Genomic DNA, 72,089 nt, shown 5'->3' with positions numbered 1-72,089 from the left:
ATGGGTCGAAGCCAAGCCATTAGCAAAAATCACAGCCGAAGCGATGAAGCAGTTTATTTGGAGCCACATCATATGCCGTTTTGGCCTTCCCATGGAAATTGTGAGCGACAATGGCAAACAATTCACTGACAAGAAGATTTCCAGCTGGCTCAAGGAATTGCGCATCAACCAAATCTTCACTTCGGTATACCACCCTCAGGGGAATGGCCAAGTGGAGCGCGCGAACCAAAGCTTGCTAAATGGGCTGAAGAAAAGGTTGGAGGGAGAATCCCATTCTTGGGTCGACGAGCTACCTAATGTCCTGTGGGCGCACAGGACATTAAGCAAAACCAGCAATGGCGAGTCCCCGTTCAGCCTAACCTATGGAACGGAGGCAATGATTCCAGCAGAAATTGGATGCCCATCCCATAGAGTGCTCATGATGAACAAGATTGATAACGAGCGCGAAAGAAGGTTGGATCTCAACTTACTTGAAGGGCGCAGAGAGGCGGCTATCATCAGTGAAGCCAAATACAAGAAAAAACTGGAAAAATATTACAACCAGCGCGTGAAAGAATGCCACTTCAAGAAAAATGATTTTGTCCTTCGAAACAATGAAGCTAGCCGCGCGATACCCCCGGGAAAAATGTCCCCCAATTGGGAGGGACCTTATCAAGTCTCGGAAGAATTGGGAAAAGGCGCATACGCTTTAAAAGATTTGAATGGAAAGAAGATCCCGCGCGCATGGAACGCGGCACAGCTTAGAAAATGTTTCATGTAAAAAATGTCAAGTTTGTAATCAAGGCTTTTTAAGCCATTATGAATAATGATACGCGCTATCTTCTCTTAATGTGGATTCTATTACCTTTTGCATACATGTTTCACACTTCCCTTTATTAATTTTGAGCAATATGACAACATTGTATTGACATCAAAAAGAAATAAAACGAAGTAAAACATACATGCGCGAGCTTCAAGCTCAAACGCGTTAACGAGTCTTAACTCTAAAACGTCAGGGCCTTAGCCCAATAATATGAGCCTTAGCTCAGGGCCTTAGCCCAATAATGTGAGCCTTAGCTCAAATCACTCACAACATCCATCCTACATGCTGCGCAGCCTGACCATAAAAATACCTAAGCACAACTAAGGCAAAGCAAATGCCAAAACATAGTTGTTAAGGTCTCAGGTCGAGGTCGCGCATGAAATTGTAATGGATATCTGAGTAACACATATTGACACGTAAAGGCTAAAAAACTCATAATTCCTTATAATAAATGCGCGATAACGTCGCGCAAAAGAGGAATAATGAAAACGCCAAGGCACGTGTCAACATAATCAAGATATGGCAAAATCACTTACGATATGACAAGGATTAAGTATAATAATTTCCTTACAACCTTGTTCTTATTTCGACGTGCAAGCATATCTTATATTCAACAAGCAAACATGCAATATAAAGAGATGAATGGGGAATGCGCAAGATGCGAAGAAGGGAAAAACAAAATTTCATTCCAAAGCATTGAAATTTACAAGTTTACAAGATGATGAGATACAAACTACAAATAAAAATAAAAAACATGAAGGGCTTCTCAGGTCTCCACGTCGACGTCAGCCTCTTCATAGTCCTCATCACCGCCCTCAGCATCTGGCGCAGCCCGCTCCTCGTCATCTCCAAACTGACCATAGTCAAGTTGTTCGTCCTGAATGGAGTCTTCTATCACAATAGTGTCAGGAGCGGATCCTTTGGCCACGCCAGAGCCGCTAGCAGGGGCAGCATTCCCCGCGCCATCATCGCCGTCACCAGCCCCTTCGCACTCGTCAAGTAATTTCTTTAGCGCGCCGAGATCGGGCTGGTCAGCAAGCGCGGATATCTGCAAATCATATGAAAAAATATGAGTACAAAAAAAAAAGACTTGGAAAATAAGTCAAGGTAATCTCATTAAGGTTAAAATACCTGCCCAAGGATGGGAATGGGAGTATTCAAATACTTCTCCCCCATCGCGGCCATATCCGCGAAGACAACGTCGAGCTGGTAAGGGTAGTCGGATGGGTTCTTCTTTAGTGCGCTATATTCACAACCATCCTTGAACCCTTCAGCTCGACCCACCAAGCGCGAGGCAGCGTTGCAATCCATCACAAGGGCCTGAAACTCGTCTGAGTATTTCATCGCATAAGCGCAACGAGTCATACCCTGTGAGACTAGCCATTGGCGATCCTGCGCGAGAGAAGAAACAGTCGTCTCGAGGGCAGGAATCTGAGAGTTTAACAACTCAACAGTTTCCTTAGCCTGTTTCAGCTCCTCTTTGTCGGACGCTGCTGCCGCCAAGGCTTCTTCCTTTTCCGCTCGCGCAAGCTCCAGTGCTTCCTGGCTAGACTCTGCCGTCGCCAAGGCTTCATCTTTCTCGGCCTGCGCGGCCGCCAGCTCCTTCTTCAGGCGCGCAACCTCACTCTCCAGTGATGATTTGTCAGTTATAGACTGGACAAGAGCTTGGTCACGCGCCTCAGCGTCCAGCTCCAAGTCGCGCACTCTACGCGCGTACTTGGCCGCGTCCGCCTCGGCCGCCTGTAGCTTCTCCCGCGCAGCCTGTAGCTCATGACCGCGCTTCACGAAGGCGGTGTTGGCACTTGCTCTGTTCTCACTGAGCTCTGCTTGGAGCTTCTCAGCTCTCTCTCGAGCATCAGAAAGATGCCAAGCAGACACTTTAGCCTCTTGCTTGGCTTTCGCAAGAGCATCACGTACCTTTACGTAATCATAGCGAAGCTCTTGGGAGGCAGCAAAGAAAGCCGACCCAGCAAACAGATGATCGTTGAGCAAGTCATCGTGAGCGCGGCCCTCCTGAAACCTCCTTTCAGCTGGAGGCACAGAATGAGCCCAGAAGTCCGCACACACACCCATGTACTGAAATGAGCTGTCCTCAGTAATATTCCATCTCGGGCGGTAAATGTGATCGGCTTCCTGCAAACACAAAGTAATGATCTAAGTCATCAAAACACTAATATGGAAGTCCGCACAGCGGAGCAAAAAAGAACCTATACCTGCGGGGATGAAGCAGAAAAGTCAGCGCCAGCCCCACGAGAAGACTGCGCCGGAAAATCTCGTGGCGCTGCAGGGCTGTCGCGGCCGCCGTCGGAGTCTTCAACTTCAAACTCCTCATCCTCCTCTGAAACAGGCCTTCTCTCCTGCGACCTAGAACCAAAATCAGTCTCGCGAGGAGGGCTGTGCGCAGGAGGAGGTGAGGGAGGTCTCGACGCCGCCAGATCGGCGCGTAAAACGGCCTCCTGCTCCTTAGTAATCCCGATGAGGGGAGATTCAGCGCTTGCAGGAGCAGGAGCAGAACCAACGGCGCTGGCACCGGCGCCAGGAGTGCCGCCAGCAGCTTGTACGCCAGCTATGACTCCTATGAAAAAATTAACAAAAAGAAATGGTTCATGACTTGATCTAAAAGAAAAAAGTCAGAAAATAAAAGCGCAATACATACCTTGGCGCAACTCCGTTCGCGAGGCAAACATCGCCATGAAGTCCATTCTCCCCTTTTTCGAGGGTAAAACAGGGGACTTCAAAGCGACCTCCGGCGCAGGCTCGGCACCTTGTCGCGCCTGAGGTTGATCCACCAAGGTCGCCGGCTCTACAAACATTTGAGTGAGCAAAGATTAATTAGTAATTCTATCAGAATCGCGCTCATAGAACGAAAAAAGATAAGCAAAGGATAAGCAAAGTATACCTGTCGAAGGCGCAACGCCGCTTCCCTTTTCCATCGCGCGAAGGGAGGAGGTGGTGGCACCATACCTCGTGTGGACAGGAGGTCTGCCCACTTTTTGAGGCAGGGAAGACAAGGAAAACTTGGTGGTAAACACCTGGGTTTTCTCAAGTCCCTTCGCCTGAGTAGGAGGATCCTGAACAACAGGGGCATCATCTTTCTTCTGTTTCTTACTGGCCCCTGCGCCAGTTTTCCCTTTAGCCTTACGCTTTAGTTGGAGCGCCTCCTCCTCCTCTTCCGCGAGCTCCAGTTCGTAGTTCTCAAGCGCGTCTACAATACACGCAACAGAAAGGTTAGCCAAATCTGGTATTATAAAGGCATAAGCATAAGTACAAAGGCTTACCAGGCGCATCGCTGTCAAAAAGAAATCCCAGATTAACAGGGATGAACATGTCATCGAAGCGATCCGGGAAGCCAACCTCCCCAGCGCGACGGAGCCACCCTCCATATGCTCATCATAGGCGGCGTGGATATACTCCTTGCTGACTACACAAAACAAGTCAAATGATATCAGCAAAACGAATTATATTCGCGCAGAAGTAATGCAATGAGATTAACTTACACAAGCCGTCAACTTGGATAACGGGCTCAGTCGCGCTGTCCGCCCACCTCCTGCTCATACCAACCCCCACCAGCGCCTCCTCGCAAATGTTCTTGGCGGGGGATGGTTCGGCAGTCAACTTTTTTACCCAGGCGCCAGTTGGGTTCTTGAAGACACCCACATCCGCAGGCGCAGAAGATATCGCGCGCATGGTCATGCGGATGGGGATCACACCAGCCCTGATATAGAAAAATCTCTCAGACCAGTCATGAAGGCTCTTGAATGAAACAGTGCAGCACTTGACCTTCTGACTGCGAGGAATAAATGAGAACCAAGAATCTTGGATCTTGGGCTTATAAAAAAACTGAAAGCGCCGAGGGGTGGGCTCCTCGCGCTGAGATTTGCACATGAACTCAAAGTGAGTCATGCGCACGAGTCCAAACGGATGGACTTGGGATATATGAATCCCATAAAACTTAAGCAGCGCACCCACAAACCTTGTCATCGGGAGACGAAGGTTGCAGTGGGTGAAAAAATGGCAGTAAAGGGATATATAGCCGGTAGGCGGGTCCGCCGCCGTTTGCCCGGCCGCCGGCAGCATGCAGCCATACTCAGGGAGAAAACCCTGAGAGGCGATAAGGCTGTCAAAATCGGCATGCCTCAGTTTGCAGGGGATCTCATCCCACTTCTTCACTGCCTTAGTCCTCCCTACCTCCTCCGATGAGGCCTCAGCAGCCCTCTTCCCCTTGCCGGTCTTCTTCAACGTAGACATCACTAATGATTTCACACGGCGATGGATAGGGGAGGTTGTGTTGTCTGAGCTATCAGACATACAACTATAAAATCGGACAAAGGATGCTTCTGAAGAACAGAGATCTGGAAGCAGAAGACAGGTAATCGGAATAGAATGAAAGAAAGGAAAACTCTGAATAAACAACAAGGAAGATGAAGGATAAAACTCCAAGGGCTTGCTTTTATAGGCCCAGGAGAGAGAAATTTTGGTACTGATCGGACTTCACGCGCCCCCACTAGCAGGTGTAAGCCAACGCGAGCGCGACACGTGTCCCTGACACTGTGTGAGGGGACACGAAAAGAAACGATACAGCTGCCACCAGAGTTCACGCGCCACCACTCGCAGGTACGGACCAACGCGAGCGCGACACGTGTTCCTGACACTATGTGATGGGACATGAAAGGCAACTGTAGCACCTCGAGCACACGAAAAGTCTGACACGTCTCCATCACTGACGCATGTCACCAACAACCAACCACGTACATGGACGATTCGTTTCACCCAAAAGGATAGATTTTCGCGCAACGATGAATAATAAGAAGAAAAAGACAAAACCCTATTAAAAGAGCAAACTATTAAGTCTAATATCTATCTTACCTCGCTCGCGCGAGACAAGACACACATTAGACTGGGGGGCTTGAAGAGGTATGTACCCGCCTCAACACCGAGCGAGGCGGGTCAACCCACAAGATATAGACAAAAGGCTTGAAATCAAGACGTTATGAAGGCACAAAGCCAAAACCTATGCGCATGGCGCATATAACATATGCTCACGCATTATGAAGGCACAAAGCCAAAACCTATGCGCATGGCGCATATCACACATACTCAGGCATCACATATGCTCATGCATCACATATGCTCAGGCATCACATATGCTCACGCATATCACATCTGCGCGTGGCGCATCCGCGCGTGGCGCATATCACATGCTTGTGCATATCACATCTGCGCATTAAACATCTGCGCGTGAGAATAAAGAGAAGACCTCGCGCATCCTCAGGATAGGCGCATATCACACATGCACATAATCAACCTCGTCCTTATCCAAATCAGGATTAGGGCAACCTTGATTGTGCACGTCAGACAACCTTCCAGAAGGTATCTTTTTAAGGAATAAGAATATGCTGATGTTGACAGCTGCCAATGAAAGGTGGACAACTCAGCATAACCCATGTGCTACCACGTGATTATAACCAATGAAAAAGCACCAGGTGTCCCCAAGGACACGTGGCGCAAAGCAATTGGAGGAGGCCAACAAGGCCCTAATTGGGTCTGAGCCCAATCATTGGAAACCCTAGCACTATAAATACCACATCAACTCCACAAGGAGGGACACTCAATTACACAGTATTCAGCTATATTAAGCAATACACTCCAATTCCTTTACTCTTATATTATTATCTTCTCCTACAAATTCTTATTCTCACACCGGAGGGTTACCCCAAAGAGGACCCCTCTGTCCCTTTCTGAGGGGTAAGTTTACGGTGCTGTTCATTTTGTAGGTGGAAGAACCCAGATCCCAGAGAACCATCGGTGAAATAGCATAATCACACCCAAGGAAAGTAGATCGTCTACCAGTGAGTCGATCCACGTTTCTTCAATAATTATATAAAATTTTTTACGACAATAAGTAAAGTATATGTTATTAAAAAAATGTGTTGCTATTTAAAGGAAATCTAAAACAACACCTTCAATTTTAATAAAACACTTACACTTTATGTGTTGTTTTTATACGTTGCTAGCAAAATACACATTGAGTTTTTATTTGTAACTATTCTATTAGGTGTTTGTGTTGCTACCAAAACACACATTGTGTTGTTATATGTAACTATTCTATTAAGTGTTGTTATAAGTATTTTCATCAAAATACACGTTGTTTTATTATATTGTAACTATTGGGTGTGTTATATTAGGTGTTTCTATGCCAAGCAAAACGCACATTGTGCTATTGTAACTATTAGGTGTTGCTATATTAAGTGTTTTTTTTATCAAAATACACATTGTGCTATTACATGTAACTAATATGTGTTGGTATCCAAAGATTGTAGAATCAGGAAGAAGGAAAAAAAATGGATTAGATATAGAATAAAGCTCCTGTTGATTTAATTTGATTTTTGAAAATCAAATATGGATAAGCATAATTTATGTACGATTGGAAATAATACAAAATAAAACTTTGATGCAAGAAAATAGGACCTGCCAAAACTGATGAAATTTAAACAGACAATTTTGCCCTTTTCTAACTATATGTTGATTTTAATTTGTCAAGTTTTTATTGGTTCTTATATTTTCTATAAAATACTTGTTTTCTATTTAATCCAACCTCTTAAATACAAATGCTACTAATTGTACGAAGTTCTAAGGCGTCATAATTATGCATTAAGTAAAATACTTATGCATGAAAAAACTAATGCATTAAATAAATAGTTACGCATGAATAAAAAATAATTACACATGAAGAAAGTAATGCAACCTATATTTTTTTCCATTTATTTCCATTAGGATAACCCTCACACACATATATATATATATATAGAGGTAGGTTAAAATAAAAAGAGATAGTTTCCTAGGAAGACTAAGAATAAATCATAGTCATGGGATCATGTTAATCAATGGTTGAGATTTAAAATCACCAATAACCGACATAGTTTCCTAGAATTATTCTTTCATCATCATTTGTAATGCCAAATGTCAAAAATTGATTGGTTCTTACCATTCCTAGGAAACTCCTTATTCTTATTTGAACTTTTCTCTCTCTCTCTCTATATATATATATATATATATATAGAGAGAGAGAGAGAGAAAGGTTAAAATAAGAAGTTAGTATTTTCTAAAAAGTATAGGAAGTGATTAGGACCATTAGATTAAATACAATACACAAGGGTAGGATCGTCATACCTTTTTTTATTTGCTAACTAATTATATAGATATATATTTAAAAAGCATATACAAACTCTTTAATTCAGAGTTACATTACAAGATCTAACTATTAATTCTGGAAATTATATTCTTGGTAACCCAAACAAGAAAGTCAATTTTTTTGAAGTTTGAGTCACCGGAAGAGAAACCCAAGGCATCCATATCACAAAGAGGGGAAAAGAAACAACAGTTTTGTTCAACAAGCAGAATCGAACCAACTTTCTTGGTTAAATATGAACCGGAATCGGCACTCCGACCACCAATGCCAACATGTTCAATTCCGATCGCCGACCACCGACTCTACCGTCCAGTTTTGGTTCCCGTCGCTACGATCTACGATTTTGTTAACTCCGACATCATCACTTGACCCTTACCGCCATCGGCGTTGTCAGCAGCGCCGGAATTAGATGTATGAACCTAATGTCTTCTGTCTTTATATTAAACCTAATCAACCACATGTAAACTTTCATTAAAATAAAACATACAAAAAAACACTCTCACTAGGAATAACACATGACAACATTCAACATAACAAAACTATCTAATGTGAAACAAAAACACACCAACATGTTGATTTTGCAACAGAAACACACCAGCATTAAAAGGGGATTTTCCAGAAAAACCCTTTTAAAAAAACACTCTGACTAATAAACCGCCGTCGTCCACCGGAAAACACTAAGTAATTACCTCCGATTGAACGATTTTGCTTCAATTAAGGATGATGAACACACCAATGCTTCTTTCTGGTGATTTTTTAGTAATCGTATAACAAGTAAGATGTGAGAGAAAGAATCATTTGTGATTGATAATTTGTAGGACCTGCTGTATAGAGAAAATTGACATTTTTACCCCTATATCCCTTTAGTTTAGCCATGAAAATAAGACACACCGACGAAATAACTCACTTCGAATCTAAACCCTTAGATCGCCCAATCCAACGCATGAGATCACTTCCTACACTTTTTAGACACACTTCATTTTTTATTATAGCCTGACCCTATATATATATATATAGTGAGAGAGAGAGAGAGGAGATGCTAACGAAATGGTTCTTGAGCATCTTTACTTCTTGACCTTCACGTACCTTTCAAATTTGAACCAATTCTTAGCTTTTCACATTCTCACTTACTCCTATCAACCAATTCACATATTCCATTTGTCATATTATATCATCTTAAGACATTTTTTTATTGTTAAATCAAATACCTTTCACATACTATGCTTTTCTTTTGGACAAAGGGAGTCGTCGCACACCATAAAGAGGTACCAGAAAGAACAAGCTCATCAATGATCTAGAAGTTCTTGTTGTAGGTATGAAGAGGTTGAGCTACTCGTTAAGTACTCTATACTAATCGTCCAGTCTGTTAAAAGTTTGAATTAATTTGAGCTTAAACTTGTGAGGTCTATTTAATAAATGAATGTGAGATAGAGATTCATACATCAAGGTTAAACGATATTATGTAAATATATATAATAACATTTATATAATATAATTTATGATTATTATTAAAACTTGATGATTTATATTAGACTATACACACACACACTAAATGGATCGAGCTCTAGCTAAGCCGAGCCCACTTGGCTTGTTTACATATTTTATACTGGCAAACATAAACCCTTGCATCTTATTTAGAGTCAGTTAATAGGGATCTTTCTAAGTACCAACCCTAGCCGAAATCAAATTTATATAGAGTTCAACCTCCATAATGCATGGGAGGTGCATTCGGAAGGTCATTTGGAAATACGTCTTGAAATTCATTCACCACGACTCCACGAGAAGTTACTTGAGAGCACTATTGACGCTCTTTTTCTTCCTTCTTTTAATCAGTAACATACCCATAAAACGTTACATTATAACTAAAATATTTCTCGTTTTCATACACACGTATATTTGATACCAGCTGTCTTATTTAGCTACTCAATTGTACTTATATACAATTGTTGTTTTGCACATGCTCATGGCATTGATCATTCAATGCTCCATCAATTGATGGCATGTGAAGCTGTTAAATTTTATCCATGGTGAATCTTATTTGCCTTTAAACTGCATATGCTCTCCATTTCTTTTCAGCTTTAATCATGTGTGATTTTAATTCTCATTTTTACCTTTTCTTAAACCATGAAGGACAAACACTTTTGAAGCAGGCACTACTAGAAAAAAGGTCTTTCTTGACATGCGCACAATGATACGCGTTGATTTATGACGCACAATTGTGCAAGTCATTAAAATGATGTCATAAATTTTGAAAATTAGAAGATTTACGACACTCATTTTGGTGTGTCATTAAACAAGTGTCGTAAATAAAAAAAAGGGATGCGTGTCACATGTGCGGGTCATCTTTCACTCAAAATAAAATAAAATAATCTCAAAAGTATGATGGATATATATGTTTACCAAATTATTAAAACTCACTCACCAAAGGCCACAAACGTCAAGTCTCTAAATATCTAAACACTCATCCATCCGCCGCCATGGCCATCGTCTGCCGCCTGAGATCTCTCACGCGACTCCGGTTCAGTCACACCAACCGCCGTTAATTCGTATCGGCCGCTCAGCTCCAGTACGATTAATGAGTCATCAACAGACATAAGGGCAACGCTTCCACCAGGTAAGTTCTAATTTTACGAATATGTGATTATTCATTTCGATTAGGGTTTTATTGAATCTGGTAAATTGATATTTGGGATTGTACTGTTTCTATTAGGAACAACCAATAACTAATTCTGACTTATACTAGAATTACTGTATGGTTTTGGTCCTACTTCTCAACATAAAATACAAACAGGATCAATATATGTTAACCAGGTGTAATACCGAGATCAATGAAAAAATCTGTCTCTAATTTGCAATTTGGGAGAGCTTAATTTAGGTAATTTTTCCATAGTTACTAACTGTTGTAGTTTACTAAATGAAGAAAGCATTCAGGTTTAGCAGACATAGAAATCAAAACTTTATGTGATTATCTCTATTGATTGGAGCTCTTTTAAGTTTTAACAAATTTATATCACAACTCACAAGCTTAATTTTTTTTGGGAATCTATGACTTTCCCTGTTGGTGCTTAGAAGATGGGTGTTGAAGTATAAATTAGTTGAAATACAATTCTTAAATTTCTAGCTAACATTTCCGCTTATTGACCATTTTTTGGCTTATAATTTGCATTTTTTTACCCTAACAAGGATACGATCTATACAAAAGGTAATCGTCTTCTAAGTCTACTACCCCTGAAGCCAAACGGGTCAGAATCCATTCTTTTGGTGGCAGGAGATGAATATAATGGTTACTCAAAAGTTTCATACTCTTGATGAGTTTATGTTGAGTAGTTTTTCAGTGTAATGTTGAAGCAAGCTGAATAACATGTTGACTGTGAGCAGAAAGGTGTGACCATGGGATCCATTTCGTTAGTGAATTAATTTTTTGTTTGCCAACAGCTTCTTTATTATTAGTTTTAAATCTGTAGCAATTTCGGAATTTTAGTCGGTTTGTTTATGAAATGCAGCCTATGCTTAAATTTCATGTAGGAGGTCGTTCATGAAGGACTTAAAAGTTCAAATACTCGTTGATAACAATGCAAGTGTAGTTTAACAGTAAACTTTTTTATAAGCACAATAAGCTCAAACCGTGAAACCAAATCGGTACTAAACTTTTAAGAACGGTTTAGTTTGGTTCATTGTTAATTTTCAACGGTTTGGTTTCTGTTATAACGGTTTGTCTCTTGGTTTGACTTAAGAACCATAAAAACCGAAAACCGTGAACGCCCGACCCTTATAAAGTTCTTGTTAAAATTATAAAGGTTTTGAAATGTTTGTTTGCTTTGAATTGGGGGTGTCCTTTTTAACCCTATTCGAATACCGAACCCGACTCGATTTACCCCACCCGATTAAGCGTCAAACCCAAACCCGAAACTGTGTAGTTGGGTTGAAAGAAGCAGATTCGGAATGAAAGAAGCTTTATAGTGCAGTAACTTTATGATCGCATATGATAGGATATGGGTGGTTTTTTTTAAACATTATACCTACTGTGTAATATATTGTGATATACACTATATTAAAAATGGAAACTTTAATTTGGTATAGCATACTACTTGCATGCTTGTTAAAGGTGTATATATATATATATATATAAACGTTTTCTTTGTTTATTTTAATCTTAGGTTTGGGGAGGCAAATACAAATACACGCATGCGGTTTTCGATGCGGTTCGAGAAGAATGGTCGGCGTATACAACAGTTTATATTTTGATAGTGATATGTATGGTATTAAATATTAACCGATACTTTTGTTAACTTAGGAGATATATGTAATATTTTGATTTAGCATGTTTAATTTAGAAATTGAATACGTAGTTTTTGCTTCTATATTTTTAGTAATTAATGGAAATATTAATAACCATAAAAAACATTTTTCTTTTAAAAAAAGGTTATACTATGACACACATATATGCATGTCGTTAATGGGTGTCGTAAACACCGGTTTGAAAAGCGCGTCATAAATGCATGTCAAAAATGTGTGTCACAAATGAGTGTCATTAATGTGTGTCAATAAATATGACATGCAAAAAGCGTGTCCCTCCTTGACGCGCATTTGCGTGTCATAAGTACCCATCAAATTATCTAGTAGTGAGGCTACATATGTTAACTGACTTTGGTGTCAGCATATATAAACATCCATCAAATTATCCGGTTTTTATTCGTCATCAGATCTCTTCTCTACCCTAATTTTCGAGCAGTTTACATTTTCTCCCTCGTATGTAACACATAAACAACATACTGATTTTCTTATATATTATTTTTTTATTTTTTATAACTTTACACCGAAAATCATACACATACATACATACAAAAATTAGATGCTGAAGTACAAAATCATTTAGATATTAGTTGAAAATAGAAATATATAATTATTTACATAAATAAGTAGTTTTCTTCAAACTAAATATAACAAATTAATAATTAATTATAATAAAGAAAAAAATTTCCACATCAAAGTTATATCTAACCCATACAATATATGGGCGTGTAACGTGTTCACGTTAGAGGTGGACAACAAAACCGGTTCCTGGAACCGGTTCCACGGAACCGAACCGGAACCGAACCGGTTCCTACCCGTTTTTCGTAGGAACCGGTTCGGTTCCGTTTCAACCCGACGATCCGGGACCGGTTTGACATGTTTGGAGGTGGACCGGGTAGGAACCGGAACCGAACCGGAACCGGTTCTGGAACCGGTTCGACCGGAACCGGTTCGGAACCGGTTATAGCCGTTGGAGTGGTTCTAGCCGTTGGGAAACGGTTTTATGGCCGTTTTTTGACCGTTGGGGTCAAAAATGGCCGTTTTTTGGCTCCCCAAACACCCCACTACTAGTATAAATAGGTATTTGGTGTAATGGGTTCATCACAACACTCAAAACGCAAACCCGAACGCAAAAAAATACAAAAAAACGCTATTACAACGTTCTGAGTTCTCTAATCTCTTGTTTTCTCTTCTTCTATATTCATATTTGTTGTTATGGCTGCCTCACAATCATCGGTTGGTCAAGGTTCCACCGCCGGACCAAGTTTCGTTCGTATTGTACCTCATAATCGTAATCAAGAGATTTGGTGCAATTGGGATTTGGTTGAATTGAGTGACCATTCATTGAAGGCTCGGTGCAAGTTTTGTGGGATTTATTTAAACCCACTTTCGAATTCAAATTTGAAGAAACACATCGAAAGACCGTATTGCAGGGCGTTGAAACAGAACGTCGAGTCGCAACAAACGCAAATGGATAGTGAAGGCGGAATATTTACATACCAAATTGATCGAGTTCAAGATCGTATGGCGAAGTTTGTGATTCAAGAAGCTTTGCCGTTTAGCCACTTCGACAACCCTCGCTTAACCGCCATGATTCGAGATACGCTTCAACCACAATACACTCACGTAAGTCGTCATACTCTTAAACGTTATTGTTTAAAATTGTGGAAGAAGGCCAAAGAGGTACTAATTGCATATTTTGAAAATATAAATACGGGAATAAACTTAACTACTGATGTTTGGTCGGCTCCACATGGTCTACCCGAATCTTATCTTTGTGTCACCGCTCATTGGGTAGACCCGTCATCGTGGGAAATGATGAAACGCACCATTGCTTTCGAACTCTTTGAGTATCCACATACGGGAGATAATTTGTTTGAAATTTTAGATTATGTTATAAAAACTTATAAACTAGAAAATAAAATATTTTCAATTGCATTTGATAACGCGTCGAATAATACATCGGCGGTTGATAAATTAAAATTAAAATATACGCCGATTTGCAATGGTGTATTTTTTCACTCAAGGTGTGTTGCACATATCATTAATTTAATCGTGCAAGACGGACTTGCTTCGGATGAGGTTACATCGGTTATAAACGATTTTAGAGTAATGCTACATGAAGTTTTTAAGAAAAGTAAAAAAAGACAAATGGATTATAGAAAATTTTGTAAAGATACGGGAAGAAAAGCTTTGGGAGCTAATTGGGATGTACCTCATCGATGGAATTCCACTTGCATAATGTTTCAAAGTGCTTTGAAACAAAGAGACACTTTACAAATGTTTCATTCTAGTCTTGCCGAGAATGATTTGGCAATCCCCTTTTCAAATGAGAAATGGGAAATTATCAATGACTTATCGACTTTTCTTGAAGTTTTTAAAACATCAACTACGAAACTATCGGGAACGTATTATCCGACAAGTCCCTTGGTTCTTTCGGAGTTATTTTTAATCGTTAACAATCTTAAAGAATTTGAAAATAAAAGTCCAATGTTTTCAAACATCATATTACCAATGAAGTTTAAATTAAAAAAATACTTTCTTGAATTGCCACCGATTTTTACTTGCGCCGCCGCTTTAAACCCAATGTTAAATGTTACGGGGGTTGAATGTGTAATAGACGAAATTTTTTCAGCCTTAGATATGCATGAAGTTGACCCAAACTTTTCAACAGAGGCACAAAATGATTTTAACTTGAATTTTAAATTTATGTATGACTTTTATATAAATAAATATGGGTCAAACATACACATGCCTACGCCGGGGGGGTCTTCATCAAGTTCAAGTGCTCCTAGAGTACGAGACCCCATGATTAGCCTTATGAACACCGTTCGCAACGTAACGGCTAAAAAACAAAGGGGTAACACCCCTTCAAGCGAACTAGGAAGGTATAGTGCATATGATTTCTCTACCGGTTTATCCGAAGAGGAATATGGCACTTTTGATGTTTTGGCTTGGTGGAAGGTAAAGGAAACCGAGTTTCCGATTCTTGCCACCATGGCCCGTGATTTACTAACCGCCCAAGCTTCTACGGTAGCTTCGGAATCTGCTTTTTCTCTTAGTGGCAGGGTAATATCGGTGAGAAGAACAAGACTGAATTCGGAGTCGGTGGAGATGTGCATTTGCTTGAAGGATCACTTGGACTCAATCGATCGTGTTCAACACGTAACCACTCTGGAAGACGAAACACCACTTGATGTTCGAGTGCACGACGAACAAGAAGGCGTTTCTACAAGTAATTCTGATGAATAAGTCGCCACTCAATAATTACGACGAACAAGAAGGCTTTTATAGAAATAATATGTCACAACTTTATATTTATAAGTTTAATGTTTTGTTAGTTTGTTTTTGAATATTTTAAAACATGTAACCTTTTTTTTTGAACTTCTTAAAGTAAATAAAATGAATTTTATGTTAATTGTTTTTTTTATTAAACATGTTATACAAATACGAGCAGCGGAAACGAAAAACGAAAAAAAAAATTATTTTTTACACTGTAACCGGTTGGAACCGGTTACAGTGTAAGAACCGGTTTAGGAACCGGTCAGAACCGGTTCCACCGGTTCCGGGTCCGAGGGTTGGGGAACCGGTTCGGTTCCCTAACCGGTTCGAACATGGAACCGGTTTAAACAGTGATGTTGACTAATGGAACCGGTTCTGAACCGGTTCCGGTTCCTTTGACCAACCCGATTTGATCACCTATAGTTCACGTTGTACTAAAATAAATAAAATTAACAAGTTAGCCCATTTAAAAACAGAATAAATATATTTTAAGTTTATCATGTCAACATGTTTATGACTTATTTAACGTTTTTACATTGTGTTTACAACTTAATTATAACTTACTACTGTTACATGCCAACCCATTTAGATAAACGGGTTAGCCGGTTGATATCTTTTTCACTACACTCAACTAGTCACGAACACAATTGTCCGATTTGACAAAATTAATTTCGCATCAACAATAGACACGTATCATTTAAGATAATGTTATATTTATTCTTGTCTGTTATTTATTTATTTATTTATTTATTTTGATAACGATGTACCATTGATAATTAACCAGAAAACCAAAAAGTTGATTTAACATGAACTTGTGACATTTTCCTACAAAGATATTTATGCCTTCAATAAATGACATAAATTCAATCTACAATATCCAAATATGTACAAACTGTAATAATCATCTATACATTTATGTCTCAATATATACATGTCATGTCATGTCATGTCACAAACCTCTTATCACTATGTATACACATATACACACAACATGTATACAGTACATATAATTACATACATTAAAATTAAAATTTCAAGTTGAGCAACCATCAAACTGTTGATCATCAACAACATTATAATACAAGGAAGATAATCTGTTATCAAACTTTGACACGACTTTATGAACCGATAATCCACAGTATCGCTTCCCGATCCTAGCAATGCATATGTCTATGATTTTCTTGAACATATTGTCGCCTTTGATTAACGGTTGTTCAACAAACTCCGTTAAAGCCATCCACTATACAAAAAAATAAAATAAAATGAAATATTAGATATTTGATTATTGTGTTTGTTTGTGTAAATATTTAATGTGTACACAAATCAACCCGGCCCGTTTTACCTTGGCTGCTTGAACTTCAAGATCATCGATATTGATATCACTTGAAACGGGTCTTAGCATGCATATGAAGAACAAATCCGACTTTTCAAAAGCCACATTGTGCGCGTGCCTAAAAGCTATAACTTCCAAGAATTCGGTATCAATCTGGAACAAGAATAAGAAGTAAAAAAGGTTAGATAAATGGGTCATGTTCGCTGGTTGGCGGGCCTAACCCGAATATTTGATACATGACCGAACACGACAGAGATCTGAATACTGTGTCAGACATATGAACCCAAGCACGACATGAATATTCCCAGGTTGGCACGTATACGACCCGTTTAACCTGACTTTTACATATTAATACCTTAAAGTTACAGTTTTACAACAATAAATATACACTTATATAAAACATTTATATTTTAGTTATAACTACATATTTAACTTTGACATAAACACAAATTAAAAGATAAATATGTCAAATGGGTCAACACACGAACACGACCCGTTTAACTCGTTTGCGTTTTACATATAATACCTTAAAATTACAATTTAACAACGAAAATTCAAATTTATATAAAATAATTATATTCCAATAATAAATATTATATCAATGTATATTTTAACTTTCGGCATAAAATACATAATAAATTTAACCTGTGACATAAAAGTATAAAACACATTTTCTTAAACAATATAAATCATAAACGGGTCAACCCACGAACCCGTCTAGTTGACACGAACACAAACCATTTAGCTAAACGTGCTCACTGGTTAACCGAAAACTGACCCTAACCCGTTTATCCTAAACCCAAACCTGTCAATTCGTGTCGTGCCAAAAAATCACACCCTTAATGTGGTACGTCATTTTTATTCATGGATTCTTACCCCAGTTTCCTCTTTCACTTCTCTTACAGCTCCGGTGAAAATCTCCTCTGACTAGTCAAACATCAAAACATAAATTTTTTTACAAATGTTACATAGGTCGTCTTGTAATTGTAAAATTACTACCGTGTCCATCTAAAATGCTTAATAAGTAATACAGATATAGATAACAATGCACACCTCAAGAATGAAGCCTGTAGGTAATTTCCAAAGCCCAAAAAGCTCGGGTGCACAGTGTTTCTCTTGAACCACGAGAACCTGCACCCGACGTCTTAAATAAAAACAACTTGTACAAATCCATAGCATGTTAAACTACTATATGTATATAATGATATACCTCGTTTTTGTCGTTCATAACGAACCCACCGACTCCCACTTGATGAGAAGCATTCGCGGGTAACATACACGGTTCATTAGGAATCCAATATGTCATCATAACATATCTTGTTTCCGCGTGATGGTACTTAAATCCTTCCTATAACAAATATACATTTTAAGTATAATAATAATAGTAATAATAATAATAATAATAAAAACATTTTCTATGTGATGACAAAGGCAGAAGCTTTACCCTTACTGCTATAGGAACAAGATCACATTTTTCCACAGGCAACTTTAGCCAAATTCCCTTTTTACCCTGCAAATACATGAACAAACATACCGTAACCGCCTACGACAAAAGGGTATTTTGGGAACAAGTTTTATCAACAAGAATGAACTATACCTCTTTTCTCCAAATTGAAACAGATGACCGAAGAAGCGAGGCAAAAACATTAGTCTCAAATGGTAATTTATCCGGATTCACAACAACACCACCATACTCGTCATCAAACGCATCAAGAACTAGCCTTTCAGTTAACAAACTCGGGTTTTTGCTTGAATGATCATATCTATATGAATAACTTCCCACTTCATATCTTTCTTGCCCAACAAAACCAATAGAATTACCTATAAAACATGAGAAAATAATGCTAATAATATTCGCAATCTTTCATAACATTAACATGTAACTTTTTTGAGCATTTGAAATAATGTTATATACAATAAAGTGACAGGTAAACAGTCAACAAGTTGTACCGCAAATTAAGTGATTCAAAACATTAACTTATATATTTTTGAGCATTTGAAATAATGTCATATATAATAAAGTGACAGGTAAACAGTCAACAAGCTCTGCCACAAATTAAGTGATTCAAAACATTAACATATATTTTTTTGAGCATTTGAAATAATGTTATATACAATAAAGTGACATGTAAACAGTCAACAAGCTGTACCGCAAATTGAGTGATTCGAAACATTAACATATTTTTTTTAGCAATTGAAATAATGTCATATACAATAAAGTGGCAGGTAAACAGAAAATAAGCTGCACCGCAGATTGATTTAAAGATTGAAGCAAAATGATACCTTTGTAAGAGCAAGTAAAGGTTGAGGCCTTAAAAGAACAAGCCTTGAAGTTGGAAGTAGCTAAAGACAACATCGAACCAATCGAATTCGACATAAAGATTGATTTTGCATAATATAATTTCAAATCCATGACTACACCACAAATCAATTCTCAAAGACTACTTATACCCGAGTTTGTATCAAAGAACATAATCTTATAAAAATAAATACGAATCTTGATTAAAACAAGGGGTATTCTTGGAAATTGTCAATTTCGGATGAAACTAAAAAATGGTGTCCAGAAATGATGAAGTAACAAGAAACAGGGGTTATGAAGGTTTTGTATATTATTATTGTGGCATATATAATATGTTACATGCAACTATGCAAGTATTTGAAGAAAGTTTAAAATGTGGACAAATCATTTTATCCATCCAAAAATGTGTGGGGTCTATTACACACGGGGATCACGTGCTGTTCACATAATTATAATATGACATATAAAAATATAAAATATCTATAATTAAAGAAAAAAAATCTTTGGTCAAATATCTATGATTGTAGAAAATCCGGGTCACCTAGACGGGTATTTGAAACCTTCAATTGTAAAACCTGACTGGTCAACCTTCGTGTGAGAACTGACAATGATCCTTTAAAACCAATATTGTCAGTCTTGTCACATGAAGGAGGTTTACGTAGTGACAAATCTTCGTGTGAGAACTGACAATGATCATGCAAAACCAATATCGTCAGCCTTGTCACAGAAAGGAGGTTTATGCAGTGACAACCCTGTGGCGCAAAGATCAATATTTGGTTCGTAATTTCTTATAGAATAAAAATGTACGAGTATGAGTATTAGTCGAATTAGATCAGACCCGTTCTTCTTTTACCTTTCTATTTATAGTGGAGAAATTATATAGTTGGTATGACATGTGTTCTACTGGTCAAGGGAAAACTTTCTTTTTGTTCCATGTTGTCCTCACGTGCCATGTCATTTTACCGGGCCGGATATTCTAACGCTGGTTTGCCCGCGAATTAGAGTCATATCACTTTAACAAAAAAAATGATGGAAAATCATGAAAATAGTAAGCTGGCCGGATGTATTTATCTAAAAAGGTTTTAACTTTTAAAAAAAAAGTACATTAACCGTTACGCTAAATCAAAATATACATAAATTTTGCACATATGACATGAAAGTCCTGAAGTCTAATATATAATTCGATGTGTAGATGTAACCATGAATGCATGCACACAAGTATGGTTAAGTTATACTAAATTACTAACATTTAAATAATAATAATAATAGCTATTTTTTGATACACACGTTTGATTAACTTAATTAACTTTTAAAAAGTTTACAGTAGTTATTTTGATTTGTATCTAAGTATATATCAAATAAATATAATAATCTTGTGGTGAAGGAGGACCTAGCTAGCCATCATGTTGATTATATATTTATTTAACTCGTGAAAGCATATAAAGATATTATGTATTTTTTTTCTTGTGACAACTTTTGTCTATTTAAGTCAATAAAATCATAATTTTAAATTATAAATTGGCCTCACTAGATGGATTTTAAAAGGATAATGTTTTATCCTAGTAGGCTGTCATTTGTCAGTTTGTTATTCGTCGTTTGTTCGATTTCGATCATCATGTTTATGAGATGCCACAAAGATATATTTTGTGTTTTTTTTAAACAAAAGGCATTCAAAAGAAAATATTATTTAAATATGATGACACGACTACATGACACAAAATGATATGTAAACACCTAATTATGTGTTTATGAGATTAGGTTAGAAACCTAATAATATACACATCTAAGTGTGTGTTACCCTTTGTTAACTATGAATCTATATTACATTTGTTCTCTTGGATGTTTAAACTTCAAATACATATAATATAAAATTTTTATAATTCCTAACGTACAAAATTCATAACATGCAAAAACGTAAGCAAATCACGCTCAAGCCAAAACACAAAAACGCTCAGCCGAGAAACAAAAACGCTTATACGCTTAAGGAAACTCGGTCACACTCATGTCAAAAATGAATTCAATGAAGATCCATATGTGTTTGTTTGGATGAATTGATGATTAATTAGATATAGATTGATGATTCCGATATCATTTGATGTGGTTTCATAGATCGATTTCAAGAAAACGCTCATACGCTCAAGGAAACCCAGTTATGCTCAAAGTTAAAAATTGATTTAATTGAAGATCCAGATGCGTTTGTTTGGATGATAATTAATTTGATCAATTTCGAAGTTTAATTGATCAATTGCTAAAAACAATTGCTTAAAACAAACCCGCGAACAAAAGGGAAGCAGAGCTACGATTTTCCGACGAGTTGCCATACACTCGTCGTTAACGCTGGTGATGGTGACGGTGGATTGTTGATGCCGGCGAGTGATGGACGGTGGTGGTGGAGATGGATTAACGGAGGAAGTTGCGATCTATGGTGGAGGAAAGTTTGATTTAGGGTTTGTGTGTTTCCGAAATCCACGAATATTGTAGTATTGTACACTAATGTACGATAAGGATTTTTATATTCTATCTTTTATCTTATGTGTTACCCTTTGTTAACTATAAATCTAAAATCTATATTACATTTGTTCTTTTGGATGTTTAAACTTTAAATATATAATATATAAATATTTTATAATTTTAAACTTAGAGATGTAAGAAAATTTTTGAACGCTCTTTTAGTCTGTTATTCACGTATACACAATCAAAGATAGACATGTTAACTCGAACACGAGTCATTTATTAAACATGTTGATATGACAACTTAAAAGTCGGAAATTGTAGGCCCTGCGCCAAACTAAAAAGAGGTCGTTCAAATTCAAGTATCCCTATTTTGCCAAACTTAAGAGAGGTTGTAAACATCTGCACAAAAACATTTGGGGGGTGTTTGGTACAGAGAATGGAACAGGAGAGAAAATAGAAATGGAAATGGAATTGTAGAGAAAGAGAATTGGTATGGAGAATAAGAATCATTTCTCTTGTTTGGTACACGAGAAAATAAACAGAGAACTCTACCATACCTAACCCCACCTCCACCCAACCTGACACCACTCACCACCGCAGCCCCACCACCACAGCCCCACCACCACAAGCACCACCACCACAGCCCCACCACCACCACCAGCCCCACACCACCAGCACCACCACCACAGCCCTTTCTTCAACCACAGCCCACCACCACCGGCTGCCGCCACCAAATCCCCTTCTTCAACCACAGTACACAAGAAATTAAAAAGATTCAAATTTTTGGAACATAAGATATAGAAAAAGGAGGCTCAGATCTGTCATCACTGCCTCTTTGGAGATTTTGTGGTGGTGGTTGTGGTGGCGATGATGATGATGATAATCAGAAGCCACCTGCGACCACCGCCGATTTCCACCACCACTGTCACCCACCTGCGACCACAATCACCCGACCATCTGAAAACCCTAACCTACCACGAACCACCACTTGAAACCCTAATCTCCGTTCACCCGTACCACCTGCAACCTACAACCGGTTACCATCTCTGTGTTCACCACTGCGAACGGCGGAGACGGGGTGGCGGTTGCAGACTTGGAGACGAGGTGGCGACCGGAGACGGGGTGGCGGCCGGAGACGGGGTGGTGGCCGGAGACGATGTGGTGACATGCTATGAGGAGGCTGCTGAGAAATGGATTTCTCTTTGTTTTAAAGAGAAATAGAATTCTCTAGTTTTAGAGAAATAGAAAGAGAAATAGAAATGAAAAGTGGAAAACAAACAAAAGAAATTTCTAATTCTATTTCTCCCCAATCAAATCCCTCTACAAAACACCCCCTTGGTTTAGAGCAAAATATCTCTATCATGGCCGTTTATAGGATAATGGAAATAATGATGATGACGGAAATAACGACTAGCATTAAAAATTTAAACACCTACACAAGTTTTGAAAACAGTTCCAAATGCTAATAAGTTGGCATCAGAAATATATGATTAACCTTGAAATAAATAATTAAATATATTTCGATTATTGGAAGTTAGAATATTAAATTGTTGAATCAGAAATAATTGAATATAATTAATAAATCTATAAATCTAAATTGAGAAGTTAAAATGTTCCACGGGCCACGGGCCCACAGCTGCGAGTCCAAACTGGTGGAACATTTTTCGGCCCAATAATCTTTTAGCCCAACAAACAAAGCTTCGATAGAGAAAAGATCAAATAAGAAGTTTGATTATCCTAAGAAGGCTTGGAAGGAGGGTATTTTTGTCTAATAATTTAATATTGAAAACCCACTTAATTTAATTTCAAAAACCCCACTTAATTATATCCCACTTAAATTTTCACTTATCTCCTACAACCACCACCACCCACCGCCACCACCTTGCCGGAAAAGTCTTCGGAAATTTCGTCGGAAAATAACACACTATGAAAAACACAATGAAAAAGACACAATGTAAAAAACACAATGGAATAAACACTATGAAAATAAAAAACACAATAGAAAACACAATTAAATTACACAATGTAAAAAACACAATGCAAAAAACACTATGAAAAAATAAAGCACACTTGTATAACACAATTTTGTAAAACACAATTTTGGTAAAACACACTTTGTAAAAAACCCACGAATTTTTTTTTATTTTTATATAGCAATATGGTACTCATATAAAAGATAAAAAAACACTCGTTATTATGGTGAAATTGTTTTGAAAAAAAAATGTCGTATAAAAAAGTTATGGCGTTTTAAAATGATGGGGCATTTGACATGTGCCTTGCATGTGGAGAGAGAAAGTCAACAAATATGTTATCCCTATTATGCCATTACCCTTGTTTTACACTTTATGATCTCTCTAATCTAATCTCAATCATTCAATTTTAAAATGAATGGACAATATTATTTCCTATCATTCTTAGGAAAACTAATCTTCTTATTATAACTCAACCCAGCTTCGATATATATCTTCTCTTAATCTTAAGCTTAATCTTAAAAGTATATATAAACGAAACCCAATACATTCTCTCAAGCTACCAGATTACCTTATTTGTAAATGGAAGCTTCTCATGTATTTGTCCCGAATTCACGGGTATGAGCCTCGCCAAACCCTAAAATCCCTAGTATTACCAAAAAAAATAGAAATAAAAGTTGTATGTGATAAGATTCGATTCGAGATGAACCCATCTCCTAGGATAGTGACCCTTTAAACAGGTTAAACTACAAAGAAACGATAAAAAGTTCAAGACAATTAAATTCAATTTTCTTCTTGTTTTCACTAACTCAAATCAACTAAACCACTGTTGCAACTTTCCACGTGCAGATGGGTCAATTCATGGGTTCGGTTTGACCACAATCATGTCGAGTCGGATCGTGTCATACCCGTATGTGATAGCTTCTTCAAATTAGACCATGCATTATGGTCGTTAATCCACTGTCACATCATCCTTAGTTGACGTAATACACCATTTTGGAGAAAAGAAGAAGAAGGGAGTCGATGGTGGAATGCGCAAGTTCAATGACGATCGCCAAGGATATAAGAGAGCTTGGCTTGTGGGACTTTTCTTTTTACCAAACAATTTATCCGTTATGGGTGTTTGAAGAAAAAGTTATTAAATATTATATCTGTCTTCCTAACACCTACGTAACAATGACATGAATATATATATATTTTTTTGTTAGTTAAAGCTCTTCCATCGTACACATGATAAGAAAAAGAAAAAACGTGAACGGGGACTGGATTGATGATAAAATAGAATCTTGGGTTGCAAACAGTGATTCGATTGATGATGAAAAAAGAGAATTCTTTGTTCAGTTCTCCACCTTAACGACAGAAAAAAGGATTGATCAAATTTTATTGAGTCTGACTCATAGTGATCATTTATCAAAGAATGACTCTGGTTATCAAATGATTGAACAACCGGGAGCAATTTACTTACGAGACTTAGTTGACATTCATAAAAAGTATCTAATGAATTATGAGTTCAAGACATCCTCTTTAGCAGAAAGACGGATATTCCTTGCTCATTATCAGACAATCACTTATTCACAAACTTCGTGTGAGGCTAATAGTTTTCATTTACCATCTCATGGAAAACCCTTTTCGCTCCGCTTGGCCTTATCTCTCTCTAGGGGTATTTTAGTGATAGGTTCTATAGGAACTGGACGATCTTATTTGGTCAAATACCTAGCGAAAAACTCCTATCTTCCTTTCATTACGGTATTTCTGAACAAGTTTCTGGATAAAAAGTTTCAAGGTTTTGACGATATTGATGCTAGTGACGATATCCTTGATATGGAGCCGGAACTGCTAACTAGCATGAATGCGCTAACTAATCTTTTAATTTTAACTTTTTATACTAATAAATCAAAGAACCCCTTAATTTCTTAATTTCATAAGTAGTCAAAGAACTAGTACCATAAAAAATGTAAAACAAAAGTAACACACAAAGCATACGTATCAATCATTCAAGTATCTAAATCTCATGCAAGCTCTCTCCATTGGACACCAATGTGTCACTATCACCACATCCACCGCCAATCCTACCTTAATAAACACAACACAACTCCACTTCCTCACATAAACATAATAATATTAGGGTTCTGTTAAATATACCAAAAAATATTTATATATATTTGAGTGGGATGCCGGCCATAAAGCGACAGAAGTTGTGGTCCCCACGTGGCAGAGAAAAAACCTGCTTTTAAGGATCCCTTCCCTCTTCATTAATTTTAAAGTCTTTTTCCCATTAAATGTCTACTTTGGTGTTTCTAATCCGTCCTTTAGGGGCCCACCTATGTAGTATTACATGCCAAAGTTGATATTTTATATGCAAAAAAAGTTGTGTAATTTATATACTTTTTAATTCTCTTAATTTTTTATTCAAACATAATAACTCCCACACCACCTTCTATATTAATACAAAACTTTTATTTTGTATGAGAATTGCAATTGAAAATATAAGATAATTATGGATCTAAATTATATTGTATAACTAAAAAAATTGACGGATTCAAGAAGTTTAACATAATGTAATTTTTTTTCCCAAAAAGTGATGTATTGTTTTGGATAAGCAAGTTATCGACTAAAACGTGAAAAATGAGTATCTGATACTGAATAACACGACTTCAATGTTGGTGTCTGCAACTTCAGCCTGTCTTCAGTTTACATGACTTAATGGTTTTAAAAGTGGTTGAATGTGAATTATAAGTATAAACATTCAATTTTAAACCACAATAAAAAGAAAGGTGAAACATTGTTGGTCACCGAAAAATAAGATTATTTTTATTGGTGTTAGTTTTTGAAGATGTTCGTAAAATCAGATATCAGATAAAGTTAATGATTTTTACCAATATCACACTACATGTGTATTAAAATTTGCGAGAAACAGTCTTTGATCATTGAAGACAATCCAATCTTTAATAAACTATTTTTGTTTAGATGTATTAAAGGCTTTCTCTTTGACAATAGACCACCAACCCTATCGGCATTTCGATTTAACAATTGATGTGCATAATGCTGCATTATTTTAATAACTATTAAGATTATTATTAGACTAAATGCCTCTTGTGTAACATGAATGCAACCGGCAAACCAATACCTAATTCATTAAGAACTAGATTAAGCTAATTAGAATACGTATAGGGTTAAGGATTGGTGTATGTGTCCTTTTCGATGGATACAAGATAATGCCTTGGAAAGTGGTTTGAATATGGATACGATGAACGTGTCTCTTTGCCTTGTATTTTCCTTTGCCCCTTTCACTTTCCAATGTCAAAACAGATGGATGCTTCACGCCTCTCTCTCTCTCTCTCTCTCTCTCTCTCTCCTTTAATACTTTTGTTGTTTTATAAAACTAAATGCATTGTCACCTCTGTTTTATTATGGGTTCTGTTAAATATACCAAAAAATATTTATATATTTGAGTACTTTTTAGAAGACTAGTAATATTCATAATTGTATAATAAAATATTTAATATACTATTATTAATACTAGTATTGCAAAAAACTAATTACAATAGCCTTTAAAAAAACCTAATTAAAAAATAGATATTAGTAGTTTAAATAATTATTATGTAATGATTAGTAGTTATATTTAAATAAAATAGAATAAAAATGATGATTGATATGATTAGTAGTTGATTGAATGATTAGTAGTAGATTAATAGGGTTGACTTGGTATACCAAATAAAAACTTTTGGTATATTTAAAGCCCCCCTAATATTAATATTAATATTCTCAAACAAGTGAAACCACTAACAATGTCTCACAAACACCCACACCTATCACATCAACTCATCAAATCCGCCACAGCTATAACCATAGGCGGATCATTTATATTATTATCCGTACTCACACTAACAGCCACTGTGATTGGTCTAGTGTTAGCAACACCGGTGCTGGTTTTATTTAGCCTGGTACTGATACCAACCTTGGTCACACTTTCTGTTATCTTCAGCGGTTTTTTAACCGCTGGAGGGTTTGGTGGGGCCGCTTCTTTTGTGTTTTATTGGATGTATAGTTATGTTACCGGTAAACATCCGGTCGGGTCGAGGCAGGTTGATGTGGCAAGGGAGAAGGTAGCCGGTGCGGCGGCGGAGGTGCGGTATAAGGCGGAGCATTTGGGTGGGACCGGGAGGACCACCACCGGGGCTACTGCAACGTCAGGATGATTATGAAATAATGATTAGAAAAAAGAAACTAGTATAATGTGTGTTTTGTGAAAGTGGTGTAACGTGACTTGTTACATGTAATGTTGTAATGGTATGTGAAATAATAAATGTCATGTTACTTTTTTTCTCTCGAGTTTCAAACACATGAGAATTAATACATGTCATGTTACTTTTTTCTATATAATACATGGGTTTTTCAAGATTAAATTTACTACTATCTGTTTTGTATTTAGTTTTACTTATCTCATTATAATGTTCATTTTTAAAATCTACTAGCCTAAGTGCCTGCACGATGCCCCGGGTTCACACAAATTATTCCCTCGTATTGATATGTAAAGTTTGGTGTGGTGTGACACATAATAAGTGTCGGTACATGCGTCACCTGATGACGGTGCGCACGTAACCCAAAATTGTATGCGTAACTCATGTAAAGCTAGTGCGCGTGTAACGGAAGATTATACACGCATAACCAACACAGGAATGCACGTTACCAACATTAAACATGCTTAATCGACACCGCACCCGTAATTCACGTTGATCTAGTGCGGGGCGCTGGGTTGAGCACTTTCCAAGATTGAGTTACGTGGTGCTGGACACGCATTTATCTGCCCCGATACATGTAAACAATGGCATCCGCGTAACCAGTTCAAAATCAATAAGCAAAGCTTAAATGTACAGTAATTTCAAATATATAGTTATTTAAGGTAACCCATTTTGGCTCGAATCCCGTTATGACTCGACACCGTTCTAACCTGAAACTTGTTCTAATTTGACTCCTTTCGACTCAAATCCGTACCAACCAGACCTGAACCAAATTTACCCCTTTTTTTCGACTTATTCCGACCCTAATCCAGTTTTACACATCCCGAGCTTCCCCGGCTTGACATGCTGCCAGTTTTAATAGGTAGCATGTTAATATTTTAAACTAAAAAAGTATATCAATACGATACTCAAATTAAATAGAAAAAAATGATCGTTTTTATGACGTAATTGGTTTTGTATTAGGAGGTACATGTATAACTATTCTTTAAATTTACATAAAATGAGTGAAGTTGAGGGACATGTCAAGTACTTATGTTATGATATTTACTATGTTTGATTTTGATTTTCTCTAGTATTAACAAATTCTGTTTATATGTAACCAACTTTAAAGGTTCTTATAAAACCAAATCACAAAAACTAATTCGGTCTTCCTAGCAAAATATTTAGTTTATAGTTGGTAATTTGTATGCATCACACTTGAATTTCATTTAGCAATAACATAATTCGTTTCAAAACTTCATTAAGATGCCTTTAGAAAGAATGTTGATATCATTACAGTTAACTGGACAATAATTAACATTAATTTATAACATTTAAATGCTAGGTTTTATCATATATGATAAAGTTTTGAGAGAAAACAACCAAAATGAGCAAAAGTAAATCAAAGTCCCACATTGTCTAAGTGAGAATACAAACTAAGAGGGCTGCATATTTAAAAGACGAATGTGAAGAGATAAGGGCAAACCTTTCTTGCCCTTTAGACTAAGATCAAGTGTAGCAATATGTAATACATAGACCATCGGCTCACTCCTTCAGAATAGCTTGTTGTTGGGGTATTTGAGCAAGCCTTGGCCGTCCAAATCATAGTTGAATACTTTAATGTATATCGCTTAAATATAACATGTAATTTTATAGCTTTTGTTTGAATGTTTGTTACCATTTTATACAAACTCCAATAAAATTATGTCAATTCTCACTTTTTTTATAAAGCGAAGTGGGGCATTTTACCCATTGACATGAAGTGGGAGATTTTATCAATTGATAACTCAATACTACTAACTACCCGCCGCCGCTGCCACAAGCACTGTCAGTAGCTACTAGCTTCTGCCTCTACTAATGTTCAGCAACCTTATAATCAACCACTTCACAAAACCAAACCGGATCAAGAATACAATTTTCGCTTCCATAAACAGCAACTTGTATACTCGCTATAAGTTTAGCAACTTTTTGCAGTTGCTTCTTTAATTATGTCATCAGTTAAACCCTTGAACTCAATATGTTTCATACAGATTTACCATATTTTCCACTCAAACAAAATGACATTTCATTAACAACATACAAAAGAGAAAGTAATATATAAACAAATACAATGAAATAAACAAATGCATCATATTCCTTTTACCAAATACAATGTTTCTGTTTTATGGTCACCAATCCTACAGATATATGAATATGTACACTGTTCTAAAACAATATTTGTCCCCTTTAGCCTCTACATCTACATATATTAGATACGTATATATCTACATTTGATGACAAATACAAAACAATGACAAAAATTACCAACAAACTATGTACGCGAGCATCGTGATCGATTTTTTTTTTTAACACGAAAAACAATTTCTACCTTCCGATGGTATTAGAATTAGGTGATGACACTCGGGTCTTTATTGGTTTCAGCTTTTAATCCCATGCTTTCAGGAGAGAGTAGCTCTAGGGTGATGCATGATGGGCTTAACAGGCTTCTTGGTTTGCCAGTAGACGAGCTCAGTCTATAAAGCCCATACCCCATTAGTAAATATTCTATGGGTATCAACATTGCATGTGGTTGCTCTTTAGTCACCATTGATCCATAAACCTATACTTGTATTGGTAAAAGTCAAAATCGGTGTTCTAAACTTTAAAAACAAAATTTTGATACAAATGTTTAACCTATTAGAACTTAGAGCCATTAGATTTCACATAAATCAATCTTTGCATCAATATATCATTCACTCCAACATTGAAAGTAGAAACCATCAGGTTTGACTTTAAAAGTCAAAGCACTTCATAGTGGTTAAAAAAATAGACTTTAGATAACATAAACTTTGAATTGCTTCATGTATGAATTTGTTGAGTTATAAATCTTTGATACAAACTAAATATTGTCACATCAAATTTTTAACTTCACGTCAAGGCTGTCAAAGTCAAACCTACCACTTCCAAAATTCAAAATTAGAACAAAATCCTTATGCCTTTTCACCACCATTTCTTCTTATAGAGTGCTACCTATGGGATATAATAAGGATATCGATCTTTATCACTAAAACTAACAAACTCACATCACAATAGATTTCCCTATAGACCATTACATAAAATTATACAACATGCATAAAATATCATGTAAAACTCTAAGAAAATGGTTCTTATACTACCTTACCATTGTCTCATGCCTAATAATAATAATATAATATAATAATGATAATAGTATAGTATAGATGTATGGATAGATTATATAGATATTTAAGTATTTTTATTATCTATATTTAATAATAATTATCACTACAGCATCATCATTAAGAATGCATTATTATATGAACTTAATGTAATATAATTAATTATTTGTGCATTCTATATGTAGTTAATGTAATTATTATTAAATATTAGCTAAAAGACAATAAACCTTTTGAATCTCCAAAGGATGGAATAGTGATTTCACAACGACCAAACTTCATGCATCAAGTTGTACCAAATGCTTTAAGAATGGATTCAAGTGTTAGCAAATTACTTTTTATACCCAATTATGAAATGTCGGTTTTGTCATTGTCATGTAATTGTGAATATAATATAGATTAGCTAATTTTCAAGTTTATCATTAAACACACATACAATTAACTTTAATAAACAATATTGATTGATATTTCTAAGGGCGCTATTGTTATTTGGTAAGTTAGTAAGCAAAAAAAAGTAATTATTTTAGATTTATCTTGAACTTTGTGTTTTTTAAACCATGACATTTTTAGTGGGACGGAAGAAGTACTAGAGAAGAATATGTTTTCCAAACCATAACACTTTTAATAGCACGTACACTTTTCAAGGGACGGAGTAAGTATTAGAAAAGAAATTGTTGGATCTGGGATGTCTCGATATTATTTTGATGGTGTAAGGCCATATGCTATGGTTTGCATCTGCATAATCTTTGTTTCACGTCTAAATCCAACCAAACTAGAACACCTCCATCAATACGTAGCACCAACTTATTCTCCTGTTTCGGGTGCCATCTAGCTAACGCTCAATGGGATTAAAAGTCAGGGGCCACCCACTAATAACCAATCATAATTTAAAGTCAGGATCCACCCACTAATAATCAATCACAATTTTTTTACTTTTCTATACTAGGAGTATATAGTTAAACCTAACTATTAGTTCATCTATAACATTTGTTAAACCATAAATGGTTGAATAAAAAGCCCAGTACCATGTTATTGGTTTCACTATCAACTTGGTTAAATGTGGAGGCACATCTTCACTTTCTACTTGTTTTCGTCTTATTTTTAATTTTATATTCAAATATTTTCATATTTTATTAACAATAATAATTAGAAAATTAAAAAAAATATATTTAAAAGCAATACATGATATTAATTAAAATCATACTTTCTACTTGTTTTCGTGTTCTTTTTATGTTTATATACAAATATTTTCATATTTTATTAACAATAATAATAAGAAAAAAGTTTTTAAAAAATTATACTTAAAAACAATACATGATATTAATTAAAAACATACTCAAATAGTACACAAACTAATATTAAAAACATACTTAAACAGTAGACAAACAAGTATTATAGATAAGAAATAAAATACAACTCTAGTTGGTTAGGATCTTTACCTTAAACTTTAATAATTAGCCTTCCTTTCAAGAGCCGACCCTTCAAGGTAATCAATGTTTAATGTTGTTGAGAATCTTCGTCTTTAACTTTGCGACTCTTACAAGAGCTGATCTTTCGACGTAATTGATGAGGATTGTTCGCCTTCAACTTTGTAACCCCTTCAAGAGCAAGTACCTCGAGATAGATGTTCAACACTTACACTTTTTAATCCTCTCAATCGTCCTCATTACTTTAAATCGGAGTTTTTTATGTTCTATGTTCTCTTATGCGGTGACCGAACTTTTTAAGCGGACGTTGTGGTTTGTTTGGTTCTTCAATCAATATTCTTGTTGAGATCCACGAAACAACGGGCATCCGAATCATGTGTTTTCGACGTCCTTTTTTTTGTACTGTTTGTTTATTAATTAAGCACTTACTTAAGGGACTTTTTTATCCTTAAGTGAAATCCGAGAACACAACCATCTTATTTCCCTTTTATTCTTTTCTTTTCTTTCCTTAAGTGAAACCCAAGAACACAACGTTAAAAAACGGAGGGGAAAGAGAGGAGAAAGGGGATAGGGATGAGGTTATTACCATTATCATTTATCATTTTCATAGACATAAATGTCATTCACTTAATGGTAAAAAACATTTTGGTATTAAGGAAGTGGATGAAAATGACACTCAGGATAAACATTTTTTTATGTTACAAACTATAAGAACAAAAACGACAATTTACTATAATTTGATAAATAACTTGTGTCTCGAAAAATTTTAAAATTTATTCGTCGCAACTAAAGGACTTTTTATTTACTCGTAGACGTTGATTACGAGGCATAAAACTTATTTAGTCGTGACGAATATATGATTAGTAAACATGCTCGTCACGATTAGTTTAAAGACACGTGTCAAGTTTTAATTGGTTCTACAAACTACTCGTCATGACTAGTTTTTAATACACATTTTAAAAATTTCTTGCAAATGACACCTAAAGCCTGAAAAATGTTTTCATAACTGTTTATTTTGAAGATTTTCCCTTCTTTAAGAAAATAATAATAATAATAAAAGCCAGTCACGAACACTGGACCGAATGAAAATTCGTGTCCGTGTCTCTGCCCGTCTATTAAGAAATTAGTCAAACAATGGGGCACCTAAACATACGGATCAAGCCAAGGAGTGTTCAAATTACTTAAAAGTCCTCAAAATGGTCAACTCACCGGATTCCATAATCTCTGTCTAAAATGCACCGGTCATCGCGAGGCTCCGGCGACCATCCACTGCATACAGAAGCCACCGGTGAAGAATTACAATTACCGACATATAATCCAAAGTCATACATAGCTACCAAACAACTTAACCAGATCAGATCTGCTGAGTCAGCCATCCACGTCATCCCTGTTTTGTTGGTTATCTGTGCCATCATCCTCTGGTTCTTCTCGGACACTTCAGGTAATTATTATTATTATTATTCGCTTTTCAATCCGCTTAATTTTTGATTTATTATTACTTGTACATTCGTTTTAAATGAATATTATTTGGACGAAACCTTGTTCATGTTCGCCCGTTAAACTTTTGTCGAACAGTTCACGAACACTGGACCGAACGAAAATTCGTGTCCGTGTCCCTGCCCGTCTATTAAGAAATTGAGTTTTTCGGTGTCCGTGATGCTAACGGCCAAACGGACACTAACATACTATAATGAACATTAATGGGCAAACAAACATAAAACGAATCTAATGAACAAACGAACATAAACAATTACATATTAATTTCAAAAAGTATATTCATTACCGGACGTTCACGAACACAGGCTCTGTCCGTGTTCATTCGTTAAGCTTATTGAACAGAATTTTTTTGTTCATGCTCGATTTGTTTATTAAACAGACGAACATAAACGAACTTCTTTCCGAACGGACGCCCGGTTTGTTTACAGCTTGAAATTGATTTGAGAGAAAGGTTAGTCTGGCAAATCGGATGGGTCGGGTTGGATGACGAGTCAAATGGGTTATGTTTAAAACGGGTCGTTTAAAAATGTATCAATTTGGCGACGGTGCCAAGGAATACATAAACTCAAATGTTTCAAGATTAACTCAAAGGTTTCAATGTTAATTATATCAAAGTTTACAGATTTATCAGTTAAGTGTCTTTATTGACTGAAACCGTGATTCGGTACTTGTCATATGGGCAATAGATTTGGGGTTTATAGACAGACCAAATGGGCTCTTTCACGTATTATAGCCCAAACTGGAGAACTCAACCCAGAAGACTAATTTGATAGACGAGGATGCCCATTTGGTCTATAAACCTCACATTTGTTGCCGTACAATCGTTGGTCTAATGTGGACCAAATATTATATCTTGCAATAGTTTTAGTCCATCACAATCGACCCTGCTTAAGGGTCAACGTCCTCATTGGTCATGGTTGGCCTAGCCACCACTCCGAGTTTGGCTTTGCTATCATTGTTATAGCCAAACAAGATAATTTAACCCCGAAGACTAGTTAGCCTGTTAGGTCTATAAACTCCACATTTGGTGCACATACAGCTGATGTAGGACAAGTTCCATACCTTGTAATGGTTTCGGTCCATAACAAGTGTCGAGACATAGGCATCCACAGGTATATTATTAAGGTTTGATTCTTATTGTTGGCACAGGGTTGACGGCGCATTAACATGAAGTTGCAGGCAGCATGATCTTCGCTTAAACAAGTTGATACACACTTATTTTCAGAATTCGTTTATACACATTACCTCCTGTTAATTCGACTTCTAAGTCCGCTTTCTTGTTTAGCGTATTATATACAGGTGAATTCGTCACTTCGTCTGATACGATATTTTCCTTGATGGTTATTTGTGTAAGTCCGCTTTCTTGTTTAGCGTATTATATACAGGTGAATTCGTCACTTCGTCTGATACGATATTTTCCTTGATGGTTATTTGTGTTTTTACACTTGTACTCTACTTTGAAAGGATATATGGTACGATAAAACATATACATAAGTAGATATTTTCTTACTTTCTTATTATTATTATTTGATGTAATATTTGATGCCCAGATGAAAGTATATGCAGTTAAGTTATGCACACAATAATAAAGTCACACATCTCATGAAAAAAAGTTGATGGGTTTAGTAAAGGCCCGGGTAGAATTAAACACGAGAATATATTTGGCACAACTCATCAATTTTATCAATCAAGAAAATAACTCAAAACTTGATCAATTCTCTCTTAATCTTTACATAAATTATTTGGGGTTATATAAAGACTCGATTACAATTAGTGTAAAACACAAACTCCTATTTATCTATTAAATAAAATTCCATCTCTATCTAATAGATAAAATAGATGATTATCTCTAATTGCAATAATTAATTAATTAATGAGATCGATCTATCGGCTCGAACCACCCCACCTTCCCGACCCATAACTCGGTTCGGGAATTTACTCCAACATTTAGCCTATCAAATTCATCTAATGGGCTGGAAAGTTAGGATGTTAATCAGTTAAGATGAAGATAAGAAGAAGGCGGGCACCGTTGGGCGCTGAACACCACCAGGGGGCACCCATGGTGGTGGGGCGCGGTGCTGTCCATGGTTGGAACGGTGGTCGCGGAAGAAGAAAATAAGTGCCCCCCCCCTCCAACAACTCCCTCCATTTCTCACACACACATACATACATATGCATATATATAAATGGGCGTCCTTGGGGCTTGGGCATTAAACCATAGCGGTAATGGTTGAGTTTAAATAGAGGTACAAAATAATGAAAATAGAATCCTATCATATCACAATCTCCTACTGAGATAAACACTATACAAAATATATTCCATAATAAATTATATTGACTAATACTCCCCCTCAGTTTGAGCTGTGGTTCGAATAACGCTTAAACTGTCACGAAATGACTCGAAGAGCTGACGTGATAAACCTTTCGTAAAGATATCGGCGTACTGAAAAACAGACGGGACATAGAGAACTCTAACATGCCCAAGGCGGACCTTTTCCCGTACAAAATGTATATCAATCTCAACATGTTTCGTCCGTTGATGCTGAATATGATTCTGTGATAAATAGACAGCTGAAACATTATCACAGTAAACAATAGTAGCTTTAGATAACGGCGCATGTAGTTCAACAAGTAGATTGCGTAACCAAGTAGTTTCAGAAACGGCGTTCGCCACCCCTCGATATTCAGCCTCTGCGCTAGATCGAGAGATAGTAGGCTGCCGTTTAGAAGACCAAGAAATCAGATTATCGCCAAGAAACACACAATAACCTGAGGTGGATCGTCGGGAATCCGGACAACCTCCCCAGTCAGCATCCGAATAGGCCTTCAAGTCTCCAATTTGAGATGGTGATATCCGAATCCCATACTCAATAGTTCCACTAATATAACGAATAATTCTTTTCATAAATAGCAAATGTTTGTCACGGGGAGCATGCATGAAGAGACACACCTGCTGAACGGCATAAGTAATATCGGGCCTGGTAAAAGTGAGATATTGTAAAGCACCCGCCAGAGCCCTGTAATCCGAGCCGTCTTGTAAAAGATCACCATCCATTGCACTTAGTTTGGCTGCGGTATCGACGGGAGTGGCACACGACTTGCACCCCGTCAGGCCTGCTCGATCAATAATATCCCTCGCATATGTGGCTTGTGATAAAAACAAGCCACCTGTGTCATCTCGAGTAACATTAACACCCAAGAAATGATGAAGAACACCCATATCACTCATAGCAAATTCCCGTGAAAGTGTGTTAATAATTGTACGAAGTAATCCCGGACCAGAAGCCGTGAGAATAATATCATCCACGTAAAGCAATAAATAAGCTAGCTTACTCCCGTGAGAGTAGACAAATAACGAGTTATCACACACACTACTTTGAAACCCATGTGCAAGAATATATGAAGAGAACCTGTTATACCATGCCCGAGGCGCCTGTTTTAAACCGTATAATGACCGTTTCAACCGACATACATGAGTCGGGGCATTCGGATTCACAAATCCTGGTGGTTGGTGCATGTAAACAGTCTCTTGTAAATCACCATGTAAAAATGCATTCTTTACATCAAGCTGATGTATAGGCCATTTACGGGAAACGACTAAGCTTAGTACGGTACGAATCGTAGCCGGTTTAACTACCGGACTAAAGGTTTCATCACAATCGACCCCCACTGTTTGAGATTTACCATTAACAACGAGTCGGGCTTTGTACCGGTCTAATGTACCGTCGGCGTGATATTTATGGCGAAAAAGCCACATACACCAAATAACCGGGTGATCATGCGGTCGTGGCACCAATTCCCACGTGTCATTTTTTTGTATAGCCGTAAATTCGTCTTCCATGGCACCACGCCAATTAGGATCCGACCGGGCAATGGCGTATGTTTTCGGGATGGGTGAGATGGTAGGTTTAGTAGTGGTGTGTAGGTTTAGGCGTATGACCGGTTTAGTAACTCCGACGCGGGCTCTAGTGATCATAGGGTGAGTGGCGATAGGAGCACTGGGAGAATGTTGCGTAATTTGGTTGGTGGATTGATTAGATGTGGGCAAGAAAGAACTAGGAGAGGGCTGGGAAGGTGTGGACTCAACCAGGGGTATTGCAGAATGGGGTTGTTGGGCCTGTGCCGGTTAGGAATGGGTAGAGGGTGGGCTGTGAGGAGTTTGATGTGGGGCTACGGGTGGGGCTACGGGTGGGGGATGCTGAACCGAGGGTGATTCAATAGTGGGTGTGGGTTGAGTGGGTGGACATCTATAGGTAAATGGGTTATGCGGAAATGATACGAGTGGGTCATCGAGAAAGGTGTGTGAGAAACATGACGAGAGACGATGACTTTACCCGTGGCAGGATTAAAACATTGGTATCGGCGGAATTCTGTCGGATATCCGAGAAACACACACCGAATGGAACGGTTGTGAAGTTTATGTGGTTGGGTAGAGGCAATGTTGGGATAACACGCGCAACCGAAAACACGCAAGTGATCATATGTCGGGTGTCGACGGTAAAGAGCAAAATGGGGTGTTGAATGGAAAAGCCGTTTGGTAGGTAAGATGTTATGGAGATAGGTGGAAGTGTGAAGAGCCTCTACCCAAAATGAAGCAGGGAGATTGGCCTGAGTGAGTAGGGTTCAGACGATGTCATTTAATCGTCGGATCATACGCTCAGATCATCCATTTTATTGGGATGTTTGAGGACACGAAAAACGAAAGACAAAGCCATGTTGTTCGGAAAAAGATTTGAACTCATTATTATCGAATTCTCCCCCTATGTCATATTGGAATGCTTTAATTTTAAGGTTAAATTGAGTAGAGACGAGACGATGAAATTTAGAAAAGGCGGGAAATGTATCGGACTTATATTTCAGTGGGGTATACCCAAACAAAGTGTGTAAAGTTATCAATAAGAACCATATAATATTTGTAACCGGATTTACTTAGAACAGGTGATGTCCACAAGTCACAATGAATGATATCAAAAGGTGCATAAGTAATAGATAAAGAATCATAAAAAGACAACTGAGTATGTTTAGACAATTGACAAGAATTGAAAAATTTTGAACCCGTAGGTTTATTACAATAAATAGAAAAACGAAAACGCAATAAATTTAAGATAGTGTCGCCGGGATGACCAAGCCGGCGGTGCCATTGGTCTGTGGTGGTGGCAACAAAGGCTGATGGATTCGCCGGTTGAGTAAACAAGTGAAGGTCCCCCGAGCTATCGTGGCGGGAGAGGTGAGCCCCAGTCTTGTAATCCTTCACAGTAAAACCATAAGGATCAAATTCAATGGAAGTTTGGTTATCAATATTAAATTTACAGACAAAAAGTAAAATTTTAATAATGTGTGGGGCATAAAGGATATTGTTTAAACGATAGGTCATGTTGGGGACAGTGTAGGTTGTGTGGTCGGATCCTTGTATTGGTATTGCGTTTCCATTACCAACAAAAATAGACTTAACAGGAAAAGTTGACGAGTAAGTGGAAATTTTACCTGGGTCCGATGTAAGATGGGTGGATGCTCCGGAGTCCATGTGCCAAAGATTTTGTTGGTTCAAATTAACTTGTTGCATAGTTTGAGCCAAGTCTGAGAGTGAGTAATCGGAGTACCCAGCAAAAGGAGGCGGTCCAGAATGTGGTATTTGGGCCGGAGCAGTGGGCACGGGATTATATGTTGGTTGATAATTAGTGTAATGGGCCTGGGGGTGTGGCGGGTAAGTATTGTGATGTGGTATTTGAGACGTATTGTATCTGCCTTGTTGATTTTGGGTTGGGTATGGGGAGTTGGGTTGAGCTGGATATAGAGAAGGAGGTACACTCCAATTTGGTTGCCAATTTTGTGACCAATACTGTTGATAATTGCGGCCACCCTGACCACGCTGACCACGGCCACCGCGACCACCTCTGCCTTGATATCCACGGCCACCACGGCCACCCCGGTTTTGAGTTGAAGAAGATTGCCCCCGCGCGTCCGGTGATTTGGTAGTTGCCGTCAACACGGTGGAAGAGTTACCCACGTGGGTTTGGTTTTTGATCCTCATCTCCTCATGATGAGGCATGGTGCATGCATTATCCCACGTTGGTGCAAGTTGATGGATTAGAGCACCCGCCACCGCGTATTCCGGTGGCAAACCTTGAACCAACTGTGTAACAAGTCGTGGTTCGAGAACCGGTTGGCCAACATCGCCTAACTGACTTGCGATTTCCTTAAGCTTCAGGCAGTAGTCGGCAAGAGATGAGCACGAGTTAAGGGTGAGGTTGGAAAATTGTTGATTTAATGTTCCTGCTCGTGCACTTTTGTTGTTGAGAAAAATATTTTCCAACTTAAGCCAAACATCCCGAGCGGTAGTTTGAAGCTCAAGAACCCGATCTAAGTATTCCTTAGAGAGCGTGCTGTAAATCCATTGGAGAACCAACGCATCAATTTCCTTCCAAGAACCATGATCTGAATTATCGTCGGCAGGGGGTTCGGTTCCATCGATATGGTCGAGAACCTTATAAGCAATAGCATGAAGGGTGAAATGTAACACCCTTGACAAACACAACATCGTCCCACTCTTAGGCTATCCCACATCGGCCGTGGACAAGAGAGATCCTTGGTTCATAAGTAATGTCCTGCCTCTTGACATCACCAACGCGTTTTGGGCAACCAAAAACAAATCCGTGAGCTCTTTGTGAGCAGAGCGGACAATATTGGTGGTGCGAGGGGCCGGGGTGTGACAGGTGGTATCAGAGCCACTCTTGTGTCGTTCGGGATGATGGGACATGCCTCATCGAGGACGATGAGTCCAAAGGGGGGTTGTTTGTAACACCCTTGACAAACACAACATCGTCCCACTCTTAGGCTATCCCACATCGGCCATGGACAAGAGAGATCCTTGGTTCATAAGTAATGTCCTGTCTCTTGACATCACCAACGTGTTTTGGGCAACCAAAAACAAATCCGTGAGCTCTTCGTGAGCAGAGCGGACAATATTGGTGGTGCGAGGGCCGGGGTGTTACATGAAAAGTTTGGTCCATTGTGAGTAGGTAAGTGTAGATCCGTCGAGGGTACGGATCTTGGAGTTTATGTTGGTCACCGAGTATGCGGGATGTAAAGCCGTAGCCTTAGAATCGGAGACAGAGGAGGAGGATGCGACATCGTTCTTGGGATCAGTCATGATGCGGGATTGTGGTGGTGGGTATTGTTGATCGTAGAGGGATGGTGAGGGAGAGTTGGAGGCTGCTAGGTCAAGTGAAGAGAGAAAAACTTGGCTTTGATACCATAATGGTTTGTTAAGAATCGTAAATTCCCTCTGTGTTGATTTCCACAATAAGAGTTTAAATAGAGATGTACAAAATAATGAAAATAGAATCCTATCATATCACAATCTCCTAAAGAGATAAACACTATACAAAATATATTCCATAATAAATTATATTGACTAATAAGCGGGACGTTATTGGTGGGGGCTTTGATGCCCCCTGGTGCTTACGTGGTGCTGACGTGGCATCGTGGAGGGGCTTCGAAGCCCCCAACCATAAAGGATGGTCTAAAAGAACATCAATGGCAGCTGCGTTGGATTCAAGAACTCTATTAAGTAGCAAACTCAATAGTTATCAAATCTAAGAACTCCTATAGGTCAACAAAGTTATCGATCTTTAGTGCGTTGCTACTCACTACCGAACTTCAAAGCTACTACCGATTTTCAGTAGCGATTGATCTTCAGTAACTAAGTTGCTATCGAACAATAGCAACTTGCTACTTATGTATAATGACATTTTAATCACCAACATGAATACACATTCAAAGGCCTCTAAGACATTACATGACGCAAAATTATTAAAGAAAATTTTTCACTAGAATATTTTCTTAATTAAACTTGTTTTGATTAATGTAATTGCCGTGACAATACTAAAGTTTTAAATAATAACCAATCTTGAGATTTCTTTCTAAAATTTAATTTAAACCCAATAACTTTTGTAGTTTTGTATTTCAAATTCAATTACATCTACTTTCATATCTTACAAATCCTAATATTAATATATTTTATTACTATATATTAACCACAATCAACCAAACCCTAAACTCACCATTATTCAACCTTCACAACCCATCTATGATCATTGCTGATCAGTTGCCTATGGAAAACATGTACAATATCCTGTCCAGAATGTCAGTGAAATCTTTGGCTCGAATGCGGTGTGTAAGCAAGCAATGGTGCAACTACATCAACGATCCTTACCTCGAAAGCATGCATGCAAAACGAGCGACTCCAACTAATCCAATGCTCATCATGGTCCATCAATTTCCATCAAATCATCCCAACTCGCAATGCATACTCGCTTTCTTGGAATATAAAGAAAAACCAGGCACTTGTACCCTACAAGTGACAAAGAAGCCACCGGTTATGGAGTTTATGTTATGTACCGAACTATGTTTAAGATACCCTAATGACATAATCCTAGGTTCGTGCAACGGTTTGCTCTATTCATCACAATGCAACCACGACACCACCACCACTTTGGTTGTTATCAATCCTCTAAGGAAAGAACGTTACGAGTTGCCATCCATGAAGATCACACCAATATTCCATTATCTCCAAACACGACAATGGTCATGGGGGATTGATCTTGAAGAGTTAAGCCGACGACTCTGTGTCAATGAGTCAAGCGGGCTTGGTTTTGATGATTCCACTAAAACTTTCTAGATGGTGTGCGTTGTGCTAATTAGAGTACACGATGAGTCACCGGATGATTATCCACTAAATGAGGATCTATGCACCATGGTGCATGTTTTGGGCACGGACTCGTGAGTAAAGATACCACAAGTCCCATCTTTTCCCATAACTGGTGAAGGCGTATTTGTTAATGGATGTTTGCATTGGTTAATTAGTGATGAATATGATGATTATCGTGGTGCTTACTTAGGGAGGACAATAATAACCTACCTTCCGGTTTGGTTGACGAGCAGTTGGTTGATTTACATGGTGAAGTTGGATACGTGTATCATGTTGTTAACCGGAGGGTGGAGGTGTGGGTGTTGAAAGTGGATCGAGGGTGGGTGTTGCATTGTGTGTTCGAGCATAAACCGCCTATTCCTTTATGTGGTTTAATAAAGGTTTTAGGGTTTTGGAATGAAAACGAGGACGTGTTGATGATGGTTAATTCGAATCATATGATTGTTTACAACTTGAAAAATGACGGTTTGTATGAAGTCGAATTAGATTGTTGGGAAGAGAAACCTGATATGGATATAAGATTGTATCAGAGTAGTTTGTTTTCAACTCGTTATTCAATCAAAAACTGATACGAGAAAATGTGACACAATAACTTTTGGTCCGGTTTATTAGTTAATTTTTTGGTCGAACAAAAGTTTGTTTTTTGGTTCAGTTTTCAGTCCCTTAAGCTCTTATATTATTTTGAAGTTTGTGTGTTGATTAAAAGTTTTATGTTTGTACTAGTTATTGTCTGGAATTATCTAAACTAGTTTTATGCCTGTCCAGTGGACGATAAGAATGTTAATGTCAAAACGAATTCCTACTTAAAAATTTTGATACGTATCAAGGCTGGCTTTGGTTGCTGTAGTATCTATGAAGAAGACATGAACAAAAAGAAATTTAGTACCATATATTGTACTCCCTAGAGTTTCAAAACACTAAATTAACATATAAAACAAAAGATGCAGATGAGTTTTAATTACCAAATCCAACAAAAATAAATGTTTTGGCAAGGGGAGGCTCGGAGGGTGTGCGGGCCGCACCATCGGCCGGGGCATATAAGTTTCGGGGGCACAAACTTTTTTATACATAGTACATATATATGTTTTTTGGTGTTAAAAATAAGGTTATTTGCAATGATTTATGAGATAATTACATGCTCAAAATGATTTCTGCTTATAATAAATCGGTCGATAAAACTTTTATCCATGTACATTAGCGGAAAAAAAAGTTTCGTTAAGGCCTACGGGCCTTTTTATTTTGGCTCGGCCAAGGTATTTAAATTCTCGGAGACGGCCCTGGACTACTTTTGGCAACTTGAAAAGTTAGATGAATCGAGTTAGGCGAAGACTGTTTGCTAGGTATATCACCAAACTAATTAAACAAGTAGAAGAATTAGATGCATGGTGTATGCATATACGCATGTAACGCATCATGCATGTATATATATAAATGTCATGTCAACAAATACACCAACGCGACATGGCGGTTCCTAAGGTGCAAATAGACTCTATACTAATGGTGACGCCTTTGAGGCCGAGTGAACGCGAGTCCCAAAGTGTTAGGGTGACAAAAGATGTGAGAAGCGTAGTTTTCTCAAGACGGTTTCATGTCATCGTGTACTACAATAAGGCAACGGAAAATGACTCAGGATGGGTCACTGGAGGTTGGATGAAGGAGAGCATGGGGCGGGCCTTGGTGGACCGCCCCATGCTTAGTGGGAGACTGAGACTGATGCATGCAACTGATGATGATCATCATCATCATGAGTTCATGGAGATTGTATCCAATGGCTGCGGTGTTAGACTTTACGAGGCCAGGGTTTCGAGTATGAGTTTGATGGAAGTAGTAGCTAGGAGTAGAGGTGCACAAATCGGTTTTTTTAAAAAAACCGGTTCGGTTATTAACCGGACCGGTTTTTTTTGGCCCGGAAAAAAACCGGTTCGGTTAATAACCGGACCGGTTAATAACCGGTTTTTGTATCTAAAAACCCTAACCGGTCTAACCGGTTAGGACCGGTTTAGAAACCGGTTAGAACCGGTTAATAAACCGGTTTTTTAATAACCGGTTTTTTTTTTTTTAAATAACCATTATTTTTTCACAGTATAAACAAACCGGTAACTACAAGGCAAACCGGTAACTACAAGGCAAAACGGACTGACTCCATTCTTTGCTTTCGTTGTTAGGGTTCTTTGCTTGGAAGATTAAAAACACATAACTTTCATTTATAGCTTTTACATTAAAAATACAAACATTAAATCGTTATCGCATATTCGTAACTCAAAAATACAAACATTAAAGAATGCTTAGACACGATTACATTAACAACTTGATGTTTCTTACTCATTATTTGCCTCCATGTTTGCTGTTTCTTTAACTAATTTTCTTCGCTACCCGATCCCGAGCTGTTCCTTAGGTAATCGTCGTACGCGGCTTCTTCATCGGTCATTGGTTGAGTGTGTCCTTGATTGACCTCGTCTTCATACAAGCCCGCCTCATAGTCCATTTCCCCCTCGAGTGAGCGTTGATGTTGTGCCCTATCTAAAGAGTCCAAGTAATCCTTGTAGCAAATCGACATCTCTACAGCTGGTGGAGTGAGTCGAGTCCTCCTAATCGATATAACCCTGCCAGAAACAGAAAAAGCAGACTCCGAAGCTACCGTGGAAGCTTGGACCGTTAGTAAATCTTTGGCCATGGCGGCGAGGATCGGAAACTCATCCTCCTTACCTCTCCACCAAGCCAGCAAATCAAGACTTCTAAATTCATCCGGAGTCATGTGTTTCACAAAGTTGGTACCACCATACCTTCCAAGTTCACTGCTTGGGGTGTTTACCTTTTGACGTTTACCGGCGTCTTCCCAAATCATGTAGTACATCCCCATTTCAAGGTCGGTTTGGGATTGGGATTGGGCAACAGCTCTTAACGAGTCATGAATTTGGGAAGACGACCCGTATTTTGTAAGGTAAACATCATACATATTTGACAAGGTGGTGTTGAAAGCATTCTTTAAAGTTTGGTTATAATAGGGGTTTTGATCGTCGTTTAACTCTAGCTCATCACAAATTTTTTCTATTAAAGCTTCAACACCACCAACATTGATGCAAGGGTTTAACGCAGCAGCACATGTCAAAACAGCGGGTAGTTCTTGAAAATATTTTCTAAATTTTTCTTTCTTTTTTACACCCATATCAAAATAAGGTGCACCCCTACAATGAAGTTCACTCAACTTTGTGCACATGACAGCAATTTTTGGTAAAGCAATGGGGCTTGTTGGATAGTAAACCCCGGATAAACTAGTTGTGCAAGATTTAAAAATTTGAAGGACCTCCGTAACGATGTCAATCAATAACCAGTTTCTAGGATCGTACGGTCCACTTTACCCCTACTTGACAAAATTTGATGAAACGCAATTAATGATTCTTTTTGTTGGATGGCTTTCTCAAACATATCACAAGTCGAGTTCCATCTTGTTGGACAATCCCAATTTGGCCCCAACCATTGACAATTAGCTTCTACACAAAATTTTTTGTATCTTGAAAATGTTGTATTGTTGCTAAAAACATCTCGTAACATTCTTTTAAAATTGTTTCTTTGCGTTTCGATCACGTTTAACCCATCTTGCACGGCCAAGTTGATAATATGTGCAATGCATCGGCTATGAAAAAACGCTCCATCACAAATAGGTTTATACTTTAATTTTAAATGGCCAACCGCGGCCGTATTGTTGGACGCGTTATCAAACGAAATTGAAAAGATTTTATGTTCAATCTTGTATTGTCGAATGACTTTATCCAAGAGTTTAAAAATATTTCTACCCGTGTGCGGGTAATCAAACAATTGAAACGCAACGGTTCGTTTCATCATTTGCCATGACTCGGGGTCAACCCAATGAGCCGTCACACAAATGTATGAGTCGGGCGAACCATTAGGTACCGACCACACATCCGTTGTTAAGTTTACACCAGTTTGTAAGTTTGAAAAGTATGAAATTAGTTCGGATTTAGCGTTTTTCCATGCTTTAAGACAATCTCTTCTAAGGGTCGAACGACTTACGTGTTGGTAGCGTGGTTGAACATACTTTTGCATCATCTCCGTGAATTGAGGGTTGTCGAAGTGGTTGAAAGGAAGTGTTTGTTGAATCACAAAGTTTGAAAACTGTTGACGTACCGCTTCAAGGTCGTACGTAAACACCGTTCCTTGATTCGTCATCTCCGGCTGCGAACTACTTCCCGATTCGTCCTTCAAGGCCTTGCAAAAGGGCCTTTGTACATGCGCTTTTAAAGTGGAGTTTGCATCTTTGCCATAAAACTTCAAACAATGTTTGCATCGAGCTTTTTGGCTACCGTTAGACATTTCGCATAGGTCGAAATGTTGCCAAACATCTTGGTTTCGTTTCGTGGGGATGACCCGAACGACCGTTTCTCCCGTGTTCGAGGCACCCATGTTGACGGATGAAGCAGCACTTTGGGAGGCCATGATAATCGACTACGAAATAAGAGCGTATGGAGTGGTAATGTGGTATAATTGAGCGTGAGATAACAAAATAATCGCGTATGAAATAAACGTTTAGAGCGTTTGGAGTTGTATAATCGAGTGTGATCTAACCAATACCCAACCTAAACTATATATAGATGTTTGTGGGGGTAAAATGGTAAAAAAAAAAACGGTCAAAAAAAAAAAACGGCTATATAGCCGCTATACAACGGAAAAAAACCGGTTTTTAACCGACCGGTTTTTTTATAACGGTCAAAAACCGGTTTATAAAAAAACCGGTTAACCGGTTTTTTTATAACCGGTTATTAAAAAAAACCGGTTTTTTTATAACCGGTTCGTTAACCGGTTTTGGCTCTAAAACGTGTAACCGATATACAAACCGGCGGTTTGTAAACCGGTCAAACCGGTTTTTAAAAAACCGGTTTTCTTAAAAACCGGTTTCCGGTTTAAACCGGCAAACCGGTTCCCGGACCGGTTTTTTTGACCACCTCTAGCTGGGAGGATGAATAACGAGCTCGTCGCTTGGGAAGATATTGACCAACAAGACCCTCAATTCTCTCCACTCTTTTACGTTCAAGTAACATTCGAATATAACCGTTTTTCACAATTCTTTGCCTTCATAACACGAAGAGTTAATTTTCATTTTCGTATATGAGATTTGACCAACTACGCAACTTCAGTACCTTTTTTAAATTTCTTGCAAATCAACACACGACGTTTCCAAAATCATATTATTTTAGTACTTTGCATTAACCCCGTTTGTATTTTTCTCGTAAAGTCAGGGGTAACCTATTGAATAGTATCTTCAATTATCCAACTATTAAACTTGAAACATGCTTATTAAATTTCGATGTTAAAACCGAACCAAACCAAACAAAACCGATACAAACTCAGAGTTCAAATATTCTAATCGTTTCAACACAATGGGCCGGTTCAAGTTAGGCTCAGAACCCGGTTTATCTCAAATCAATACTTCAATAGTCAAAATCCCAACCCCAAATCAAATCATATTAGTAACATTTCTGTAATAATAATAATAATTCGTGCAAATTCGTCTGAAATTGATAAACAAACTCAAGGATGAAGAAATTGATTGAATATGGTCGGAAAGCAAAGTTTTACGTCAGAGTCTTATCAGGTTACGAAGAACGCCGTATCAGATCTTACCGTCTAGAGCTTCAAAAACGTATTACTGAGGTAACAAAAGTTTAACTAATTGTAACCATTTATTGTTCAATAGTTGAAATGTTTCATTAAAAGGTGTATTATTAAAGCTAAGTAATTGAATGATAAGACTGAGGGGTGTGGGGCTTCAACGGGGGCGCTAGAGCCCCTCCGCTCGCGCCCCCAGGCGCTAACACCACACCTAGCGGGGCGCTAGCGGGGCGCTAGATTGGTAGCGGGAGAAGAGAGAGAGGAAGTCACCTTGTTTTTAGCAAAAAGAGCCGTTGGCTCGTATTAAATTAAAAAAAAATATTTTCTTAAACTTTTAATATATACCTTTATAAAATATACTCCATTTCACAATTATACATCTTTTCTTCTAAAATACTCTCAAAATTAAAATAAAAATGTCGTGGTTCTCGTCTGATTCCGACTCCTCCGAAGAGGATGATTTGCTTCTTCAAGTAGGGGGAGTTTTGACCGCAACTGTGGTGGATCTTTTGCAAAATCAAGCCCAGCAACCTCGAGTCCCGAGAGTTAGAGCACCACCTCGTGATCGTGATCGATCGGGTGCTAACGATACTTTGATTAGGCATTATTTTAGCCCTCAACCGGTATACGAGGAGTCGGATTTTCGAACTCGTTTCCGAATGAGCAGACAATTGTTCATGCGTATAGCAAGTGATTTAGAGGCACGGTATCCCTTTTTTCAACAAAGGGAGGATGCTAGGGGTCTCCCCAGTTTTACCTCTCTTAAAAAATGCACGGCTGCTATCCATCAATTAGCGTACGGCATTTCGTCGGACGCTTTGGATGAGTATTTACAGATGTCGAAAAGGGTTGCACGTGAATCCCTTCATTTTTTCTGCCAAGGTAAAAAACATTAATTTTAGTTTTTATTAAATATTTATTACATTTTTTAATATATATTATATGTTTATAGATTATTTTAATGCCTATAACTATAGATATATATATACTTATATCGTATTTATATACGTAGGAGTCATATCGATTTACTCTAGGAGATATCTGCGTAAACCTACAATGTATGACATCCAACGCATATATGAGGTGCACGCAGAAAAACATGGTTTTCCTGGGATGCTAGGTAGCCTCGATTGTACGCATGTTGGATGGGCTATGTGTCCAATGGCCTGGCGAGGTCAGTTCCACCGTGGTGATCATGAAGGGCCGACCCTTATACTTGAGGCGGCGGTGTCACAGGATCTTTGGTTTTGGCATGCTTTGTTTGGTGTTACTGGGTCAAATAACGACCTTAATGTTATCGATCAGTCACATTTGATCAACGACCTTATCGACGGGGTTGAACCACCTCAAGCTTTTGTTGCAAATGGAGAACTCTTCAAGTACGGGTACTATCTGGTCGATGGTATTTACAACGAATGGGCTTTGTTAGTGAAAGCTTTTACAGATCCAATCGCCGATAAACGGAAGTATTTTACGAAGAAGCAAGAGTCTGCTAGAAAAGATATTGAAAGAGCTTTTGGAGTTCTGAAAAAACAATATTATGTGCTGGCGAACCCGATACGTTATTGGACTCGGGAGAGGATAATGAACGTCGTCTACACGTGTCTGATCCTACACAACATGACGTTAGAAGACGAGGGCAAAGCTATCTGCCAAAACTACCAAGGTGACATTCCGCCACAACCGTCCACAATCAGTGATCAACAAAGACTTCATAACATAGCAAATATCAAGAGCCGTGAGACACACGGGAATCTTCGACATGAGTTGGTTGAACATTTGTAGGCGAGGCGACCCAATGATCTTGTATTAGATTAGTGTTATTATTAAGTATTATTGTTTGTTAAATTTTTAGTATGTTTTTTTTTTGTAATTTGAATTTTAGATATTAATGTGTTTTTTTATTAATGTGTGTTTTTTTTAATATTTTATGTGTTTTTTTAATAATATGTTATTTAAATATATTTATAAAAAAAATAAAAAAAAATTCGCTGGAGCCCCTCCACACCAGGGGCTCCAACACCCCCCTTATCCAGTTTCTCTCTCTGCCACACGTCATAATATTATTGGTTCTTGGCTCTGCTGGAGCCCCCACTAAAGCCCCCACACCCCTTAGTCTAATATTTTATTGATGTATCGGTTCCCGATATCAGTGTTTTAAGTCTTAGTTGTCATTTTTTTAGTGTTTAATGTTAATGTTTTGAGTCTTAGTAAATACGCGCCTACTTGTAGTGTTTTGTAAGTTGCATAAGGTTAAATTTGTTAATCGTAGGAGGAGAGTATACTATACTGAATAGTTAGTGTTAAATTGCTATATATATATATATATATATAAATTCTGCATGATATTAAAATTACAGATAATTTAGGGGTGCGCACTGTTCGGTTCGGTTAATTTCAGTTAATAACCAATGTCAAACTTGGGCTAAAATTTTGCTTAAAAATACATGAAATGAAGGTATAACTGCATGAAATTAATGTATAAATATATATGAAATTGAGATATTAGTACATGAAATGAAGATATAAAAATACATTAAAATGATAGTATTAAACTATTTTTATACATATAATACATGAAATAGAGGAAAAAAGGCTTGAATATATGAAAAAAAAATGAAGAGATCGGTTAATTTGGTTTTTGGTTATTTTGATTCGGTTGCGTCGGTTTTTGGTTAACGATTCGGTTATTGCTCACCCCTAACAGATATTTCACCGTGATAACTGACATCTCAAATACCGGTCCTTGACTGATAACCGATATTTTTCCGCATTAACTGCATAGGTTGACCGCTGACATTGGTTAAAGTTTTATTTTTGAATTCTTTGTTGAAGAATAATAGTATTTTATCAAGTTAGTATTTTTATGATTACTAAAAATGGTTTGAAATCTGCAAATTTGCTTGAAAACCAGGCATCAAAGTGTAGTAACATTTTATTTAGCATTGAGACCTGGGACAGGGCTGTAACAAGTGTCTGCCCAAGACTTTACTCGGGCATTTGGTGACGGTGAGTAAAAAAAGTTCACTGGGTTGGTTAACTTAGGATCGGGCTGGCATGTCGTTGTTGGGTGCTCTGTAAAATGAATGGTCAAGACTCTGGCTTTGGGCTGTCTGTGAACCTCTAGTTGGCATTGATACATACGGCTTCTGTGTGAATTTTAGCTTAGAAAACAGCTAACTGGTCTAACTGTAGAAGCTTCAACTAATTATTGCTTAATTCCATTAAACATCAAAATAGTAAAAATAAATAAATAAAAAATAAAAAAATCTTAGCTTCCTTTTTGTGAATGTGACATACTTGTGTTAGAATATATGAGCAATAAGATTATAAATAATTTGGGCTTTGGTAAAAGAGGTTGGATGCCTTTGCCATTATGTAATTTTTGGTTATATGCCTAAATAGAGGTAAGGTTTGCTTCCGTCACACTTGGGTGGATATCAATTAAGTGAATGTTACATACTAGCTAGATCATAGTATATTGGCTTTGATTAAGGTACGCAGAGTGAGAAAATGGAGTAGGTTTTAGGTTCTTTTAGGGAGATAATATAATCACCTAGAGAGTCAATGTGAAGAACATTTCAAAGAAACTGACTACCTAAGCAGTCGGCGGTCGACTAGGGAGTTGAGAGTACTCGGACATGGTAAATATAAAGAAAAATAATATTTTTGTAGTAAGTAGTAACCAACCATACCAAATCACATTCCAGTTTATTTTGATTCTGACGTGATCGGTTTAGGATTCTAAATCACAATTTTGCAATTCATGTAAACCCCATGTACAAATCAAACAAGTAAACTCAACAGTTAATAATACATTAATCAAGTCAATCAATATAAACTCTTTGGTACTTAGTCCCTGTGGAAGAAACAGAGTCTTCACAAAACACCCTTTTCTTATTAATCTCAAAACGATTATTCAACGACGGCGATGGAATCTGGTACGTGTCCATCGGCGGTTCAAGTTAGGCCCCGTACCCGGTTGATCTCAAATCAATAGTCAAAACCCCAACCCCAAATCAATCATCATAATAGTAACATTTCTCTAATAATAATAATTTGTGCAAATTCGTCTGAAATTTATAAACAACTCAAAGATGAAGAAATTGATTGAATTTGGTCGAAAAGCAATGTTTTACGTCAGAGTGTTATCAAGTTACGAAGAACGCCATATCAGATCTTACCGTCGAGAGCTTCAAAAACGTATTACTGAGGTAACAAAAGTTTAACTAATTGTAACCAATTTTTTGTTCAATAGTTGAAATGTTTAATAAAAAGGTGTATTATTTAGTTAAGCTTTTATATGATAATAATTTTTTTCTTGATCTTGAGTAGAAACATAACAAAAGAGTCGATATGATGCATCGGTTCCGATATCAGTGTTTTAAGTCTTAGTTGTCAATTTTTTAGTGTTTAATGTTATTGTTTTGAGTCTTAATAAATAAGCGCCTACTTGTAGTGTTTTGTAAGTTGCATAAGGTTCATTTTGTTAATCGTAGGAGGAGAGTATACTATACTGAATTGTTAGTGTTAAATTGCTATATATATATATATAAATTCTGCATGATATTAAAATTACAGATAATTTAGGGGTGCGCACGGTTCGGTTCGGTTAATAACCAATGTCAAACTTGGGATAAATTTTTGCTTAAAAATGCATGAAATGAATGCTTAAGGGGGCGTAAGACTTGGAACAATAACCTAGAGGCCATGGGTTCGAAACCGATCCTAAGCGCCAACCGCCTTGTCGCTGAGTGAGGCTGATTTACCTCTCACGTGATGGGCCTGGGACGGTCTGGCGTGGGCCGGTTTGCGTGTCCGAACAACACGTTTTGGAACAATGAAATGAAAGTATAATTGCATGGAATTAATGTATAAATATATGAAATGGAGATATACATACATGAAAATGATAGTATTAAACTATTAAGACATATAATACATGAAATAGAGGAAAAAAGGCTTGAAAATATGGAAAAAAAATGAAGAGATCGGTGCGGTTCTGTAAATTTCGGTTATTTCGGTTCGGTTTCGTCGGTTTTCGGTTAACGATTCGGTTATTGCTCACCTACCGCTAAAAGATATCTCACCGCGATAACTGACATCTCAAATATCGGTCCTTGACCGATATCTGATATTTTTCCGCATTAACTGCATAGGTTGACACTTGACACTGGTTAAAGTTATATTTAAAATTCTTCGTTGAAGCATATTGGAATTTCATCAACTTAGTATTATATGATTACTGAAAATAGTTTAAAATCTACAAATTTGCTTGAAAACCGGGCATCAAAGTGTAGTAACATTTTATTTAGCATTCAGACCTGGGACAGGCTGTAACAAGTCTCTGCCCAAGACTTTACTCAGGCATTTGGTGACGGTGAGTAAAAAAAATTCACTGGGTTGGTTAACTAAGGATCAGGCTGGCATGTTGTTGTTGGGAGCTCTGGGAAATGAATGGTCAAGACTCTGGCTTTGGGCTGTCTGTGAAGTGTGAACCTCCAGTTGGTATTGATACATATGGCTTCTGTGTGAAGTTTAGCTTAGAAAACAGTTAACTGGTCTAACTGTATAAGCTTCAACTAATTGTTGCTTAATTCCATTAAACATCAAAATAGTTAAAAAAATAATAAAAAATCTTAGCTTCTTTTTTGTGAATGTGGCATACTTGTGTTAGAACATATGGGCAATAAGATCATAAAAAATTTGGGCTTTGGTAAAAGAGGTTGGATGCCTTTGCCATTATGTAATTTTTGGTTATATGCCTAAATAGAGGTAAGGTTTGCTTCCGTCACACCTGGGTGGATATCAATTAAGTGAATGCTACATACTAGCTAGATCATAGTATATTGCCTTTGATTAACGTACGCAGAGTAAGAAAACAGAGTAGGTTTTAGATTCTTTTAGGGGGATAATATAATCACCTTGAGAGCCAACATGAGCATTTAATAAAGCTGGCTGAATAATACATTGATCAATGGGAATGGAGATGTGTGGAAAGCAATGTTGCGAAAGTCGCTAGGCGGACCCTAGGCTTCTATTCGGAGAGTACTCGGACATGGCAAATATAAAGAAAATTAATATTTTTATATTATTTATATGTTAAAATAAGCATAAATCATGTCAAAAAGGTACCTTGGCCGATTTTGACCGCCTAGCCCGTTTTATACCGACTTTTAGAGAATCCTAGCCCGACTTTTGACCCCCTAGCTCGATTCTTTTTACCGGATTTTAGAGAATCCTAGCCCGAATTTTGACCGCCTAGCCGCCTAACCTGACTTTTGACCGTCTCCGACTAATCCAGACCGACTAGTCGGCCTTGGATTCCGAGTTTTACAACACTGGTGGAAAGCATGTCAACAAATGGTCATAACTATTGATCACGAGAAAGACCTACTGCTTGTTCACAATGCCTTGATGGTTTGGTCCATCCATCATCCCGAAATCCATACCTGGGATCTGAATTTGAATTTTCTTAATCTTTTTTTGGTTTTCATGAACTAATACACTTTTGTTTTTCTGTTCCCTAAGTGTTTTTGCCCTAAGACTGCAAAAACAAACGTGTGAACATGTTCTTTGTAGTTTTCTAATATGTTTTTCTTAATTGCTAATGATCAAATTCAAACTTTCTAGTTTCATGTTGATGTAACATCATTTTCTATGTAAAATTTTGTGAAACATTCTTCAAAATTTTGTTTGCATCATCGTGAACGTGACAGATTTATGTGAAATCTGAATATTATTTTCAATCTTTTTCCCCTGAATGTTGGCGGAACGGAAGAAGGCAGAGATTCGAAAGATCCCGGAGCAGCTTATATTATCTGAGGTGCGACAAATGGTGGAAGAGATGAAAGCTGTTAACAAGCAGTTAGAGGACACAGTAACTTCTTGTAACTTTACCTAACTAATTACTAATTAAATATATACAATTATTTGCAGTTATAAGTCATAACCATATTTAACTGTATATTTAACTTGTTATAGTAACTTATCGTAACAGTAACAAACTCAGTCTTATAGCGGTTATACTCTTCGAAAATGTTCTATAGAGCGGTGAGCGCATAATACGTGCATAACATTAAAAACGAGTATGAGATACTTTTGTATTTCTAAAACTACTCTTTTCAACCCGAACTTGTTTTGACCCGTTATCCGACCCGACCTGCCCGTTTTGCCAGACTTAGTCATAAGTATGGGTGAAAAATGTTGCCCATTGGGTTGAATGAGCTGTATCAAAATGTATACAACGGGTCAAACTAAAAAAAGAATTTGATTGAAACGGGTCAAAACGGGTGGACGTTTCTCGAGTTTTTTTTATGGAATGAGAAAAACGGAGGAAAATTTTTAGTACTTTTACTTTTTTTAGTTTTTGATTTATATTTCGAATTATGATTTTTTAATTTTTTTTTTGAGTTTTTATTGAGGAGTTTTTGAAATGGGTCAAAATGGGTTGAGATTTCAAAAACCCCTCATTAAAAAATTAAAAAATTATAACTCGTAATATAAATCAAAAACTTAAAAAGTAAAAATACAAAAATGTTTCCTCCGTTTTTCTCGTTCCAAACAAAAAAAAAACTCTGAGAAATGTCAACCCATTTTGACCCGTTTCAATCATTTTCTTTTTTTAGTTTGACCTGTTTCAATCATTTTCTTTTTTTAGTTTGACCCATTATATACATTTTAATACAACCCATTCAACACAATGGGTCACAATTGCCACCCTTAGTCATAAGTAACTGACTTCTAGCTTCATCTTTTGTTGATGATATTATTGGCTTATGTGTTTGATTGATTGCAGGAGGCAGCCATTAACGAATACTTCAAGCCGGTTGATAAGCAAGCGGAGATGATAGTTGAAATGAAGCTTCAAGAAGAGGAGAAAACCATGAAGCAGATGATGCAAGCCATGAAAGCACAAGCCGTGCTCGACAACCAAGACGCCCAAAAAATTGCAAATATTAATATCACCAAAGATGAAGCAGCGACAAGATGATAACAAATGTTTTGTCAGTGATTCCAATGTTCGCCTTTTTGATGGTAACTTATTTGTGTTTGTCGGGTCTCATTTCCCTTGTTGTTTTGAGTAATAATATAATCGATACCATCGTTTGGATGGAACGGTTTATTCTGATTAGATATCGGCTCCGAAAATATGGTTTCGGACCGTGCATACTGTCGATCCGACCAAAACTAAACCAACCAAATTTCAATTTTGATTTTTCATTTACCTAAATATATTACTCGTTAGCTTAAGAAACTCGTATCTTTAATGCTTTAAGTTGTGATAACTTGTTACGGTTGGCTATGAGTACTTATGAGTAGAGGTGCACAAACCGGGTATTTTGTAGGAACCACTTCCGGGTATGCCAGCAAAAGTCAAAATCGGGCCGGTCAGGAACCGGTTCCAGGTATAGTCGGGTAGTTAACCGGTTTTCTGGGTTTTTTTCGGGTCAGGTCGGGTTTTGATTGGGTAAAGGTGGAACCGGTTCTAGCAGATCTGGGTTGGGTCCGGTTCCAGGTATAGGTTCGGGGAGAAACCCAATACCTACTCGCGGGTCGGGTACAGGTAGGAACCGTGTATTTTGTGCACCTCTAGCTATGACTATGAGTTATTATTGCCAATAAGATATCAATTTTCATTTCCATACCAATTGAATTGTTCAACTCATAATATTCAATCTGAAACGAAAAGTTGAGCTCGTATTCAACTCAAGTCGGCCTTTGAGAACCGGCTCTTAAATTCTCTCTTTTTTAAACAAATGTCAAATAACAAGGTAACAATAGTTTCAAATAAAAAAGTCGAAGAAATAATGAAGTGTAGGTGCACATAGGCATGTTCAAAACGGTTTGGGACTAGGAACCGGAACCGGTTCCTAACCGGTTCCTATATTCAAAACCCCCTTTTAAACCGGTTCCAGGCTCGAACCGGTTAGGGAACCGAACCGGTTCTCCCACCCTCGGACCCCTAACCTATCTAACCGGTTCTTACCGATTCCTAACCCGGTTCCTGTTCAATCCAACGGCTATTTTTGACCCCAACGGTCAAAAAACGGCCAAAAAAAACGATTTCCAACGGCTATATTCGATCCAACGGCTAGAACCGGTTAGGAACCGGTTCCGGTTCCTACCCGCCCCCACTCAGAAATGCAAGAACCGGTCACGGATCATCGGGTTGAATCAGATAGGGTCCGGTTCCTACAAAAAACGGGTAGGAACCGGTTCGGGTCCACCGGTTCGGTTCCAGGAACCGGTTTCGTTGAACATCTCTAGGTGCACATGCTAGGTTTTATTTTTTTGCCCAAATTGGTTCGGGTTGGAACCGGTTTATTGGTCAAAACCGGTTTTAGTTGTAACTGGTTCGGGTTGGAATTGATATTTGCAGGGGAAGTATCGGTTTGGGTTTTACTGATTTTAAAGTATATGTTTAGAAACCGACCCCAAACTGACTGATTAAGTCGGTTCTTGCCAAACCGGCTTCAATACTAGTTCCGAAACCAGTTGTCTGTGCACCTCTAAATAGAGTTTGAAACTACTAATACAGAAGAAATAACAATGCTGTAAATATGTACCAACCAGCTACCTTCAGCTTTAACTAGAGGTGCATAAACCGTGTATTTTTAGGAACCAGATGGTAACAAATGTCAAAATCGGGTTGGGTAGCAACCGGTTCAGGGTATAGTCAGGGTTTGACCGGGTTTCGGCTCGGGTCAGTAAATGTGGAACCGGTTCGGGTCCGTTTCCAGGTACAGGTTTGGGGAGAAACCCAATACCAGGTCGTACCTGCGGGTCGGGTACAGGTAGGAACTGGTTCCGGTTTGGGTCTGGAACCGGGTATTTTGTGCACCTCTAGCTCTAACGCCGTTTGAATGTTTATATTTTATACGCTGCAACTGGGTCAGGCCAGATCGGCTCAAGCTAGTCTAAGAAAGAGTTTTTCACGAGTTAATTACAAGCGAGTTACGGCATTGGCCAATTCGATAAAAGAAGTGTTAAAAGTGAGTAATTGATACAAATAGATACACCAAACATCATTCTACTGCAAGAAGCTATGTTTTTAATCTTGGTTGAAGTAATCACATAGCATGTAGGTATGTACAATATGTTGCATACACAATAATATAACAAGAAACATAACAACGTAATGAATTCTCGAAAAACTAAGGTAGCGTGCTTAGCCTATCGTGATAGTGATACCGATGGCAACGAGTAGAATGGTAATGGCTCCGAAGTAAATCATGGTGTGGACACAAATAGACACTCCACTGGTTTGCATGTTGTTGAACTCCACTCCTTGGCCCTTCGCAGGCAGCTGAAACAGTAACCCTGGTGTCAATATCACGGTAGTTGGGCAACGAGGTGGGGACTAACGATTAATCGGGATTAATCAGATCAGATTTTAATGTATGTTTTTCAGTTTTATATATACACGCACACATTTTTATATGTAATTTTCAGTTTTATACACACACAAACATATTTTGGCCAGAATTTGGCTGGAATCTCACTGGAAATCGCTGGGTTTTGCTAGAATCTCGCCGAAAACCATCGATTTTGGTTGGATTTGACCGTTGACCGATTAATTAACCGATTAGCCCAAAATTAATCAGTAAAGTGGTGACTAGCAATTAATCGGGGGTTAATCGGTGCCTAGTCGGGATTTTTGCAACACTGCCTATAAATATGCCTCCCCATATGGGTTGATCATAAGGACTCGAAGGACTCGTATAATATTTTACACATATCATATGGTCTCATATAAAATATAAATTATACGATATATTTTGTATGTAACATTGTCTTCGTATCGTAGAAGCCATATAAGGTTATATGGGCCGTATAACATGTTAGCAATATCTGAATGGTGTCTCGGTGATATTTGTATAGCATGTCAATTTCGTAACTCGTAATCGGATAATCACAATAATAATAAATAAATAAATAAATAATATAACCACATCATGCAAGATGTGCTCCAAAAAGCAATTTAATAAAATACTTGTATAAGTATGATATATCTTCAAGTTATCCTACTTGATTTGATATGTCAAGTGGTGTCAAATCCAACCAACTATAATTATGTGTGAGAAGGCCAACCCTATTTCTCTCACCTTGTTCAGGTTCACTAATCTAAAAGAGCTACCTGATTTATGTACTCGAAGGGTTAGTGGCGGTGTAGCCAACCAACCAACCCGATTGACACCCCCCAATGGCCCAAAACCCTTAATTTACTAAACATTTTAACACATATCTTTTCATAGTTATCCAACTTGCTAATCACATGTAGTGTCGATTGTGCTTATAACATGGTGGCTGAGTTGTCAAGTCAAGCGAAGTGAATTTTTTCGGTTACAATATAATCATTTAACTTTTGCTTTAATAATCATTATTGTTTTTACTATAAGACCCTAAGGTATATTTAAGCGCCCAGAACACTAAAGCTGATTTAGCGTTTACATAATTGTTTGCTTGCGCACGTATTTTGGTTCTTTGACGAAGTAAAATTAAACCGATACCCTTATCTACCTCACTTACAATTTCCAACTTAACTTTTAATTATTTTAAAACTTATAATCAAGAATAAAAAAAGTTTAATTGCATAAATATTTTCATCAATTAATATTTTATTACTACAGAATAAAGAAGTTTGGTGCCGTTAAACCTTCTATTGTGTCAAATTGGGCCAAGTGGTGTCACACTATTGGTCACACCAATTTCTATGGTTTATTTTGTTGTTTTAGTTTCGATATTGTAATAAACGTAACCTAAATCAATCAAATTTACGACTTACCGCCGCAACACCTCAATAGCACTCGGATTTTACCGACTTATTAGATAATAACAATAATAATAATAATAATAACACAACCCATATATCAGTGGCCCACTCCCCAACCTACGTGTTTACCTTTTTCTAATTTGTTACATTCTAAATAATTATATATTCTGTTGTCAACCACATAATTATATAAACCCACAATAATTGTTTAAAGTTAAAACCCATGCCATTTAGTGCCTTATCTACTGCTACAACTCTTAACATCAAATTTCGTTCAATCTTCTTCCCATTCAAGTTCTAACTGTTTTCGGATTTACTATGCACGATTGGGCGGCCCCGGTCATAGCTGCGGCGTTGTTTGCGCTTCTAGCACCAGGACTGGTCATTCAAATGCCGGGAATAGAGACATCAGTCGGGTTTATGAACATGAAAACTAGTGTGATCTCCATGTTTATACATACCATTCTTTATGGTTTGTTACTTATTTTGTTTCTTGTTGTTCTTGACATACATATGTATGCTTAGGGACGAAATTAATATTGTGATTATGTAAGTTGCATGTACTTGCAAGTTATTAATGATATAATGTTAAGTTCTTTTGGAAGATTGGAATTAATATTTTGTAAGTGTACAAAAATTTTATTATGTTTATGTATGTAACATATAAGTGTCGCCGATTCAAAAACCAGACCCCTTAACAATGAATTTGAAAATCGATCAAGCTTAAACTCGAGTTTGGCTTTGTAGATTGAAATTTCTTTCTGTTAAACCTAAAATTCTTGGATTTTGAAACTTTTGGTATAAGAATTTATTATGTATGGTTTTAATTAGGGGTGAGCAAAAACTGAGCCATAACCAAAAACCGAACTATAAACCGAAATTGACCATAACCGATAAAACCAACGGTTATGGTTAAGTGAATATGATTAACCGATTGTTTGGTCACGGTTACGTTTATTGTTTCTCCGTTAACCTTATGTGTTAAGTTTTTTTTTTTCAAATTTTTTACCTCTATTTTCAGATTTTTATAAACCCTATTTCATCTATTACATCATAAACAAAGAGAAAAAACATAAAATATATATTGGACAATTAACCAAAATTAACTAAAAGTGACTCATAACCGACTGTTAACTGACTTATGATTAACCGACCATTCGTTTGTGATTATAGTCAAGACTCAAGCATTCTACCATTACCGTATCGTAACCACCGAACCTTGGTTATGGTTAAACCCCCGTAAACATACTGATTTTGCACACTCCTACTTTTAATATACTTATTCCCAGGTATTTTTTTAGCTTTTTTTTTAATAATATGGCACAATTTGGGGAAACTTTCGGTGGCATTTTTGTCTTTTTTCCCTTGAAATATTAAGTCGGCGGTCAACTTTACGGTGGAAAAAATGGTTTCTAGTGAGGGAATAAGGAATCAGTTATGTTAGCATCGTGGCAATTTGGCTAAATAAAATTTAGTTTAATGTGTATTATTTCCAGTCTCATGAAAATATTTTTGGTTTAATTGAGCTCTTAAATTATTTTTAACGACGAATATCGGCTTAATTAGAAAACTCTCAAGGGATTTGATGACCTGAGACATAATTCACCAAGTAGTGTTTCACACAGGCTTTAGATACGCTCAAGCGCATTTACAAAACGCTAAAATGTTAAAATTTAAAACGCTCAAATCCATATCAATTTTTGATAATACGCTCAAAAAACCATAATACGCTTAGAAAACGTTTTCTTAAGAATCGTAAAAAATTGATCAATTAACGATCCAAATTTGGGTTTTCTTTCGGTAAACCGATGATTAATTTGATATATATGGACGATTTTGAGATCAACTGATGTGATTTCATAGATCAATTTCATGAATATAGGTATTTTTGTACCTAATGTATGTTAAGTAATTATTGAATTCTATATTTTATCGTATATAGTGTAACATTATTTAGTGGTTATAAAAATTAGATGCATCTTAAATATAAGTACAAGATATTATTGTTACAAGTAGCCCTGGCTAAAAGGCTCAAATATTTGTTCCTTTTAAAAATAGAAGTTTTTGAGATATTTTGGGCTGAATAGGTAAAAAAAGGAAAAAAAATTGTTAAATAAAAGTTTTTGGGATATTTTGGGCTAAATGGAGAAAAAATAGAAAAAAAGTGGATAACAGATTATAGCGAGCCACAAAATAAACAGACAACAGACCAGGATGGTTAGTACATTCACTTCGTTGTATTAAGTTTATAGATATAGTGGTTAACTGCTTGTGGTGTTGATCTTGTGTATTGGCTCCTGGGTTGGTCGTTTTGTACCTGGCTCGGATAGCCACTAGCTATTTTGTTTCGTGTAATAATATATATTTTTGTTGGTCGTTCAAAAAATATTGCTGCAGACTGGTCATTTTTAAAACCCATTTTGAACGCACATATTTTCGTTAAAACCTAAGCTTGACCTAAACCAAATAATCAGTTTCTAAAACAACTTAAACTCATCATCTTCCGAACCTAATATGAACAGTTATCCCACCCAGTTTGATATTTGATCATTCAAGGTATTTTGTTAAAAATCTGTGCCGTGCCTGATATCAGTTCCAAGTACCGCATCTTTCAATAGTAACACAATTTATATAACACAAAATGATAAGGTACAACTTTTGGTGGTTAAATGATTGTCCCTTTGTTATTGAAGATGACACTTTAAAAGTGATTTGATATCTTACCCTCCCCACTATCTTTGATGCTATCATGTTGAAAAGGCGGGCCTACGAACAAGTCGACAAATGCCAGCTCTCATTATATGTTTTTTCCTAAAAAAATCTGTTTCCGGGAATGACCACAAATGGCTGGCCCGCCCTGAACAATTTGTCGAGCTTAACTACTAGCGTAGAAATAATTTCAGGATATATTTCACCGACTAATCCAATGACCGATATCAGATAACAAAGTCCACACATACGTTGCATAAGAGAAAAAAAACAGACATGGTTTTCATTTGTAGAACGAGCACAAAAGGCAAGCAGTACTAGAATGATGGATCATCTAAACACTGACTCGAGTATAGTAAAATTGACAAGAAATAAATGGTGTTCAAAAACTAGGAAACATGCTCGGGTTCTAGAATGACACCTTTTTTCTCATGCATAATTCAAACGAAATATGTCGTTGAACACATAAAAGCTTCCTTGTGGTGTTGGCATCAAATGAAACATCTGCATCAAAGCCAGACAAAACAAAAACACATCATAAGAAACGGGTCAATTCTTGAGTTTTATGGCGTTTATCTCTAACAGGTTAAATTCATAAGTCGACTAAAAAAGGACACCAACAGATGAATCAAACGGATCAAAAGTTGCTCAATGTATATTATCATGCATAAAGTGATAAAACCTCTAAAATTCCTATTACTCAAAAAACTAGATTATCAATATAACAACATTTAACCATATCTTACACAGCAGTTATATATACAAATTACAAAATAGCATCAGATATTAGTTATTACCCGTTTATCCCATTACCCAACTCACCATAACCACCCACTTTGCCACGACTACAATCTACATTTAGTCATTGAAATTTACATGTGTGTGTGATATAATATGCAAGATGAAAAACTTAATTAACTGTTTTCTAGAAAGATCTTCTGCAATACAAGATAGCATCTGGTGTGACACTCTCATACTTGCCTTAAATGGTGAATTTGGATGTAACATTCTTATGTGTAGACATGGCAGGTAAAAAATTGAGAAAACAAAGACAGAAGCATAATATCTCATTAATCTTCTCCCCATGAAGAAATAACAGCACAATTAATGCCACGAAATTCCAAAGTAACAAACACATATGCAGATTTATTTGTCCATTGACATTTATAGCATCAGAAATCATAACTTAATATATATAGAACCATGGTTGATGTAATTAGTAGTTGGAAGCACTATGGAAACAAGTTCTATGAGTTCCAAACTCGTCATAACTTCGCACTTTAGAGCAAGTTATAGCCTAATTATGCAAGCAATATGAGAAATGTTGCACTTTAAAGAATCTAAGCAAACACTCAAGCATTCTCATCCCACCCACTATCTCCAAACCAAAAATTACACTAAAACTCACTTTATTTTCTCTTTCCATTTCAATTAAATAATAATTTTTATACCTTTTATCATTACATTTTCTCTTTCTTTCACTCACAACCACTTTCAAAATATATTAAAAAATTATAGGGGATGAATAGTAACTTTTCAAATATATAGAAAAATCACTACTTTTTCTAAAATATAAAAACTCCTCACTCACAACACCCTGAATCACTCTCTAAATTATAAAAACACACCTCACATAATATGAGGGGTTGGATGAGAATGCTCTCAAAATACCATATGCATTACAAAGAATCCAACGTCCCCTGCCAATATAAACTATTAGGCATCTATCCTTGACTATTTCTCAATAACATCCCACACTCCTCATATGTTCTTACAAGCTTAACAGTCTCACTGTGTATCACCATAAGCTACAGGTTCTCAATACTTGAAATAGTTATTAATAAACTTAATATGTATCCACAATACTGCAAGAGTTAACTTAAACATCTTCAAATTATATTTCAATATGTTACAATCAATCACAAAATGCACATCATGAATAGACATAGACAGGTTCAAAGACAGCCGTAAGACAGATCACTAACGATACGCACATACACTGGCACTGTGAACTAAGATCGCACTTAGGTATAAAGAAACATTGCACATTATCAGAATTAAGAGCACATTAACATAATAATGTCATCAAATACTGTAAAAGCAAATAAACACATTCGTTTAAAAAAAACTAAAAACCGCATAAAATCTTGTCAAGCATCCGCTTCAAATCTGCACCTATAGACACTAAAATCAACTATCGAAAACCTAACCCTAACCTATAGCATCTAACTGCTTAATCAACATATTAACTTAAAATCCTAAATCCTCAACGAAACATTCGTTTAAAAAAAACTAAAAACCGCATAAAATCTTGTCAAGCATCCGCTTCAAATCTGCACCTATAGACACTAAAATCAACTATCGAAAACCTAACCCTAACCTATAGCATCTAACTGCTTAATCAACATATTAACTTAAAATCCTAAATCCTCAACGTCACACAAACGAAATCAATCGCAGATAAGGTGTTTGACGATATATCATATAGAGGAACAATGCACATCACAGTAGAATTAACAGCACATTAACAACATAACTTCATCAAAAACCGCAACTAAAACAAAACCACAATATCAACCGTATAAAATCGTCAAGCATCCACTACAAATCTGCACCTACAAACACTAAACTCAACTATCAAAAACCTAACCCTAACCTATAGCATCTAACTACTTAATCAACATATTAACCTAAAATCCTAATCCTCAACATCACACAAACAAATTCAATCGCACATAAAGTGTTTGACAATACAGCATATAGAAGAACAATGCGCGTTACAGTAAAATTAACAGCACATTAACAAAATAACTTCATTGAAAACCGCAATATCAATAGTACGAAATCGTCAAGCATCCACTACAAATCTACACCTACAAACACTAAACTCAACTATCAAAAACCTAACCCTAACCTATAACATCTAACTGCTTAATCAACATATTAACCTAGAACCAAAATCCTAAATCCTCAACATCACACAAACTAAATCAATCGTACATAAGGTGTTTGACGATACAACATATAGAGAAACAATGCACATTACAGTAGAATCAACAAAACATTAACAAAATAGCTTTATCAAAAACTGCAATATCAACCATATAAAATCGCCAAGCATCCACTACAAATCTGCACCTACAAACACTAAAAATCAACTATCACAAGCCTAACCCTTACCTATAGCATATAACTATTAAATCAAAACATTAACCCTAAAATCCTAAATCCTCAACATCACACAAACGATATCAATTGCACATAAGGTGTTTGACGATATAGCATATAGAGAAACATTGCACATTACATTAACAAAATAACTTAAACAAAAACCGCAATTCAAACAAAACCGCGATATCAACCGTATAAAATCATCAAACATCCACTACAAATCTGCACCTACAAACAAAAAAATCAACTATCGAAAACCTAACCCTAACCGATAGCATCTAATTACTTAATCAACATACTAACCTAAAATCCAAAATCCTAAATCCTAAATCCTCAACATCACACAAACTAAATCAATCGCACATATAGTGTTTGACGATATAGAAGAACAATGCACATTACATTAACAACATAACTTCATCAAAAAACCGCAATTCAAACAAAACCGCGATATCAACCGTATAAAATAATCAAACAAACACAAAACTCAACTATTAAAAACCTAACCCTAACCTATAACATCTAACTATTCAATCAAATCACTCACACACAACGTGTTCAAACAATATACCTGACTGAACCTAAATCCTAAACATCACACAAACGAAATCAATCGCACATAAGGCGTTTGACGATATAGAGGAACAATGCACATTACAGTAGAATTAACAGCACATTAACAAAATAACTTAATCAAAAACCGCGATATCAACCGTATAAAATTGTCAAACATCCACTACAAATCTGCACCTACAAACACTAAACTCAACTATCAAAAACCTAACCCTAACTTATAACATCTAACTATCCAACCAAATCACTCACACACAACGTGTTCAAACAATATACCTGACTGAACCTGAGCGCGTGTTGTTCACCAGCCAGCTGCAAATTACCACTAACGAACACAAGCATACCGCCAGCAGGACCAGACGGCTGGCAATCAACAGTAGTGATGCTATGCTTACACTGCTGGAACGGGAGTGACGTCAGCTTAGCAACGATGCTCTGTGAGCCTTGGATCTTCTGGCCTTCGAAGGTTAACATGGAAGAGTCCTGGTAGAGGTTAGCTAGTCCGCCACGGTTCGTGTCGAACGTCGAGTAGTAGTGTTCCACGAAGGCTTTGGCTAGTGCGTCTGGATCCATTGATATTGTTATCTCCGCCTTGGTTTGTTATGATTTTGAGTTTGATTTTGATTTTGATTTTGATTTTGATTTGAATGGTGTGTTGTGTGAGAGTGTGGTTGGTTGGTTGGTTGGTTGGTTCAAACCTAGCTGAGTATACACGCTACTGAACTGGGCCGGGTTAATGGATGGGCTTTTTACTATAGGGAAATGAAAATCATCAAAATTAGAGGTGCGCAAAATACCCGGTACTTCCGGATCTGACCTGAAATCGGTTCCTACGTATAACTATATCTGGTATTGGATTACGCCCTAGACTTGTACCCAGAACTGGACCTGACCCGAACCCGCAGGAACTGGTTCCACCTTTACCCAGTCAAAACTCGACCCCACACTACCCGAAACACGAAAAAAACCCGGAAAACCAGGTCAAATCCCAGACTATACCTGGAACCGTTCTCACCCGTACCTGACCCGCGAGTATGACCTGGTATTGGATTCTCCCCAAACATGTACTCGGTGGCGGAGCTGGCTTGGGACCCGACCATATCTGAAACCCGGTCAAATACCATACTATACTTGCAACATGTTCTTACCCGTACCCGACCCGCGGGTTTGACCTGGTATTGGATTTCTCCCAGGGCATGTACTCGGAACTGGAGCTGCTATTGGATTTGCTTGGGACCTAACCCTACCCGAAACCCGGTTAAATACTCAACTATACCTAAAATCGGCTCCTACCCGACCCGATTTTGTTTTTTGTTGACTATGCGCGGAACCGGTTCCTACAAAAGACCCGGTTTGTGCACCTCTAATCAAAATTATTATTTAAGTTGGAAAAGTCGTATGAGTTTCACGAAAAGCAAGAGTATTTCAAATGTGACATATGGGTGATACATTTGGGTTGTAGGGGTTTTGTTTTATAGACGGGCTTAGTGAGGGGTCAACAATTTGTTGACACAGAGACATTTTTTTCAAAAGAGGAAATGACTACCCAGACACATTGTGATGGGAAACTTATAAGTCATGGCCGTTAAGTGGGGGTAAAGTTTGAGTTGTGGATGCTAACGGTAGGGCCGACCTTTAGGGAGGGCTGGGTGGTTGATGGCCCCCGGCCCGACACCCCGTTAGGTCCGAAATTTTAAAAAAAATATATGTATTTTTATGAAAAACAAAATGTATATTTAATGTTTAAACTCAATTGCATAACAACTAGTTTGTCTTAGTGGCAAAAGGGTATTACTCCCAAACAAAAGTTTGTGGGTTCCAATCTCATTTTAAACATGTTTAAGCCTATTTTTATAAAATGTTTTTTACACAACCAAAATCATAACCAAGTATGCCTATTTAAAAATTAAATTGTAGCCAACAAAATAATCATTTTACTTGAGGCCCAAAACATTTTTCGTCTTCGGCCCAAAAAAAATTTTGGCTTCTCGGAGATGGGCTGGCTAACGGGAGGTAGCATTTAGAGGCTGAGCCGACTATACCGAAGAAAATGTCTAGGGCTCTAAACGTTTCGGTAGATGTTTTCTCTTTGAAAAATGTCATGTGTCAGCAAATTGTTGGTCTGTCTGTGGATCGGCTATCGGAGGAAACACCTACATCCCAAATGTTTCATCCATGTGTCGCCTTCTTAAGCTCTTGATTTCGTGAAATCTCTATTGTCCTGACTTTTGCATGTTTATTTGGCTTTTTCCACTTGGTCGGTAGTCATTTTGGTTGTTTTCCATTTAATAGATCACGCCACTGAGTTGGGTTGGGTTAACAGCCATGCATTTTATATGGACTTTTGATATTTAGTGAGATCCGTAAGGTTTAGGGGGTGTTTGGGATTCCTTATTTTACATTCTTATAACTTTTTATTAAGTTAATAAGTTAAAACATTGTAACTTATGAAACTTTTCTTCTAACCATTTAAGCAATCATATACATCTTATTACTTTTCAAAAAATTTATAAGTTATAAGTTGGTGAATATTAGCAATCTCATACACCCCTTTAGAATTGTTGAACAACTAGTGAGCTTCCATGGCTATGAGACAAAATTTCAATGCTATTGGTTCAGTTTGTTATGATATCGACAATCACTATAGTAACTGAAATATAACACTACTAATTTAAAAAAAAAACAACAAAAAAACATATTAAAGCAAAGTCTGCGGGTATGTTTGGCAAAACGAGCTGCTAGCTGTAGCTGGAAGCTGGTGACTTGAAGCTGGTAGATGTAGCTTTTTAGATATATTTAGATGTTTGGCAGAGTAGCTGAAGCTTTTAATAAAACGTATAAAATTAATAAAATGGGCATAACTAAAAACAATAATGATAAATGTATTTATTTGGGAAGTTATTTAAGTAAATTAAAATACTGAAAGCTTTTAGTTTTTTCTAAACGCTACTAGTAGAAGTTTTAAGTTTTAAGCTTTATCTCCTGACCTAAAATCTTTAAGCTCTTTAAACCAAACAGAGTTTTTAATTGAGTATGATCTTTTTCTTAAAAACTTGAAGCTATAAGCTCTTAAAAACTTCTTGTCAAACATACCTTACATTTTCATTCAAGTATAGTTATTTAATTTATTTAATTCTAAATTTTCTTTGGAAATGTTTGTCATGTCCTCTGTTTACTTGTACTTGTTATGAACAAGTGTGAAAGGAGTTATCCGGAGCCAGGTATTTTACAAAACCAAAGCCGCACTCGATTACTATGTTTCTTTAGAAACAAGTGACAACACGGCTAAAGTTATTGTGGGTCATCAAAGGTATTTCTTTTAACATTAACGTCAATGGTAGAGGTCGCGTGTTCAAATATGTGCAATGGACTAGAATTATTGGTGTAAATTTTGTTTGAGTAACATTTGTTGTTAAAAAATTATTTTATTAACCTTTTTGGTAAATTCACAAATTAACATGTTAATCGAGTATTAATCTAGTTATATTTTATGTCACTACTAGGAATAATCAGTAAATTCTTTTTTTGTTTTTTGCAAAGAATCTTAATTTTTATAATTCTTCAATCTATAGGGCTCTCAAAAAGGTTGAGATACCCATTACTTAATAAGTTATTAACTAGCATTACTTGAAAAATGTTATGAAATTGGTCACATTAACATTCGGTGCTATTTAGGATAATCATTTCCAAAAGGCAAGGTTTGTTTTTTTTTAAGTAGAATCGTCATAATAAAAGTAAAAGCTAGTTGTACTGTAAAATTATTTTTGCTTTAGTGGGAGACAATATTATAAACTTGGCTAATTTATGGGGGAAAAGTATTTAGTGTGACTAACTTTATGCTATATTAGTTTTCAGATGTAATTAATTTATGTAAGTTATAATACATGCTGGTTATGTTTTTTCTTTTTTAAATGTTCATACGAGTCTACCAAATATCTTTAAAATGTGAACAGTATATGTGATAGCATCAATATATTATATTTTGATGACGTATGTCTGGATTGGCCTCAACAATTGAGTTTAAACTCGGATGGGATCTCATATCCTCTCATATATAATCTCATCCGTCTTTAGAGGTTTTAACGTAGGACTACATTTTTCTTTTTGATTTCCACATTGTTATCTTTGCTCACGCTTACTATATCCAATGCGGACCTAAGATTTTTTTCATTGGGGTTGGTGTTTTTGTTGCTCGGGTGGGTGGCTTTTAATTAGACGTTTGAATGTCTGCTTTGGTTCGGGTTGGGTTATAAACAATAACTTGGCATTACATACAAGATATTAAAAACTATCCGGTCAGTTGACCTCCCACCCTATACAGAATACCCGAAACCCAAGGGGTTCTCAACTCTCAATAGCTAGATTTACATATTCACAACATAGTTTTTAAACTGGAAATTCATTCATACACAACATAAACGTTCAATCGATGTATAACATCTAGTACAAATCAAGTGTGGAACCTAAAACGTATCATAAATTATATGCCTTATAATGAAGCATAAGCATTGGGATATCGTATGCATTCATATTGTTGAGTAAGTTATAGTTTCCATAACTTATATAAAACGGGTTTAAGAAAACACGGCATTAACATCATATGTAACTTTTAACAATTAACCATAATAAATGCATACGGCAAGTACATACAACGTTTAACATATCATGTTTCAGACATACATAATAAGTCAAATATTTTGACGTCAAGATTTGCCAACATAATTATAGGGTCGTGACTCGTGACCACCTTGTGAATGATCGTCATCACTCCATCAAACTAGCCGACACTAACAAGTCTTTAATGCAGTAGTATAATCGATGTCAAGCCACAAAAGCACTGTGTGTAACCATATCTTAGTTGTAAGCCGTGCCCATAAAGGACCATACGTCTATAAAGGACACAACAAATTTTTTACAACGTATTGACTTGTTAAAATGTTACCATTTTTATTTACCATTAAACCATCACCATACCAATTCATTCACAAAACATTTCATTCATAAAGCATTTTAAGATTGTTACTAAGTATGCACATTACCTAAAGAAGGTTAAAAATGGGTTATACATTGCCAATAACTTATGAAAAACAAGATTAATTATTGATGTTCCCAAATAGCCAATAACTTATGTAAAAGTAACCAAAGAAAATAAAAAAGAAACAAAAATATCGAGTTATCACATATAAGTAACAAGTAGCATTATAAAAAACATAAAATAATATCGAGTTATCACATAAGTAACAAGTAGCATTATAAAAAACATAAAATACTTACAACTTTCATGAATACATTATTTTAGTAGACCATTTCAACTATAAAAAATGATAATAATAAATTCATTTAAAACCTAATGAATTTTATAAAATAAAACATTTCCAAACCTTTTTTTAATAACCAACACTCCTAATCATGTAACGAAAACTAACGAAATTATCATTCTTACTATTCGAATTGTGATCTCCCCATTAAAGAAACATTTAGGGAAACCCTCTATGACTATCCCACCAAAATGACGGGATTATCCAAAGTTTGTTACCATTTCATAAGTTTATCTACATGACAATCATATTTATTTTTGTATTC

At 36.9% G+C, this 72,089-nt stretch overlaps 7 protein-coding genes across 7 annotated transcripts; 5 read left to right on the top strand and 2 right to left on the bottom strand.

The window, feature by feature from the left end:
* Positions 1-16,402: 16,402 nt before the first annotated feature.
* Positions 16,403-19,478, bottom strand: LOC143556040 (nudix hydrolase 8-like). Its single transcript, XM_077045477.1, has 8 exons — positions 19,183-19,478; positions 18,497-18,720; positions 18,344-18,409; positions 18,110-18,247; positions 17,953-18,030; positions 17,776-17,826; positions 16,909-17,052; positions 16,403-16,806 (listed from the first exon to the last, which is right to left on the bottom strand). Exons 1-8 carry the CDS (start codon positions 19,310-19,312, stop codon positions 16,600-16,602), a joined length of 1,038 nt encoding a protein of 345 aa, XP_076901592.1. The 5' UTR covers positions 19,313-19,478; the 3' UTR covers positions 16,403-16,599.
* A 7,932-nt stretch (positions 19,479-27,410) lies between these two features.
* On the top strand, positions 27,411-27,821 carry LOC143556048 (oleosin Cor a 13-like). Its single transcript, XM_077045481.1, has one exon. It carries the CDS (start codon positions 27,411-27,413, stop codon positions 27,819-27,821), a length of 411 nt encoding a protein of 136 aa, XP_076901596.1.
* A 14,207-nt stretch (positions 27,822-42,028) lies between these two features.
* On the top strand, positions 42,029-42,619 carry LOC143556047 (putative F-box protein At1g53370). The gene has a single exon (XM_077045480.1). The coding sequence runs from the start codon at positions 42,029-42,031 to the stop codon at positions 42,617-42,619; it is 591 nt and encodes a 196-aa protein (XP_076901595.1).
* Positions 42,620-44,110: 1,491 nt separating this feature from the next.
* Positions 44,111-47,777, top strand: LOC143556046 (uncharacterized). Its single transcript, XM_077045479.1, has 2 exons — positions 44,111-44,492; positions 47,617-47,777. The coding sequence occupies exons 1-2, from the start codon at positions 44,111-44,113 to the stop codon at positions 47,775-47,777; spliced, it is 543 nt and encodes a 180-aa protein (XP_076901594.1).
* Positions 47,778-48,198: 421 nt separating this feature from the next.
* LOC143556045 (uncharacterized) lies at positions 48,199-56,483 on the top strand. Its single transcript, XM_077045478.1, has 3 exons — positions 48,199-48,319; positions 55,044-55,157; positions 56,076-56,483. The coding sequence occupies exons 1-3, from the start codon at positions 48,203-48,205 to the stop codon at positions 56,268-56,270; spliced, it is 426 nt and encodes a 141-aa protein (XP_076901593.1). The 5' UTR covers positions 48,199-48,202; the 3' UTR covers positions 56,271-56,483.
* Positions 56,484-60,371: 3,888 nt separating this feature from the next.
* Positions 60,372-60,772, top strand: LOC143556030 (uncharacterized). Its single transcript, XM_077045466.1, has one exon. It carries the CDS (start codon positions 60,372-60,374, stop codon positions 60,576-60,578), a length of 207 nt encoding a protein of 68 aa, XP_076901581.1. The 3' UTR covers positions 60,579-60,772.
* Positions 60,773-62,984: 2,212 nt separating this feature from the next.
* LOC143556029 (nuclear transport factor 2B) lies at positions 62,985-67,108 on the bottom strand. The gene is made up of 2 exons (XM_077045465.1): positions 66,783-67,108; positions 62,985-63,266 (listed from the first exon to the last, which is right to left on the bottom strand). Exons 1-2 carry the CDS (start codon positions 67,077-67,079, stop codon positions 63,192-63,194), a joined length of 372 nt encoding a protein of 123 aa, XP_076901580.1. The 5' UTR covers positions 67,080-67,108; the 3' UTR covers positions 62,985-63,191.
* Positions 67,109-72,089: the final 4,981 nt, after the last annotated feature.

Source organism: Bidens hawaiensis, unplaced genomic scaffold (genome assembly GCF_021521415.1).
Source record: "Bidens hawaiensis isolate Kalapana, Puna unplaced genomic scaffold, B.hawaiensis_p1.1 tig00018425_1, whole genome shotgun sequence".
Lineage (NCBI taxonomy): Eukaryota > Viridiplantae > Streptophyta > Magnoliopsida > Asterales > Asteraceae > Bidens > Bidens hawaiensis.
This window is presented reverse-complemented; position numbering and strand designations above follow the sequence as displayed.

Excerpts from the sequence above, each read along its gene's own strand:
- LOC143556030 (XM_077045466.1), top strand. The coding sequence starts at position 60,372 with ATGCACGATTGGGCGGCCCCGGTCATAGCTGCGGCGTTGTTTGCGCTT.
- LOC143556046 (XM_077045479.1), top strand. The coding sequence starts at position 44,111 with ATGGCGGTTCCTAAGGTGCAAATAGACTCTATACTAATGGTGACGCCT. Across the intron at positions 44,493-47,616 it reads AGTAGTAGCTAGGAGTAGAG|CTGGGAGGATGAATAACGAG; the intron begins GTGCACAAATCG and ends GACCACCTCTAG.
- LOC143556045 (XM_077045478.1), top strand. The coding sequence starts at position 48,203 with ATGAAGAAATTGATTGAATATGGTCGGAAAGCAAAGTTTTACGTCAGA. Across the intron at positions 48,320-55,043 it reads TTCAAAAACGTATTACTGAG|TTGGCGGAACGGAAGAAGGC; the intron begins GTAACAAAAGTT and ends TTCCCCTGAATG. Across the intron at positions 55,158-56,075 it reads ACAAGCAGTTAGAGGACACA|GAGGCAGCCATTAACGAATA; the intron begins GTAACTTCTTGT and ends GATTGATTGCAG.
- LOC143556040 (XM_077045477.1), bottom strand. The coding sequence starts at position 19,312 with ATGGATTTGAAATTATATTATGCAAAATCAATCTTTATGTCGAATTCG. Across the intron at positions 18,410-18,496 it reads TTTCAATTTGGAGAAAAGAG|GGTAAAAAGGGAATTTGGCT; the intron begins GTATAGTTCATT and ends ATGTATTTGCAG. Across the intron at positions 17,053-17,775 it reads AAGTGAAAGAGGAAACTGGG|ATTGATACCGAATTCTTGGA; the intron begins GTAAGAATCCAT and ends TTCTTGTTCCAG.
- LOC143556029 (XM_077045465.1), bottom strand. The coding sequence starts at position 67,079 with ATGGATCCAGACGCACTAGCCAAAGCCTTCGTGGAACACTACTACTCG. Across the intron at positions 63,267-66,782 it reads ACGCGCTCAGGTTCAGTCAG|ATGTTTCATTTGATGCCAAC; the intron begins GTATATTGTTTG and ends GCTTTGATGCAG.
- LOC143556047 (XM_077045480.1), top strand. The coding sequence starts at position 42,029 with ATGATCATTGCTGATCAGTTGCCTATGGAAAACATGTACAATATCCTG.
- LOC143556048 (XM_077045481.1), top strand. The coding sequence starts at position 27,411 with ATGTCTCACAAACACCCACACCTATCACATCAACTCATCAAATCCGCC.